Below are 72,089 nucleotides of genomic sequence, written 5' to 3'. Positions count from 1 at the left end.
AGCATCTGAGTTTGAATTCCACTTCTGTGGCCTACTAAATTTATTGAACCTCAGTCTTCTCATCCATAAAGTGGGAGCAGTAATCGCATTAGCTCCAAAATCTTGTGATTATCAAACAAATAAATGCTATGTGCTTGGCCTGGAGATCCAGCCTGGCAAACTCGGAGGCTTCATCCTGGTCTCGTAGGGGCAGGCAGGCAGCTGGGAGCAAAGCTGACTTCCTAGGGGTCAGCAACAGCCAGTTCCTCTGCCTGCCCCATTCACTTACGAAGGCCAGCCGGGAAGAGTTGGCAGTGCCAGGCTTCTATCGGGGAGCATCGGGCTGTGCTGATTAACGGGATCCTTCACTAAGGAGGCTGTCACTGCAGGACAAAGTAGCTGGGCCTGGGACGCACTCTGCTGATCAGTACATATTCTTAGTGTGGCAGTTGAGTATGTTAATATTTAACTTGCCTCCTCCGGGCTGACTGAGGAACAACCTCTGTCGTCCTGGGACAGTGGCTGCCAGGGCAGAGGGTCAAAAAGCAAAAGAGACAGGCTTAGGTTAACACTAGGCAAGGAAGCAAGTCCCAGGTGAGTAATACATTCATTTGTTTGCCTTATAATTCAGGTGTCCAGGTGACCAGTCACACTGAACTTGTCACTTATAGGTAAAGAGGGCAATAATGGCTGGTCATCCATCCATCTCTTCTCTGAACCATCCATCCATCCATCCATCCATCCCAACTACTATCTATAATCAGTGTCCTTCCATTCTATAGATGCTTGTGGTCATTCTTTCCTTTACTATTTGAAAGTGATCTTGATCCCTGAGGTTTCCTGGGGAGCGGCCACTTGTTCTGGTGGCTAATTACTTCCTGTGAACTAGTTCTGGGCTTCTCCCCTCATACTCCTCTGGATCCTTTCCTTTTCCCTTGGCGGTTTGCCCCAAACACAGATATAGCAGTCTTTCTGAGTACCCAAGACACCTCTGACATAAAGTTGTCAAGAATAATGGCTTGGAGGGGCTGGGGATTTAGCTCAGTGGCAAAGCGCCTGCCTGGCAAGCTCAAGGTCATGAGTTTGGTTCCCGGTACCAGAGAAAAACCAAAAAAAAAAAAAAAAAAAAAAAAAAAAAAAAAAAAAAAAAAAAAAAAAAAAAAAAAAAGAACAATGGCTTGGAATGAGGGTGTTCTAGGAACTATAGCACAGATAAAGGACACTTAAACTTCGTGTATCAAAGTTCCTAGGCCCTGCTCTCTGGCACACCATAAGGAGTCCTTTCCAGCCTCTTTTTTTTCCAGTCCTGTGGTCTCCTCCTGTGAGCAGGGGCCAGGAGAGGGTGTTGATACTTTCAGTCTGCTCAGGATCTTCTCTTATCTCCTTTCTCTCTCTGGGCCCAGACCCTTGAAAACTCCACCTCTCCACTCACCAAGAGGAACAAAACAAGACCAAGTGAAAAATAATAAGAAAGTTCAGCGCCCTGCCCTTCCCCTTAGGGCAGACTCTTAAATAACTATTTTGTATAAAGAGTTTGGCTCTGAACTTGTTCAACACATGTTTTCATGTGGAGCCTGGACCTGGCCTTTATAAAACCAGCAGCCCAACAATAATGCTCCACCCCTGAAAAAAAGAACAGTCTTAACCCAAGAAGAATTTCCAGTCTCTCTAGATCACAGACTGGATCTCTGGATCTTTCTTTTGCTTTTATCCTGGAGTCCATCATTCATCCAAGTCCCACAACCTACTAATCTCTTACATTTTAATTCATGCAGCAGATAGTTTTTTTGTACTTTCTAAGGCCCAGGCTGAGCATCGGACACGGAGGACACAGTTGTTAATAAAGCAGACCTAGCTTATGACTTCCTGGGGTTGCCAGGAGACTGAGAAAGGAGATAGCCACTAAATGTATGGTATGTATTTCACTAGAAGTAAGAGCTAGAAAAGGAAAGTACATCTAACACGCTTCCACCTAACTGGCTGCTTGCTTATTCGTTTGTCATTTTGGAGCATCCACTCTTCCCTGGATATTTGTCATGTGGTTGGCACTAGGCCAGATATAGAGATTCAAATATACACATGACCTTGACCCTTTCCTTAAAGCCCACACAGACTAGTAGGTGGGAGGAAATAGATAATTAGCTACCAATGGTGCAGAGAGGCTGTACCTAGAACAAAGAGGTATTTGTTCATCCGTGGAAACCCGAGGACAAAATAACCACTCTCCTTTGGGGAGGCTTTAGGCTTCCTGGAGGAGCCATCAGCGCACCAGGAGTTGAAGGACGGATAGTAGTTCAGCAGGTGGAGAAGAAGGTATGACATGGCAGACAGACAGAACAGCTGCCGGGAAGCTCATGGCCCTCAGTGGGCTGGAATGGAGTTGCTGGTGGGATGGCAGTGCTGGAGGAATTGCTGGAGAGTGGGTAGGGAGAAGCAGCAGAGGAGGTGGAGGGGTCTCCCAGGCTTATAGGAAACTCCCTGGGGAAGAGGCCAACAGCTATGCCTGAAACACGTGTGTCAAGAAAGGGGCTAAGGCTGTAGGAATCAGGATCAGAGAGCACAAGGCCAATAATAGCGAGAAAAAAAATGCACATTTTTGAAAGCATTTGGAGCCCCCCAAGCCCTGCACTTGATACCTGCTGGGGTGTGCTTGGCTCCTGCAGAGCAGCCTATTCCTGCAGGGTAAATTCTCCCTGGTTGCCTGCACTTACCTTCCAGTGTGCTAATGAGCACAGAGTTTCAGGTGATGCCAGAGCCTGCTATTTAGTGTTTGTGGGGTGGATGTGCCAGGCCAGGTGGAGGCACTGTCAGTTAGAGGCGAGGTTGCCCCTGCCAGGTCTGGCACCTGGCTCTGCTAGACCAGCCACAAGCCAGGGACAAAAGCTATGGGTACAGAGCTCTGTTTGAAAGGAAGATGAACATTTTGGACTGGAGACCTGGAGGGAGGTGTTCTCTGCAGCGCAAGTTGGTTCCCAGGATTCCCCAAAACACAGACGACAGGAACTAACGTGGCAGGATGGACATGTGAGGTTGTGACGTTTGCATTTGACTCCAGGACCTTCCCCATCTGGGAAGAATGCTTGATGTGTGTTTTAAATCCCCACCTGAGAAGCGATTAAAGCCAAGCAAAACAAACATACCCCATGTGTTGGAGAAGAAAAGGATGGAACACATGGTAGGGTGAAATCTGGATGCTGAAATAGACAAATACAGCATCATAAAGGGAACGGCGGTGAATTTATTCTTGTGTGACGATCTCCTCCTGAGAATGGAGCAGATGGACAGACAGTTCTACGTCACAAGACTCTCAGGGACCCAGGTTCTGTCCAACCTGCTGCTCACCACCCCTTAGAATAATAACCTCAGAGCAGGGTCAGGTGTGGGCCACAGACACAGCCGTGCTCCTTCTGGTGGGACAGGGGAGGGTGCACTAGTGGATCTATGGCTCAGAAAATCCCCACTTTCACCGAATGAATCAACCTCACGGTTCTAGTTCCACATCAAGGCCTTAGGAGAGGTCACGAGTGTCTGTTTGCTCTTCTGGGCACTTCTGATCTCAGCTATGAGCAGAACCTGCCCACAGTCACTGCATTGCTGGAGCTTCATACCAGAACAAAGCATGTGGAACTGACCAGGACTCCATCCCTAGCCAGAAACATAGCAACTGCTTCCAGACTTGAAGATCTATAAGAGAGAAATACAGATCTAGTGTCGTTTGCCACCGAGTTTTAGGATATTTTCTGTGCAGCATGATGGTAGAAAAAGCTGGTTGATACAAAGTTTGCATTGAGGGTAAGCAATTTTCTTTTCTTTTTCTTTCTTTCTGTTTTTGTCTTTCTGAGACAGGGTCTTGCTATGCTGTTCAGGCTGGTCTCGAACTTGCAACCATCCACCTACCCCAGCCTCCAGAGCTCTGAGACTACAGATGTGAGCTAATATGCCCGGCCCAGCAATTTTTCTTTTAAGCAAGCATAAGCAAAGTGTAAAAATCTATTTCTTTCACATTTTATTGATCCTTTAGCCAGATAGCTGCAAGAGAAGCTGGAAAATATACTCTAGCTGAGCAATCATATTTCCATTTTAAAGAAAGTAGGTGGATGACAAATAAGCATTGAGTATATGCTCATTAGTTATTAGAGAAACAGGTTAAGTCCATAGTGGATGCTATTAAACTACCACTAGAATGGTAAAATGAAAAAGGCTTATCAGGCGTTGATGAGGATGCAGAGCAACTGAAACTATCATGTACCAATTTTAGGAATGTAGACTGTTCTGTCACTTGAAAAGAATAGCAGTTAGGGTTAAACACACATACAGGTATTCTAGAAAATCCGTGACTATATATTCACCTAAGAATTAAAACACATTTTTACATAAAGATTTGTATATGAATGCAGCTAGTTTTTTGATAATAGTACCATCTTAGTCCATTCAGGTTGTCTTGACAAAGTACACTACAATGAGTGGCTTATAAACAATAGAGATGTATTGTTCTCAGTTCTGAAGGTGGGGAAGTCCAAGGTCAAGAGCTTTGACCTAACACGCCCAGAACTATGCTGAGCCAATTTAGTTGGGTATTTCTTACTTAAGTTGACACAGTGAATCAACTATCCTAAAGCACAAGCAAATTTGGTGTCTGCTATGGACTCTCTGTGCTGAGATCTCACGTGCGGATGCTCTGTCCTCACATGTGAAAGGGCGAAAGGACTAAATAGACTCCTTCAATTCCTTTTGTATAGGAGGAGAAGAGCGCGGAATTCTGCTGACCACTGGAAGTCTAGCACAAAAGGGACAGGAGATGTTTAGATCCTGGCCAGGGTCTCTGGGAAATAGCCCGGGGTTCCCTTCGGGGATAGCCCTTGCCCTTTCAGACAAGTTGGAGATCTGTGAGGAGGAGGAAGCTTTGCCCGTCCTTCATAGCCCTGAGGGAAAACCTTATTTCTCTCTTCCAGGTGAAGAAAGAGAGAAGAAGAGCAGCCCCCCAGGAGGAGAGGACAGATGGCTCCCGACAGCCGTTCTCAATCCTCCCCCCCGCTCCCTCCCGTGACTAGACAGGAAGATTTTTAACAGTGTCCAAAGGGGTGCCTGACTTCAGTTCCTGCAAGAGGTAGAGGCTGCACCAACAGGCAGGGGTAAACTGCGCCTGAGGCCTCGCTGCTCCGTATCCCAAGTTCATACCCTGCAGCTTCAGAGTTGGCATGGGAGGGGGTTTGGGGTGGGAGTCAGCAAGAGGAAGTCGCCTTTGCTTTGAACTTGTGTCAAGACTCTCAGCCCTGAATTCGGCAGCTCTTTCTCCGAGGTGGATGCAGAGAGTCTCGAGGGGCCCAGTGTTCTGTGCCTCCCACTGGTCTAAGGCCAACTGCCATATGCCTTGACTCTGCATGATTTGCTATGGCCAATGGATGGGAACAAATGTGACGCTCACAGAAGACTCACTAGCCTTTGTGCACCAGGAATTGCCCTCTTGACATTTGTGCTATTTCATAGCCCCTTGAGAACCTGGGCAACTCCCCTTCCAGCCGGTCAGCCTGCTGAGAGACATGAGGGACAGGTAGAGAAGACCACAGCCACACCACTGATGCCAATCCAGACCAGCCTGTCAACTATTCACCCATTACTGATATGTGTGTGAGCTCAGCCTGTCACTCAAGCCTGGCCTAGAGCCTCAGAACTGGCTAGACAACCCAGGGCTTCAGGGAAATCATAAATGGGTATTGTTTGAGGTCGTCACAGCATGGGGTACTTTGTTACACACATGAGCTGCCTGATACAGTGTTCAAACTTCAGACCCAGTCTGTCCACACAGCCATGAAGACATTGCAGCCAATGCTGTCCCTGACTTGGCCAGTGTCCCAACTTAGGGACAGCAGAAATCAGAGAGAGCCTGGCCACCTGTGCACACTGCTCACTCTTCTCGGGGGAAATGGAGGAAGAGCTGGCCCAACATTCCCCACTCCAGAGGAAGCCAGAGTCGTGAAGAAGCAGGGAAGTGGGGCGGACGTACGTTCTACTTGGGGAAATGCACAACTTGATTACTACTCAACATTTGCAGTACCCAGATACTCTAATTAAGAGAAAAGGTCAATAGGTTAAATAAGTAACTTAATCAGAAAATTATGCAAAGTGCCACAAATCAAACATATTACACAGCCCTTGAGATCGATATGGTATGCAAATCGATCACTGGAGATCAAGACAGTTCAGCGACTGGAAGGTACAACTCAATCAAGAAGGCTCAGGAAACTCAGCCCAAGCTGGGTAGACAGCTGCCTGGCCCCACAGTGTATGGGACACTGGCTCCTGGGGAGCATGACCATGAGAAACGTGTACGGTCTCCTGAGGCTCCAGAAGAGTCCCAGGGTCATCTGTTTCTCATCTGCAGCGTGGTGCATGTCGGTGTGGCACTGACCCTGGGCTGGGGGTCTACAGGCCTGACTTCAATTCCGTTCTTCCTTCTGCTTAGAATCATGGCATTGGATGAGCCATGAACACCCCTGAGCTTCATTAACAAAGCAGAGGTACTAATACCAGCCTCTCCCATGTTGGGATAGACTATCTGACCACTTTGTGTGTGTGTGTGGGTGTGTGAGAGAGAGAGACAGAGAGAATGAGTTAGGGTTTGTAGCCATGGGTCCAAGAGAGATTGTGTTTCTGTCTACCCCTGTCTTTTTGCCAGTGTCTTGCAGACAGGACATTGATTTGAGGCCACTGAAGGGCCTTTGATCCATTTAAGACAGTGATCGTCCACTGGGGCTGAGAGTTGACACGTCTCAGTGTGTCTGGAGACACTGGTTGTTACACTGTCCGGTGGGGATGTGCTGCTGACATCTAGTGCGTAGAGGCCAGGGATACTCCTAAACATTCTATAAAGCGCAGCACAAATTCTGCTCCCCCAGAAGACACTTAAGCAACCTGCTGCATCCATAGTGTGAAGAAACCCCGAGTTAGGGGGTTGAGTAGCTTATGGGAGAGAGAGTGAGGTGACAGAACCAGCCAGAGCATAAAAGATTAAGGAGCCCTTCACAGTGACCAGAGAACCTACTGACCATCTCTTATCAGGGTCTCAGGAACCCTGATGAAGCCCTGACTAGCCTAGCCTTCCGCAGAGGCCCCCTAAGGGTCCCTGCTCCAAGCCCATGAGAGAGGGCAGAGATTTCTCTGAGCAGTCTTGCCAGCCAGGCTGCAGAGAGACTGGTGTGGGACAGCCCTTCCTGGCCTGGCCCCGGTGGAGGGGCTGCCTCAGTGGGAAGCTGCCCTGGTCCAGCGTTCCCTTCAGCCTGAAGAAATGTTGTAGAAATGGTCCCTTATTTGGACTTGTTTTCATTCTAGGAGTGTTTGGGCTCCCTGGTTTTTCCCAGGCTTTCCTGCTGCTCAAGGAAGGAAAGCAAGAGCTTGGGGACTGTCCGAGGCCTGGTATGGAGGGAAGAGCACCCTCTCCCACCCTGAGGACCAGAGGACAAGGCCTAGGCAGTCCTGTCCCTCTGCTAGAGCCTGTGCTGCTGCTGCTGGTGAAGGAGAAGGGGTGGTGTTTGCCTCCAAAGCTTTCCTGGCTCCCAGGCCCCCGAGGGGATGATCTACCTGTGGGGAGGGGCTGAGGGGGGGCAGGAGGCTGGAGGAGATCAGTTCAGCGATCCTAGGGGCGGAGACAGGATGCACGTTGAGTAGGAAACTTAGTGGGCATGGGGTAGGGAAGTAACACCAAGAAATCCTTTGGTCTTGGGTCTCCTTCGGCTGAGTCTGGAGACCTCAGGCCTCTGAGGTCAGACAGTGAAGACTGAGGCCAGGCTCAGACTGTAGGATTCTGGTCTGGAGAAAAGAGGAGAAGGAAAATTGGGGGTGGGTCAGGCACCTTCCCTTTTGTTCCCTCTCCTGAGCAACAGCTGTCATCTGAGGCCTACACACCTCCCTTTCCTCGTCCTCCAGGCGCGTGCCACTGGAGCCACCAGTGAGTCTTTGTTGGTTGCACAACAGGAGAAACTAAGGCCCATAAATAGTTAGGAGTTGCCCAAGACCATATAGTGGATCAATGGCAGGACCAACCATGGAGCTTAGATCCTCTAAGGCAAATCTAGTACCAGAGCGTGGCAATCCCACAGCGTCCCCTGCTCATCCTGGCTTGGGCCTTCTCATGAATAGCATGCTTCCAGGAAGGGCCCTGTGGTAAGTTACTCCAACCTTCGTTTTCACAGTTTCTGTGTGCAACACAACTGTTGTGTCCTCACAGAGTCTGGAGGCCTCACGAGGATGCCGATTAAGGTGCCAATGAGAGCTGCAATCATCTCAGGTTTAACAGGGCAACACGCATCCTGAGGTCCTCCTGAGCTGCCAGCCAGAATGCCTTCCTTGCCCAGAGGCATCTCCAGAGGAAATCCACCTCAGAGGGAGAGGAGGAGAGGGTAAGCGAGTGAGTCTGGGTGAGCAAATCTGAGGGAGAAACTTTCCATAGCCTGGTTTTGGAGGGAGCAATGACGTTGTTTCTGTCATTCTCTATTTGTGAAACTCAGTGGCTCCAGCCCACTGTGGAGGGGTGGGGTCACACGAGTGTGAATCTCTGGAGCCGTTCAGAGTGAGCTTACCACAGATAGCCAGGCAGGGAGGAAAGGAGGTACTTGTGCTGACCTGTGCTCTTCGTTGGTTCCTTTCCTTTGGGACAGTTCATTCATTCACTGAAAGTCCTGGGACAATTTAAATGGAGCTGGAGCTGGGGCAGAGTGTTTCGCCCCTGATGCCTCCAACTTCAAGTCCTCAACCTCAGCCTAGATGGAGTCCAAGTGTCTTTTTGATTTCAAACTCATCACATGGTTGTGGGTCAGAGATGTCAGGTCCTAGTCTCCAGTTTAGAGGCTCCAGGCAAGTCGCCTATTCACAGATTTTTCTCCCCTATAAAGGTGGAGCCTGGCTGGGGATTTCTGATCCTGTAGTCTCTTGTACTGAAAGCTTCTACACTGGGGAAGGACAGGTCCAGCATTCCTGCCTTCTGCTGCCCTTCATGGGATCTCCACCTGGGAGGAGCTGCACGTTCATGGAGGGGGCACCTGCCTTCTGCCAGTTGCAGCTCTGGGATCTCTGGAGATCTGGGAAGTGCCATGGCAGGTGTAGGAGTTCCTACGGAGGGTGAGGGGCAGTCCAAAGTGACTTCCCACCGGGATGGCTTCCCAGATGTGCTTCTTTGTCTCAGCCTGGCTTGTAGGACTTTGCCAGTGTGAGCATTTCCTGCTCTGATCTCCTGATCTGCACCTTGCCCTTGGCCCACCCTGAGTCTGGTACTCCATGCCAGCCCAGGGCTGGAGGCACTGTGTGCAGTCTTTGGGGGATGGATGTCACTGGTGCCGGGAGGTAGGAGCTCCACCAGGCAGGAAGGTGCTGCTGCCAGGGGGCAGGGAGGAGGTGGTGAAACCACTGCGTATGTCTCAAATTCATTTTAAACTCACTTTCCTTCTGAAGTGGTTTTGAGGCAGTGTGATATCTGAAAAGGCAGCTAATGTAGGTGCTGTAAATAGTACATCCACAGGCTGTAATGGAGGGAGAGAGAGCGCGAAAGATGGATTAAGTGCCTACCATGGGCTTGGAAAAAATCCTTTTGATCTCTCTCCACTGCACAATGCCCTATTACCTTGTTGGTTTGCATCAGCCAGAGAGAGGATGTTTCTTATTGTGATTGCTACAAATTGGCACCTGTTTCCCAGAGAGTAGCTTTCCCCTGAATTAAGTAGAGTGCTGCTCCATCCCTGGTGCTAAGGACCTCCTATTAGTGGGTAATGTCAGTGCTGAGCCGCCTCCTGCCTGTGCCCGCCTTGGGGACTTGTGGCTGGCCACATTCCCTGCCTCAGCCTCCCAGGTGCTGTTGCTGCTGAGGGCTCCCCTCCAGAGCCTGCCTCTCCCACCCCGCAGTGGTACAAGTGTCTGATGGCTGTGGTGGGTCTCAGAGCCACTTGGGAGGGGTTGTGCTGACCTTTGAATTCATTGTTTTTCTCTAAATTTGGGCTTTCTAGATTTTCTCTTTTATTTAACTAATGAAGTCATTCAACAAACATGTATTGAGCACCTGGTATGTTCCACGCATGCTGAAGGGTGCTGGGGATGCAGCAGTGAAGGACACCAAGTGCCTGCTGTCACAGGGCCTGCAAAGTAAACATAGTCCTCATGCACTTGTCCATTCCAAACCAGGGCCATCAGGGAGCCCTTCCTGTCCCAGCATCCACAGCCAATTGATCCCCAAGCCTCTGCTCTCTCTCTCTCTATGTGTCATCACAGGTATCAGAGTTGATCTGCCTACTTCTTTCTCATCTGCTTGTCCAAATCCCAGCATCTCTCACTTGATCTCTTACATTAGCCTCCTGTATTAGTCTCCCATTTGCTACTATAACAAATTATCAAAACTCTGGTGGTTTTTTTGTTTTTGTTTTTGTTTTTCCTGTACTGGGAATCGAACCCACGACCTTGCACTTTCAAGGCAGGTGCTGCGCCACTGAACTAAATCCCTAGCCTCTCTAGTGGTTTAAAACAACATAATTTTGTTGTCTTATAGTTCTGAATTCAGCAATCTGGCCCAGGGCTCAGTGGGCTGACACCGAGCTGTCAGCAGGGCTGCCTTCCTTCCTGGAGGCTCTAGAGAACCTATTCCCTTGCCAGTCCCAGCTCCTAGAAGCCTCCTGCATTCCTCAGCTCACTGAGCCTCATTCCAACCTCAGAGGCACCCAGGGTGATCCTGATCCTTCTTACGCTGCATCGCTGTCCCTACCGGTTCTGCTCCCTCTTTTGTTGAGGATGTTTGTGATTGCACTGGGCCATTCCAGATAGTCAAGGCAGCCTCCTGATTTTAAGACCAGCTGATTAGCAACCTTAATTCTATCAGCCATTCTTTTTTCCTTCTTAGGTCCCTTTAGCCCCATAACCTAACACACTCATGGGATCTAGGGGGGAGGACACTGGAGAGGGGCTTGCTTTGCACATCTGACCGCCTAAGTGGTCCTCCTGCCTTTACTCTTGTTCCTCTCCCATCTATTTTCTAAATAGCAGGATCTGTAAAACAACACATGCTGGATGACATCCCTCTCTCATGTGAAACCTTCTCCATGTCCTTGGATGTGGGTCCACCTTATTTTACCTCAACCTACAGGTCCTTCTTCCCTCCCAGCCTTGTCCGCTGCCTGCCCTTCTGCCCTTGCTCACCAAGCCCCATCACTAAGGTCCCTTGCAGCACCTGAGCTCTTGCTCCTGCCGACCCTGCCTCAGGGCCTTGAAATGAGCTGTCCTTTTCCTCTGGCTCTTGTGCTTAGGGCTCAAGCTAACTGTCGCCTTGGAGAGAAGTTCTTGGAGAGAAGTCTGAAGTCAGCATGCTGGTTTTTCCCCCAGAGCCCTGACCAGGGTGCTTCCTCAGCAGCTCCTTCTCAGCGTCTGTCCCAGCTGGACTGCGGATTGTGATGGCAGGAATTACCTGCCCTGTCTGCACACCGGGCCCAGAGAATACCATCGAATGCTTGAGTGGTGATATTATTTGTTAAAAAAGAGCAAGATACCGAAGGCTATATGTCTTATACGCACCCACAGCCATATATGTTTATGCAAGTAGAAAGCTCAGGAATGATCAGATTTATCGCAGAAGGTCGGGGAGAGAGAAGGGTGACTTCCTCTTTTTCCTCATGCACATTTGAATGCTTAAAAAAATTCTTTTATAAAATTCTTTTGTTATAAGCAGTTTGTTTTTGGTGGTACTGGATTGAACCCAGGGACTTTGCACTGAGCTACATTCCCCCAACTATTTTTATTTTTTGATTTAGAGACAAAGTCCTGCTAAGTTGCCCAGGCTTGGCTGAAACTTGTGATCCTCCTGCGTTAGCCTCTCAAAGTGCTGGAATTATAGGCATATTGTTTAAAAAAAATTAAAACTCAACAGAAATTTTTCTTCCAATTGAACATGACCAGACCCCGTAGAAATGAGCAGGGATATGTTTTGAAATGTGCTTTCTGAGCACTTCTGAGACGAGTTCTGCACGTCTGTGTAGGTCCTGAGCTCTACTCCGTGGCTCCCCGGTCTGTCCTGACGCTGCCAGGGGCAGGCCAGGGGGTGGGGGAGGGGTGGGCCTCATGTCAGATCTGATCCCTGTGACTCCACCACAGCTCTTTCCAGCCTGGAGAACAAAGATGGACCACCCTGAGCCAGGGTGTGTAGTGTGTAAGTGTATGGTGTGTGTGGTGTGCATGATGTCTGGCGTATGTGTGTGTGTGTGGTGTGTGGTGCGTGTGTGATGTGTTGTAGGGGTGGGTGTGCCATGTGGTATGTGTTTGTGCCCTGTAGTATTTGGGTACGGAGGGTGTGGCTTGTGTGTGTATGATGTGTGGTGTATTTGTGTGGTACGTGGTATCTATGGTGTGTGTGTGTATGGGGCACGTGTGGTTATGTGTTATGAGTTTGTGTAGTGTGGTGCATGTGTGTGTGTGTGGTGTGGTGTGCGCAGAGAGTTGTGAGTCAGTGGTGCTGCAGAACCTGGCCTGATTCTCCAGCCTTGTCCCTGCTGTCACACACTACATGCAGGAAGCCTAGAACACCCTCTGCCATTTCTCCCTTGGGGGCCTCTGCCCTGCTGTGCCCACAGGGAGCTCTCTGCCCTCCCTGCTTGACTGGTCATGGCCATACCCCTGCACTCCCGGGGTCACTGGTGAAGCATCCACTCTGCCTTCCTGACTTCCCCCTCCCCAGCTGAGCTGGGCAACCCTCCCTGGCCACCTGCAGGTGGTACAGAAGGTGACCTCTGGCCCCTCACTGTCTGGTTCCTGACCTGGGCCCCACAACCTCCACAGTCACTTTGGGCAAGTGAGCTAAGCCTTCTGAACCTCAGTGTCCCCATCTGTGATATGACTAATGGCAGCTGGAGTGCCTTTGAACGGGATGACCTATTTAAACTCCCTTCTCAGAGCCTGGGCGGTAGAGGGTGGTTGTCAGGGCCATGTGGCACCATCCATGTGTCTCAGCAGCAGCAGGGTTTCCAGGGCAGGGGGAGTCAGGAGGAAGCAGGGTCTGGTCTGAGCAGAGCTTTGAGGATAAGAAGCACCCCAGCTGGTGGATGGCAGCACACACACTCAGCCATGCAGGGCGGGAGTCCAAAAAAGAGTGGGTGGATGCAGCTGAGGAGAGAAAGTGTCCAGTAGCAGTGGCCCAGCTCCCGGCTCCGGGCCAGCACTCCACAGGGGGAGTAGGGGGCTCCCAGCCTCTGGGCTGCTTTAGTCCAAGCCATTTGGGTTTGGCGGGAACACACAGCAGAGCCTGAAGAGGTGGCTGTGGATTTTCCCTTCGAGCTCTCAGATGTCTTAAAATTGGTCCGAGTAATTTTTTCCCCTCAAATTGTTCAAAACGTTCTGTTTTTGGCCCGAGTGCTTGGGTTTCACATTGCCTTACGGAATGGGTTCTGGGGCACACTTGGAGGTCTCGGGGAGCCGAGCGAGCCAGGGCACCCTGTCCGCTCACCCTGCTCCTCTGCCAGGCCAGGGTGGAGGAGGAGGACGGCTGGTGGCCACTAACAGGCTGAGTGCCTGTGGCAGCCCGGGCTGCTGGGAGCTGGCCAACTGCAGCCTGGTACCTGGCTCCTGGTTCCAGAAGCAGCTGCCCAGGAGGGAGGGACGGAGGCCTGGGCCCGTTGCTGCCTCTGCGGCTCTGACTGTGTTGGCTCCGGTTGTGAGAACTGTGACAGGACGGTGATGTGGGTGCTGAAGGCAGAAGCTGCGGGAGGCAGGACTGTTCTGCTGTGGAAAATCCGCTCACACTCTCCGCTTGCGTAAGGACGCGTCTCCCTCAGAGCTCTTCTCGTTCGCCCAAGACAGCACCCAGGGCCTGGAGCCACGCTGTTCTCCTAGAATGCACGGTGAATGCTCTCCTGGGGGTGTCAGCCCGCAGCGTGGCCAAGAGGGGAGCAGCCTTGGGCCAGGGGATCACGGGAAGGGAAGGGAAGTGAGCTCACTCTGGGCCTGCACACCCCCAGGTCGGTGCCAGCCACAGCCACGGCCACGGCCACGTCGCAGGAGGGGACTTCACTCTTTCCTGTGCAGGGCTTAGGGGTGGGGTAGGGAGAGGGTCTTCTCCGTTGGTGCTGATAGCCGGAGGGTGGTGCTGAGTTCTCCATGGGGTGACCCGTACACAGGGGACCTGGGGCAGTTACTGTCGCTTCTTGACACTGTCTTGCCCTTTGGTCCCTTCTGGCTCATATGCAGGCCTTCCATGCAGGCCTGGCTCCACCTTGCAAAGACAGAAAACTAAGAATGGCTATTTTGGGTGAGCTAGAGATTTATTAAAAATGTGCTGGGAGACTGGCAGGAACCGTGCAGAGCCGAGGCCACACCCCCACACAGTGATTCATCCCAAGCTAAGTGAGATCCACAGAAACATCTGCTCAGCTACTGTGTTGCTTTTACAAACTCAGTTTACGTTAGAGTTGGCTCACCCGATGTATGATTGAAATATACACTGAATGTTTAATTTAAAAAATTTATTACAGTAAAAGTTATATTTCTGTTAGTCTTCCTCAGAGTATTCCCCCTCACTTCAGACACACTTATCCCATCATTCTTGCCATTTCCTGAGACAGTTCTGGAAGTCCTCTTCCATGAGTGTTTTTAGGAGGCGTGACCAAAAATATGGTGAATGTTCCTGCTGCGTGCCATCTAACAGAAAGAAAGACTCATAAAAACATGGCAGTGTGGCCTCATTTACCTTCTTCACAGATCTGGCACTGTCTCACTTCTGTCTTGTCCCCAAAGTCAAAATGGCCGTAACAGGAAAAGGTTTTGAATCAACTCAGGACATGGTAACAGCTCTAACAGAGCAACTAAAGACCCTCGCAAAAGAGGACTTCCAGAAGTGCTTCAGAAAGTGGGAGTAGTGATAAGTGTGTTCCGCATGAGGGGGAGTATCTTGTGGGGGATGAATGGCAATGTGTCCTGTATTGTAATTATTTTATTAAAAAAAAATACATTCATTGTACTTAAGGTTGGCTAAAATGGGAAGGACTACCTAACTGAACACTTTCATGAGTGCCTTTGCATGGGCTGCGTAGAGGGCAGTGAGCGTCCTGTTGTGGGAGGTGACTGGAAGCAGACGTTAGAGCTAAGCAGTGATTCTTGCCTGGTCAGCACAATTATTCCTGGGGCCAGGGACTGGGCACCTCCTATGGAAGGAGGAGAAGAAGAGGAGAGAGGGCAGGCTGGCTGTGTGAGACCCGACCTTGCGTCTCTTTGCTGTTCTTCTTCCTGGACTCACGTGAACGAGCGTGGGTTGGGGGTGCTGCTCATTCTGAGCCCCAAGAAGTAGTTGGCCTCCCAGAGCTGTGGTCCTATGGTATATAGAGTTCCAGAAACCGACTTAGGGGCTTCACAGGGCCCTGGGGCAGGATGGCAAGTGCTGGGCTGGCAAGTGCTGCTGGTTTCTTTGCAGGAGACACTGAGCAAACATCTGCCGCGTGGATGAATGGATGAGGACTGATGTCAGTCATCTTGCTGGTGCGTGAGGGAGCGGTATTCTGAGTCTCAGGGGTCTGTGCCATGTGTCCCTTCAGGAAGCAGATCTATGTCTAGGGCGTCCTGGGCTCATGGAGCTCAGGTCCCACTGTGGTTACTTGCCCCGCTCCGTCCCGTACATGCCGCTGAGTGACCTGTGATTTCAGCTCTCTGAGGAGGGACATTTTTAGATTCAGACTTCCCACAAGGGACAGAACAACCTCATTCCCAGTCCCACCGTCCTGGGCTGGGTGGGCAGGGCTCATTCCCTCCCTCACCCCACTCCCACCTTGTCCTTCTCCCCATGGTTCCTAGAGGCCAGACCCGGGCTGCCAGCTGCTGCCTGTCCAGGTTCCCTATCGGATTATGAAGCTTAACATTTTTGTGAAGGAAGAAGAAAGCCTTCCTTCTGGGAAGCGATAAGAACATTCCATCCTCCTCTGGCTCCAGGGAGCCTGGGAAACAATCACCAAAGGGAGAGACGGTCCCAGGGACAGGCTCCCAGGGGGGCACTGCAGGCCTCCTTCTGCTCCTGGCCCTTCCTCTGTAAGGGGCTGGTGCTTAACTATGGCCTGGGAGGAGGGCAGACCTTGTGCTTGGGAAGTGTGGTCCCTCTGGGTGGTGGGCTTCTCCCCCAGTGTGCAGCAAGAGGGCACAGGCGGCTTGGGAACCAGCTGTCCTGACTGTGAGCTGTGCAGATGTGGAGGCAGGGTACTTTCCCAAGGGAGCACACAGAAGAAGGAGCCGGTGCCAGTTTGGGGGATGGAGAGGTGGATTCATGGGTGGCTCCAGGAGTGGGCCCCACTCTGGGGCTAATGAGAGAGGCACAGGAGCAGAGTCTGGTACTCCAGCAAGCATCGGGGCCCGAGTGACGCCCCTGTGGTGGGCTGTGTTACCAGAGAGTTGTCCTGAGCGCTCCCTCTGCCCCGACAGCCTCCTTCTCCTTCCTCCCTCCTGCCCTCCCTTTCCCTGGAGCCTGCCCCATGCTAGTGCTGTACCCAGGAAGGCCGGCTGCCTCCTCTTCTGTGCCAAGGTGGGAGGACATACTCTGCCTCAGGGCCTCTACTTCCTTCTTCAGCTGATGCCCCATCATGGACTTGAAGACATTGCTTACTGTCACCCTCTCAGAAGAAATGGAGAGCCACCCTTGCTCCAAGACAATCCTATTCCCCTTCTCTTAGCACCTACAGGTGCTGCTTGATCTAGGACAGGGTCACATCTGGATAAACCCCGCATGAGTTTAAAATACTGTAGCTCAATAATGCACATAATCTTCGAAACAACCCAAATGCCCATAAACTGAGGAATGGATAAAAAAGATGTGGTATTTTTATACGATGGAGCACCATTCAGCTATAAAGATAAATGCAAAGCTTTTGTAGGTAAATGGATGCAACTAGAGACCATACTCATAAGTGAAATAAGTCAGACCCACGTATGTAAACATTATATGGTCTCCTTAGTGTAAGAAACTGAAAGAGTAAGTCAAATCCAAAAGGTACAATAGATATTATGAAAGGGAAACTGCTCCAAAGGAAAGGACAACTGGGGTGGTGGAAAGGAGAAAAGAAAGAAAGAAGGAAGGGAAAAATGTATATACAAGATAGCTAAGATAATTGTACTACTTATTTCTATGGGTTTATTGAAGAGAACAGTTAACATTTAACTGTTTGATCAGTCTTGCATGCCTATATCTGGGAATCTGAACAACCACTTTGAAGATAACAATATGCAATGTAGCAACCATTGTTAATTTCCTATCATCTTGTTTTGAAACTCTGTATCATTTTTATTGTGTTTTAAAAATTCTCTTTAAGTTAAAAAAAATTTAAAAAAATAAAAAATACAGAAACCTATGGAACATCGTAGCTCACGGCACAGTGCCCTGGAATGTGGATTTCCTCAAGAAAGCGTTGTGTACCGCCCAAGGGAAATGATCACAATCTAAACTTTCAGGTGCGATGCTTTCTTTTATTTTTATTGGTACATGATTGCAGTACATGAGGATTACGTTCATCGTGGGGAGTTAGTGCAGGTACATATCACGTCTTCATTCTTCTTTTATCCTCTTTCCCTTCTCTCCCTGAAGTGTGATTTCAATGACTGTGTATTGCTTTTGCACCATTTTGGAGTTGAAAACTTGTCAATCAAAATATCCTAACTCTGCGACCATCTTCACTCTCACTGAGTAGCGTATACATTTTAATTATTGATCACATTTCTTGTTAGTCTAGTTAGTCTTTGTCCTCTAAAATTTAAGTACCCTGAGGTCAGGAATGTCCTCCCCTTACCCAGATGAGTGGCTGGGCCTGGGCAGGCTGTGTGACTTGGCTCCTGGCAGAACCCCAAGGATGCTCTGTGCCTCACACAGGGGAGGGAGGATTGGGGGGGGCAAAGAGGAGAATTTGGGAAGGACCATTCACAGCTGGTTGCCTGGCCAAGGGGAGGTGCCAGGGGTGGGAAGCACCCTGGGGCTATCACAGGGAGGAGAGTAGTTATGAGGATGTCCTTGGGCCCAACAGGGCTGAGATCATCTGACTCTGCAGGCAGCAGTGTCTCTGGTTTCTGGGCCAAAAGGCAAGGCTGCTTGCAGTTGAGCCCGGATGCTTAGAGGTCAGCCTCCTACCCCCACAGATGCGGAAGAGCCATGCACAAGTGTTTGTTGAATGAATGAATGAATGAATGAATGAATGAGTGAGTGAATGGATGTACCAATCCCTTAAGAAACCCATACATTGCTGAAGACACCCATTCCTTTGCTCCTTCATTTGTTCCCATCCTCCCCAGACCCTGGCCCCAGCAGGGTGATTTTCAGGACCTGGATCTGCTCATGCCTGGCTGACCTGGCCCTCTGCTGGGGTCCTGCTGTGGAAGCGCCCCTGAGCACATCTGGCAGGGTGGGCAAGAAATCCTTGGGTTCTTGTGGCTCCTGTTAAGTCTGGCCGGTCTGGGTAGAGGCACTGGGTATTGCTTACAATTTGTTTCTTCTGAAGCTTGAAGAGGAAGAGGTCACAAAGATGAGAGACAGACACAGGCCTCTAACTCTTTAATCTCGTCATCACCAACCCAGGCCATGGGGTATTCACATACGCTCGGTCTCCTGCCCTAACCCACTGAATCTGCATCTCAGCCCCGCGCAGTCTGCATTACTAGACCCATTTGACTCTTGAGGGAACTGACGCTCAAAGAGGTTGAGCCACTTGCCCAAGCTCCACGGCTATGAAGTGGGAAAGCCGGCATTGGAACCTCGGCACTCTGTGGCTTGCCCCTGTGCTACCATCTGCCTATGTGATGACTAGTTAGCGATGGGCAGGGGCTGGCTCCTGAGAAGATCTGGAGAGACTTGGCCTTTTCCTGCCCATCTGGGTAGAGGATGCTCTTGCTCTGTATGGCAGGATTGCAAACTTTGGTTTGGGGTGTGCTTGGGGCTGTGCCAAGCTCAAGAAGCCAGCCCTTACCTCCATCCCACTGCCACCAGCACTCTCCCTCTCACCTGGAGTTGTGCAATGGTTCCTGCCCTTACTGTCACCCCTTGTCTCACTCTGGCCCTAGTACCTTCCACAAACGTGTCAACACCCATTGCTCATGACATTCAATGGCTCCTGTTGCCCCAGAGTAACGATTCCAGACTCTTCTCACGGTCTGGCATGTCTTGTAGGATCTCCCCATCTACCCTACTGGCCTCATGTCCAGCCACTCCCTGATTCCTTCTCCACTGGAGCCCACAGCCTTCCTGCTGGATGTGGATAGCATGTCAGGCCCACCTTGGTACTGCTACCCCTGTAGGGATACTGCTTCCCTGCATCTTCAAGGCCTTCACTCTTCCACATTACTGAGGTTCAAGCTCAAATGTTACCCCCAAGGATAATTTTTAGAATGATCTCTTTAAATCATATTTGGGAAAGATAATTCCCTCATTAGAATATATGCCTCCCAAGGGAGGGTGTTGTCTGTTTTGATTAGGGCTGTTCCCCATCCCCTGGGTACCTAAGGTAGTGTCTGGTGCCAGTATATGTGCTAAGTCAGGAGTTTTAGTTAATGGTGATGTGTCAACCTGATTGGATTAAGGAATACCTAGCAGATTAGTAAAACATACTTTTGGTGTGTCTGGGTGGTTATGGGGGTGTGCTCTTAGGAACTACATATTATTCTTCTCTCTTTCCTTTCTGGTACTGTTACTGTGCTCTGCTTCCTGGCTGCCATGAACTAAGTAGTTTTGCTCTGTTACACCTTCTGCCGTGATGCTTCTGCCTTGGAGCCAGTCAACCATGGACTGAATCTCTGGAAACCATGAACCAAGTAAAACCTTTCCTCCTCCTTTAAATTGTGGGCATAGGGTATTTTGTCTCAGAGACTGGAAAGCTAATCCAGGACCCATCCTGTCATTGACTACCACTGGGCCTTTGATGCTTCTGATCTCTTCTCTGCTCAGGGAACTCCACTGACCCTTTTGGTTGGAGCCCAAAGGTCACTTCTTCAGAGAGACCTTCTCCAACTTGCTTGCCTGTGTAACCACCCAGACACACCAAACACCATCCAGACACACCAAAAGTATGTTTTACTAATCCGCTAGGTATTCCTTAATCCAATCAGGTTGGCACATCACACATATCACTGTGACCCTGCAGAGCCCCTGGACTTCTGCTTTTGCACCTGACACTTGCCCTGACTAGTTCCATGGCTCTGTCCCCATTGAAAAGTGAACTCCAGGAAGAATGTTTGGGACTACACTGGTCTGTTGACTGCTGTGTGTCCAGTACTGACACACAGTCATGCCCCGTGGTTGTGTGTTGATTCACTGGAGGGAAAACTGAGCTTAGCTGACTATCAGAATAAGAGCCCAGGCCTCCCTGGCTACTTCTGCCCAGAAAGGTCAGAAAAGCTCTGCCAGCACTTCCTATATGTGATCACAATCATCCCAGCCCCCTGTGAGGTCGTGTGCTGCTCCCTGTTCACACAGAGGAAGGCTGGGGAAATGAGAGACTTTCCCAGAGTGAGCCGGTGGGGAATCACAGAGCTGGGACCCAAACTCAGCTAGCTAACTGCCTGCTCTTTTCCCCAGGGGTCACTGGGGCTGCCACATGGCTGTGGTGTGAGGGGTGGAGAAAGTGGGTGATCTTAGACATGCGGGAGGTGGTCTATCTGCTTGCCCCCAAGATTCTTCCCCTTTCCCTTGTTGTAGGGAGTTATTGCTGTGTAACAAATTACCCCAAAACATAGTGGCTTGAAACAACACATCAATTACACTAGTGTGTGCAGTGCAGGGGTCCAGATGCAGTGCAGCTGCTCTGTGGCTCCAGGGTCTCTGCTAGGGTGCTGTCCAGGCTGGCAAGGGATGTGGTCACACTCACTCAGTGGCGGCTGGTGGCTTCCAGCTCCTTGCTGGCTGCTGGGCAGAGCCTACCCTCCCTTTGCTCTTCGTCACAGGGGCCTCCTACTGTGGCAGCTTGCTTCGCTGGAGCCAGTGAGCAGAAGGCAAGAGAGTGCGGAGAGGCAGAAGCCTCCCCTTTATCACTTCATGGAAGTGGCCTCCCGTCACTTTAGCTGTGGTCTGCTCATTAGGCCCATGTCCCTAGGTCTGGCTCACACTCATGGGGAGGAGATTGCACAAGGAATGAAGGCCAGAAGTGGATCCCTGGAGGCGCCAGAGCCCTGTCTTGTGTTGGCAACTCTCGCATCATAAGGTGTCTACCCTTGTCCTGTTCACCAAGCATGTGGACGTGCTGCAAGCATCTATCAGCGACTTCCTCATTTCATCAGTTGACATTTACTCCATGCCTCCTATGCCCCACGCCTTGATGACTGGAGAAAGAGACAGATCTGTAAAAAAAAAAAAAAAAAGATTTGTCACTGCTCATGGGGACTTTAGGAAGTAGTTATAATGCCCATTTAAAACTTACATGCTACAAAGTCCTGAGTTCAATTCCCGGTACCAAAAAATAAAAATAAAAAAAATGTAAAAAAAACAAAAAAAAACAAAAACTTATGTGCTAGGCAGCAGTCAAAGCACTTTGCATATATTACCTCATTTAATCCACACAACAAACTATAAAGTAGGTACTATTATTATCACACCATTTCATATAAAAAGAAACTGAGTCATAAAAAGGTAATCTGGCTGAATATGACAGTCCCAGCACTCAGCCAGTCTGACACTGGAGGGTCCCCAAGTTTGAGCTTAGCCAAGGGAACTTGGCAACTTAGCAAGATACTGTCTTAAAATTCAAGAAACATCATGAAAAAGGCAGGGGATGTAGTTTGGTGTGAAGGTACCAAGTTCAATACTCACCACCACTAAAACAATTTTTTAAAAGAATAATTATCTGTGTGCTCAGGGTCACCCAGCTAGTCAGGCAGTCGGGCCTGTGAGCCCAAGCACTCAGTCACTGGACCAGCCTGTCTCTTGAAAGACTTCTAGAACTAGAGGGTGACCAACAGCAGCATGACAGGTGCTGAAATACTTTTCCTCTAGTTTTTAGGGTCAGTGGTTACCTTTTGGGGGTCCTTGACCAAAGCTGCCCACTGGACTATTTGGGGTGGGGAGAGTGGGAGGGAAATCCACTCAGCAAGCAAAGGAAGAGGGTTGTTTTGGTTTAAAAGATTGACATTTTAATAAACTGCTTTTAATTAGCAACACTTTGAAATTCCAAGTGGTGAGCTCTCCATCTGAAAACACCCGGGCGGGCAGCTTCTCAGAGACTTGGTGCTTGTGGGTGATCTCCTTTTTTGAAACAAACCTAGCCCCTCCAGTCACAATTTATTTTCCATTCCAAAAATGATACTGCAAATGCTGCTTTGGTTCGAGCGAATTAGAAATCCTTATTACACAGGCAGGCACTTCAAACAGGGCCCAGCGCACTGCGCCGGCTGCCGCATCAAAGGCACTGCCAGAACCCCTGATTACCACCCAGGATGCTGCCCGCTCGGGAGCAGGCGGCTCTGAGCTGGGCGCAGGCACTGGGACCGACCGGTGGGCTCAGGGGCACATAATCGGGTGGTTTTCACACCAGTCTCCGTACCTCCCTGTTTCGAGGGACTTGGAGAGAGAGCTGATGGGCAGAAGGAAAAGAAAGGTCCTCTGTGGCGTAGGTAACCTTGCTGAGCATTTACTATATCCCCAACAGCACAAGCTAACTACATTTCTATGCATTGTCTTACGTCAGTTTCCCACCAGCCACTTACAGCAGTTGTGAGGGTTCAGTAGAGCCTGGTAAACATTACCCCTCTTTTCCTCTCTCCCTCTGAATCAACTGGGAAATAAGACAAGAGTGGAAGGCAAATAAGAGACAAAACAGCACATTTCTTCCTGGAGAAGTGGCTTGTGTCCATCCACCGGGAGGGGGGCTTTCTAATTCTGCACCTCACAGCTACATGCCTACAACTGTTTGGGGGTCTTTGCAGCTCCCAGCTCTCCTGGCCAGCCTTCTCCAGCTCCCATTCTGAGGTCCTTCCTGGGGTCCTCTGTGGAAAGGTCTCCTAGACACAGATCCCACATCTCCTCTCCTCAAATGTCTAGTGTTACTTTCCTTTCACAACCAGGGAGGTTGTGTCTTGGCAACACAGTAGAGTCGAGCATACGGTAAGTGCCGAAGCGAGAAGTTGGAGAGACTGTAGACGCAGACCGGGTGCTGTGGAAGCGCAGAGATTGCCCACAACACACGGCTGGGGACCTGGGGGTTGCTGCTATGCTATGAAGTGCCCTTATCGGTCCTTGTAACAAGCACTTGTCATAACTGCCCCAAGTGTGGTTCTGGAAAATCTAGGTGGGCTGTTTAGTGGTTTTCTTTCTACACTTCTGAGGGGAATACATATGGGCAGGGAGTGTCCAGAATATTTTCTGAGCTTTTAATTTTCTGGGTCCAGCTGCAAGCATGGTTTCCGCCTAGCACTGGATCAATCCAAATAAAACCTGTTGAGTCTTTCATGGTACCCTTGGTTATGTTATGAGACTATCTATTTTATTATTGTTGCTGTTAATTATTATTTTGAGACAGGGTCTTACTAGGTTGCCCAGGCTGGCCCCAAACCTGAACTCCTCCTGTCTCAGCCTATCAAGTGCTGGGATTACCGACATGTGCCATCAGCCTTGGCTCTATGCACATCTAAATACCAATGCAGTTAGGGGCGTTGGGGAAAAAGGATTCTCTTTGGGTATGAATTTTGTCTGGCCAATCCCCCCTCTGCCCTGTTGGGGTGGGTCCACACAGGGGTAATGGCAAAAACCATTTTTTTTTTTTTGGTTTTTCTCCGGTACCGGGAACCGAACTCACGACCTTGCGCATGCCAGGGAGGCGCTTTTGCCGCTGAGCTAAATCCCCAGCCCCTGGCAAAAACCCTTTTATGATGAGCTGGGAGAAGCCTGGTGAGGAACACAGTGAGACTTCTTTCTCTCCATCTAAGCTCCAATCCAAGCCCCTCCACTGTCAGTCACCATGTCTGCAGCAAGGGCAGGGCTAGAGCCCTGGATAACACTGCATGGGCCTGCCACATACCCATCTGATAAGAGATGAACAGCGTGTGGAGAATGCAAATGGCACCGTGCTTCCTTCACCAAGGAAATCTTGCTGTGAAAAGCATGTCTGCTTAACTAAGTCATGTGCGCAGGAACATCACGGATTTCTACCTAGGCACCGCTCCTGGGCTCCTCGCAGGCCAGGTCAAACCTGGTCATAGGTTCATGGACCTACGTCAGTTTTCAGTGGACCTGGTGAAGCACATGGGAGAAATGCCGAGAGAGAGGAAGTTAGCAGGATGCAGATGCCACTGAGCGTGGGGCTGCAGAGACAGGGTCAGAGCATCACGCAGTGATTCTGCTCAGGAAATGGGGCCCATGAAGAGGAGTCTGGTCAGAGATAGGGAGAGGGAGGGACTTTCTTTCGCTTTGCTGAGAGGTCTTAGGTGGTGCTGCAAAGCCGTAGCAGCCGCAGTGAAATGTGCCTCTCTGGCAGTGCTGCTGTAACTGTAGCAGGTTCCTGTATTCACAGCTCTTGGTCAGTGTAACAGCAAAGTTCTGTGGGCGCCAGACTGCCTATCTGGAAAACGAGAGCTTTGCTTTCCAGTGTGCTGGCACACAGGGATGGGACTGGCCGGAGCCCCAGGAAGGCCGGGGAGAGTGGAGCATTTCTTCAGCTGGCCAGCATCTCACTGTTAACTGCCCAGGCCAGAGGGCCCAAAAGGCAGGCCAGAGCCCCGCTGGCCTACACTGGCTCTGCTGGGTTAGAGAGGGCAGGATGCTTGGCTTACAGCTGAGGCCATGCCAGGGACCCTGGGGGAGGCTGTGGGAGTGTCTGTGGGAAGAGGGAAGGAGGAGCTGAAGAAGACTGGGTACCTTTGGGCCCTTACCCCCTGCCTGTGAGCTGCTCTGAAAAGGGGCCCCAGAAAGCCTGCAGTGCCAGACTGCTGAGTATTATGGAGTGCAAGTTCTCCGAGCGCCTTAGAAGAGGGCCTGGGTGCTGGGCCCTACCTAGGATGTGTGCTGCTGCCTTTGGAACTGAGTTAAACAGATGACAACGCAATGCCTGCTTGCCAGGTGCCTCTTCTGCGGCTCTGAGCCAACACAGAACCGAGCCTCGCACTCTGAGCCTGGAGGAACACTAGTAAGAGTGAGTCTGCAGGGGCAGGGGCGAGAGACAGGACATCATTTTAAAATTACACCAAAGACCATGTGCAGACTGCCGAGTTTGAGAATCTTGTCTCTGGAGCCTTCGGGCTTAACCAGTGCCCCACACAGCCTCACGCTTGCACATTTCCTGGCAGCCCCTGGGCCATGATGAGGGCTAAGTGTCTACTTTTCCCCACTGGGACAGACTCTGGCACCCACAGAGGTTTATGACACAGGGAAGACCATGACAGTGTTACAGGAGAGGGACCAGGCTGGGAGGCCCGCAATAGGAGGAAGCCCTTCTGACAGAATGTTTCCTGCAGTTGGGGAAGGGTCAGAGGTTGGCGAGGCTGCCAGGAATTTGGCAGGGGCCCCGATCTTTGTTCATTCATGTGTTTTTGATTCCTTAGGTACAGGGGATCCATGGACAGTCCAAGAACACAGGAGTGGCCCCATCAGAAAGCTGTCCCCTTCGATTTCCACTACTCTTTCTTTCCCCAGGGGCATGCTGGGAAATGCAGTTTGTAGAAGAATCCATTGAAGAATCCACTGAAGAAAACCAGGTGATGAACACGTTACCTAGAAAAACCATCTTCTTTCTCCCCATCTTCCCTCCCACACTGGCACTGCCAAGTCTGCTGAGGGCTCTTAACTGTGGCCCTTCACCTTACCTTTGTCTGTTTCTTCTGCCTAGAAAGCCCTCTTATCAGCCATGTGAACATGTTTGTAGTTTTACTTAGAAACGTGCTTCAGAAGCTGTGAGCCCTCCCGGCATGGAGTGAACATCATTCCGGGTTTATGACTCCCTGCTAGGTTGGGAGCCCATCACTGCCTGGCAAATATTAGGTGCTAAGCAAATATATCAGTGTCAGAATACCTTTCTCTCCAACATTGTGAGTCTTGGAATGGTCAAGTTTTCAGAAGAGTCTGTAAGTCCTTCTGTGACCTTTGTACACAGCCAAGGTCAGCTAGGACCAAGCAAGGGTCTGGGGAGGTCCCTTGTGAAGGTCAAAGGGTTACCTGGGATTCTCATATCGGTAACTCCCAGGCAGCCCTTTACACAGGAGGCTAGCGCAGTGTGTCGCTGAACTCTCCGGTCCCACACTGCAGACTGGGTAAGCTTCAGCGTGGCTGAGAGGGCCTGGTAGGCAGAGGACTGGGCTGGTGGGGGGAGTGACTGTGCACGGTGGAGGGGATGCAACCTCCCTGCTGCCACTTGGGGGGCCAGGAGGTGGGGTTCAGGTCTGCCAGGGAGCCTGTGGCTGTCACTGCTAAGTGCGAAGAGGAATGTGGAAGGCTTCTCAAGGAGAGGAGGGGAGGGGAAGGGAGGAAGGTCCAGAGACAAAGCGTGGGCGGGGGGTGTTCGGTGAGGCCCAGCCTCGCTGGGCTTCGGATCTGGAATGGATGTGCACGCACATGTGTGGTGTGCAAGGGTGAACTGCCAGTCCCCCCGGGCGGTGGGCAGCCCCGGGCTCCCAGGGCCGGTCCAAGCGGGGATTACTTTCTGGTTTAGTAGATTAAATGCTGAGGTTTCTGTGAATTAAACCCCAAAGCAGCTTTGGAATGTTTTCACTATCTCCACCGAGAAAATGAGATCTTTTTCATCTGGTAACACAAGGATAATAATCCCCAGATCCCCGGGCTGCAGGGAGGATTAAGTGGGATCCTGTACGTCAAAGCTCCTGGTGACGGGGACACAGAGCCCCATACAGAGTGGCTCCCTGGTAAACCAAGGCTCAGGCTATCTGCTCAGGAGCCAGCTCCACATCAGAGAGCTCCGGCCTCTGCCCGGCGCTGCAGCCTTCACCTGAATGTCGCCAGTGCCGGTCCGGGAGATTTGCATCCTGGCTTCCAGGGCTGGTTCCCACCCAGCCTGTTCGCCTCCGAGCAGGAAGCAAGCCGGTCTTCTAATCTCTTGAGGCCTCCCTGTGGTCAGGCAGAGGCTACGGGCTGGCTGGAGGTTTCTGGGGCCCATCTGCCCTTCCCCAACTCCCACTTCCACCCTGACCTCTTGGGTCTGTTTTCCAAAGAAGGGCCAAGTGAGGGGCTGGGGGTCGACCTTGCGAGTGCCTTGTGCACTCCTGGAAAGCTTAGCGTGCGGAATCTGAGGCCCTTGAGGTGGGCAAAATGCCCCAAGGGCTCTGCTTCAAGTGCTCTTCACCCCCGTCTCTGTCAGACTCCCTGCATGCACTGGAGATCAACAGCGTCCTTGCCGGTCCCACATAGGCTCCTGCCTCAGGGCCTTTGTACTTGCTTCCTCTCTGCCTGGGATGTTTTCCCCTAGATAACTGAACAGGTTGCCTCTACATTTAGTCTCTGCTCAAATTTCAAATACCACCTCCTCCTGGAGGCTGCCCTGATTTTCCTCTTTCCATAGCATTCCCATCCCTCTCTATTTCCTGACACTGATGCTCTTTTCTTCATGGTGCTGAGTAGTAATAGACAGTGTCTTATATACTGATCTACTATTTGTCCCGTGGCTAGGAAAGCAAGGACTTTGTAGGCTTAGCAAGGGGAGAACTGAGTACCGTATTTCAGTGAGTTCATGCCCAGAAAGTATCAATCGTGTTCGGAATGAGTAACAGTAGAATGAAAGGACTGAGAGCCTGTGGCCCTAGGATCCAGTTCTTTCCCTATTGTTCACTTCCTGTGTGCAACTTCAAGCGACTCACTTACCCTCTCTGGACCTTTGGCAGAGCACGGAGCACAACGCAGGTACCAGCTCCAGACTGGGTAAGAGAGATTAAGGGTCAGGACAGGGTCAAACTGATAAGGAGACAGTTTGCCAAGCATAAGAAGTCCCAGGAATATAAAGTAGAGGCCTGTTTTCCCTGAAGAAAGCCAGTGTCTCTAATTTCTCTATATGCTGACAGCTGGGCTATGTCAGGTGGTCGTGCATATGGAAAAAAATCCCTTTGACTGAAATGGTGCTATTTTACCGAGCCCACTTGGTTTTGCTTTCAAATAATTTCTTCAGGGCTCCCAAGTGCCTTCTCTTACGTACTCATTAGCAGTCTACAGAACTTAAAGGGGAGACGTTAATTAGGTACAACTCGGGGATCATTTACCAGGGAGAGACCTCAGAGGGGGTGCCTCACGCCCTCCCAACACTTCCTGCATCTGCACTGGGAGGCCCCAGGCCCTGGCCTGTGATGGCTGAAATCATTGGTCAGAAGGCTGAATCTGCCACTAGGAGCAGGCAATCTTTATTATTTTTTAAAAATATAAATTCTGCAAAAGTACACAGGGCTGGGGCATCTTGGATGCCTGGGGATGGGTCTGACTCCTGCTTGGAGAAGTGCAATTATTGACTCTGCTGTTAATGAGGGGTGTGCCATTTGCAGGCTCAGGGCTAGGGGAGAGCAGCTGAGACAGCCTAAACTGGAGGAGAGGATTCTCGAGACTGCTCTGCCATGCCCTGATTTTGCCATGCCAACCCAGATATCAGCAGCCGCAGTCCAGGTCCACCTGGAAAACCATGAAGGTGGAAAAATGTTTAGACTCTTGGGCTACTAATAGCTTAGTGTGTGTCTGCCATGGAGGGAGGTTGCCTCAAGTGCCGACACCTTGGGTCGGATCAATGTAGATACGAATGAAGGAGGTGATGGCCCTGCCACCGTCCACACTGGTCAGTGTGAGTGAATTCAGGGTGTTTGGGTGCGAGCTCTATAGTTGAGGCTTCAGATAAACAATGTGGTAATTATGAGAAGAAGGATAGGGATGTATGATTAATTTCAAAACCACTCATTAATGGTTAAGCAGCAGAGTAAAGAAAGGGGAAAAAAATTTTTCTGATGACAGCTGTTTGCCAATTAGCAATTGTGAACACGACCTTGGAACGGGAGGGAGCTGACTGCGAATCCTGGTTCCATGTTGCTAGCGGGGTGGCCTGGAATGATAACATTTTCTTTCTCTCTAAGTCTCAGTTTTCTCATCTGTAAAAGGGGATAATGTGTTTTCTGGCCCATTGCAGTGTTGTGAGGCCTGAGTTGGGTGATTTAGGATGTCAGGCTCTGAGTACACTGGAAGCAGTCAGCCAATAGCAGCAATTATAAGCCTGACTGCTCCCGTAGAGAGAGGGCAGGGTTCCAAGAGGGGGACACACTGGGCCCTCTCCTAGGCAGGCAATGGCAATTTGACCACAGTACACCCTTTGAGCTTCTAGGGGAGCCCTGAGCCTACCGGGCTTCTCTCTAATGGACTTTTGGGGGCTGCTGGCCCTTAGTCCCTTATACGTGAGTGAAATGAGAGTGATACAGCTTGAATGGTGGTGCTCAGGGCAGCGTCACAGGCGAGGCTGGGCTGAATCCTAATGCATCCAGGCTGGGGCTGCTCTGTCCTCCTGATTGTAGCCAGAAGGAGGCCGGTGTGGAGCATTTGTGGGATGTCTGTCCTCGTTCGCGAGGCAAGTGAAGGCCACGCTTAGCTGTGCTCCCTGGAAGCCCCGCAGCTCCTCTCTCTGCGTTGGGCCAGGACGTGGGAAGCAGCGGCATGCATACGTGGTGTCTGGGAATGACACGGACCATACCAACCCCATTCCAGGTCGCCTGGAGGCTGCTGGCTGCACCCCCAGGGGCCACAACTCAGGGTATCGGCCTGTCCTCTGTCTCCTCTGGGCAACAGCTTGGTTCAGGTGGTTCTGTGCCATCAGTACCCCAAGAGTTGGGCTGTACTAGACCCTTTATCATGCACGTGTTCTGCAAATCCTTTGTCTTTGCGGGAAATTGCAAAGCGGGGGCCATCAGTCAGGGCCTACAAACACCAAAGGCTTAACCCTGCCCTCTAAGTCGGGGCCTGGTGGACAGTGATGGAAAGAAATCAGAAAATGGAAGAGTGGGCCACACAGTACATGTGTCCTATTTCTATGGGACAGACAATCTCATCTGTATTCAATTAATGACGAAAATGCAGCTCAGAGAGGTTAAGTGACCTGCCCAAGGTCACACAGGTAGATTTTTGCACCTGAACTATTGTGACTTCACAATTTGTACTGTTGCTACCACGACTGACTTTGCTGTCAGAGGAGACTCCTGGTGGGGAAGGAGGGAGAGGAGGAAGGGGAGGTGTACAACTCTTCCACAGCATCTTGGTTTGAGAAACAAGACAGGACAGCCTCTTGAGAATGAGAATTGAGGTGTGGAGATTAAACCTACCCTCACCCCAGTCAAGGCTGTCAGGGCTTGGCAGGCTTCCTTATAAGGGGGGCGCCACTGGGGATGGGCTCTGGGAAGATCTTAGGGCAAAAAGACAGTGGCTGCTGCCTGTCACCAGGTTGACTCTGCAGAGAGAAAAGTCACTGCTCATTTTGGCCTCAGCAGAGCAAGTGACAAAGATGGGTGTCATGATGGTGAGACACGGACAACTGTTGGTTCTCCACACCCTTCCTTGGGACCTCAGGCACACCACCACCCACCCGGGGCCTGCCGTTCTCCATCTGATCCGTTCGTGTGAAGGGTCCTTGCAGGGCACAGGCTGCTTGTTAAGGGCAGATTCTGCTTCTGCAAGGGTGGGTGGAGGCCCAGGAATCTGCATTCTGAGAAGCTCCCGGAAGAGGCTGGTCCTTGCCACTCTGGCACTTTGAGTGACACTGCCCACCTTGTGCACATTTCGGACATTTACCAGGGATCTGGTATCACTAGAAGAGGGGGATCCAGCTGTTTCTCCCCCTGCACAGAGCCCAAGAGTTCATAGCCCAGGCCTCTTGCCACAGGAAGTGTCCACCTGGCTTTGCACAAGCTCTCTGCTTACTTACCACATGGAGATTAATGCAGAAACTGGAGCTGCTCTGGTGCTACCACGGCTCTGACCTGTATAAACTCAGCTTCCATATTCCGCTCTTCAGGAACTCTGCTGTGACTTGTGTCCCACCCTCCTGTCTTTTGGGTATAAAGTGGTTGGTTAATAACAACAGGCCTTCAGCTAGATGTTCAAAGTCCAAATCCTGACTCTGCTTCTGTGACCTTGGGCAAGTGATTTAAACTCTGTGTGCTACAGTTTCATCCTCTGTAAAATGGGGATGATACTATTTGTCTCACTGGATTAGGCATCGCAGGAGCTATTGTTTGCTAAGCTCTTAGGGTGAGCTGTACAACGTCAGTTCTCTTTTCTCATTATTTCTGGGGTCATTATCGTCTCTTTGCTTTCATGTCCTCTCAGCCTCTCTCAGGGTCAGTCTCGCTGATCCCAGGGCCAGCACAGGGAAGCTTCTTAGAAGTCAAGTGGGAGCTTTGCCGGCCAGGCAGAGCAGGGAGCTGCTCTACTCAGAGGATGCAGATTTATGGCCTAGATACCAGCTTTAGGCCACTGGTGGGCTCCTTGGGGCGGGGGTGGATTACTGGCTCTCCCAGCAGCCAGACCCTTTCTCATCTTATCTAGGAACTGACAGAAAGCAGAGGGTTTCCCAGTTCCATGCCTACCTGTCTCCGGGGGCCACAGCCCTGGGTTCTGGAATTTCACCGTCTCTGAGGGCAGCCCTCCCCCATACACCTAGCCTTGGGTGAGAGGGTGACAGGGTATGCAGCATAGCTCCCAGACCCAGCACCTGGACCAGCTCTGTCACATTGAGATGCCTGCTATTTCCTTGCCAAATGCTGGGGGCACCTCTGGCCTTCCTGGGGCCTCGGGGGTGGGTGCCAGGCTTTGACAGAACACAGTCTTCTCTTCAGATCCCTGGCTAAAAAGAAAAACGCAAGCACACAAAACAAAAGGGCTGCTGCCTCCTGTAAAACATCGCTTCCTAATCCCAAGTATGGCCAAGTGCGCTGTTAAGATATTTAGGAGGCCCTTAAATTATTTCCACTTTAGAAATGTTTCTATGTCTCCCATTTTGCTCCCCTAGTCGGCTGAGGTGAAATTACTCTCCTGGCCGGGCTTCGCAGCCTCAGCACTGGGACCCCAGCTTTGTGGCTTGATATGAGGAACAGACACTAAGATGAATGGGGCATTGTTCCCCGGCCAGATCAGTAGCGTGCTGAGTTTAGCCGGCGAACTGTCCAAGACCCGCCACCCGAGGACTGCACTGCGCTGTGGCTGCTCCCGGTTGACTTAATTCTCTGCAGTCCCAGTCAGGCTGTGTCGCCCAGTCTGGACTTGCATCTCCCCTCCCTTCCTCTCTGCTCCCTCCCCACAGTTGTGGGTAGTGGGAGTGGGTTTTGCGCAGCCCACAGCATGCACTGAATTTTAGACAGACTATATTCAGGGGTCTGGACAGCAGGGGCAAGGGAATCCCCCTCCTGGGTGACCCCTGGTCACACTTTTGAGCCTAAACGGAAGTGAACTTTTAAGTGTCTCCTGCTGGTATGTATCCTTGCTATGACCAGTGAAAGTTCTAGAAACTTCCCTTAAACCATGAATAGTGAGGAGCACTGATTTTTGTTTTTCTTCCCAGAACACAGAAATCACCTGAGCTGTTTTCCCGCCTCACATTCTTTACCATATAGGTCTAAATATGGATCCACCGCAGCTCTTTTGAAAAGGAGCCTTTAGGACACAGTCGTACTGGTAACTTTCGAACTTTCACTGCAAGTCTGTGCTATCCAGGCCCTCCGCCTTGCTCTCTCTGTTCATGTTGTTTGGTCATAAATGCCAAAAACCCAAATAGAACCCTCTGAGCAGTAGAATCCAAAGAGAGAACAATGACAGGATGTTGGCTTCCCAAGTGTCAGTGTTTGCCAAATAAGTTTATCCTTTATTTATTATTTTCATTGCGGTTTACACCAGGCAGCCCTTAAAGCCAGCTCTTTAAACCAAAACGTATGCGCGGCTGGCCTCTGCTCGGCATCGGCGCTGAGCTCGGAGCCTCTCCCCCTCGCTCCCCACCAGTGACTGGGACCCAAGATAGTATGTTTTGAATTTACTAAGAGATCTACTGCTTTGGGCTCAGTTTTAGTACTTTTAAAAAGCAATCAATAATGGCCAGTTTGTAATAAGAAAAATTTATGAACTGACAGGCAAAATGTAATTACGGAGGGGATTCCTTGCAAGAAAAAAGAGGTGATGGGAGCAGACGTCCTGACAATCTGTTTGCACTCATTTTCATTCATATAAATGATGAAGTGCCTCTGGGCTGAAGCAGCCTTCTCCACAGGCTTCCCGGGAGCCTGGAAAAGTCGCTGCCAAAGTTGTCACTAACGAAGGGCAATGACTCTTTGCATTAACTTCTCATTGTTACCCACAAAATGGATTTTTCACAGTGTTACTTTTATGACTAAGGCTGTTACCCGGCAGCAGCTTCCACACCTCATCTTCTTGGTCCCCAAGGAGCCCGGCGTGCTGTGAGCTTTCTGGAAATTGGGCTGGTGCTCCAGCCACCTCGGGAGGCTCCAGTTCCTTCCTCTGCTCACTCGCGTGGGTCACTTGGTCCTTTCGGCCCCTCTGCCACTGCTGGGAGAGAAGAGAGCTCTCTGATCAAAATGGTGTTGACAGACAGAGACACAGAGAGAGACAGAGACAGAGACACAGAAAGAGAGACAGAGAGACAGAGACAGAGAGTCAGAGAGACAGAGAGAGACAGAGAGTCAGAGAGACAGACAGAGACAGAGACAGCAGATGTTTTGGGAAAACAGCAGAAGTTGGCCCCACACTGCCTGACTCTGATCCCACACCACAGCAAGCATAGCCCCTTTACATGGAGCAGGTCTCAACAAACGCTGGGAAAAAATCGTAACAATGAGTTCCTACACCTGTAGCTCCCTCATCAGTTCTCAACGTGCTTTGAGACCAGTACCCATTTTGCCCTCTGCAGCAATCTGAAGGGAAGTCAGGATTACCCAGGCAGCCTTTCCAGCTGCTATGGTTTCCATCTAGATGTCCCCGCAAAGCCTCACGCATGCATAGGTGGGGCTTTTGGGAGGTAAGTGGACCACAGAGATGTGATAATCACTGGTGGGTTAGCCCACTGATGAGATTATAGCTAACTGTGATGGAGGTGGACCCGGCTGACCGAGGTGGGTCGCTGGAGCGTGGCCTGGAAGGGTGCTCTCCCTGCCATTCCTCAGTCACTGCTTCGCTGCCACCTTGCTGTGAGCGGCTTCCCCTTTGCTCTGCCCCTCTGCCATGCTGTGCTCCCTCAGACTCCAACTTCTATAAACTGTGAACCAGAATAAATCTTCCCTCCTTTAAGCTCTGAGTGTCGGATATTTTGTCCCAGCCCCGAGGGACGTAGCTGAGACACTGGCCTCCCCGAGAGAGGTAGCTGAGGCATTAGCCTGGGCTTTGGATTCCATCTGCACCTCTTTTTGACAGATGCGTCTCCATTTTACAGATGAGGAAATTCCGGCTCGATGATGTTCCGGTCGCACATTGCTTGATGACAAGATATTTTCTGAGAAATGCCCCACTTGGCAATTTCATCGTATGAACATCACTGTGTGTACTTCACAAACTAAGACAGCTAGAGCACTGTGGGGTGACATAACCTTATGGAATGGAGTCTACGTGCTCTTTGTCATCAGTTTACACACTCACACTTGCATCACCCCAGGACTGCGTTTGACTTCCCACAGTCACACAGCTTATTAGTACTTGAACCAGGACTTCAATGCATATTTTTCTGACTCCTTTGGACACATGAGGAATAAGAAGGCCAGTTCTTTTAGAAGGAATGACAAAAAAGATAGAATTTTTTTGCTAAAAAAATATGGTCTAGTAAAACTGCTGGTAGGTTTGCTGACTGTTTTAGAGGAGGTCAAGGTTGGCAGAGGTCAGACTTCTCTCGCTGTCATGCCTATGTAAAGAGTGAGGATCTTTCAAGAGCTCTGCCTAATGCCATTCACAACTCACCACAGCTCTGTGAGACTGGCGGGGAAAGAGCGCCTGCCCCACACTGCAGAGAAGAGCAAAGGCAAACCTAGAGGTCCAGTGACCTGCTCAGGGTCAGGGAGGGCACCCTCAGGACACTGGAAGCTGCTGACACCTTACTGCGGATCATTGATGTACAGTCTTTTCATCGCTGTCACAGAAAATGCCTCAGTGTTCTCAAAACAAAATAGAGGATCCCTTAGTAATTTAATTTTTCCCTCCATGCTACACCTCAGTTGCAAACCAAGTGACCACAAATGCCGTTGGGATCGAGGGGTCAGTTTTTGAAAAAGAAAAAGATCAATAAGGCATCACTCCAAAGAGATGCTGAGTCAGCAGAGTCCCATCTGCATCCCCCACCCCTTCTATGGATGTTCACTCCCAACCCTGGCACTGTGGCCTTGGCACTGCCATCATGGAAATGGATGATTGCACTTCCCAGGGGTTTTTAGCATCAGATGAGGAAATGTTAAGGGTCTAAGCCCTCAGTACCTGGGCATCCAATGCCAAGCCCCCTGCATTTCTCTGAGCCTGGATGCTGGTGGGTTGGGTGTGTTTGGCTCTGGGCCACAGCCATGAGTGATGAGTGTGATGGAAGACAGGTGTGCCTATGGGGAGGAAGGATGTCAGGATCACCCAGGCAGCCTTACCAGTGATCCACCAGAGTTTGGATTCTCTCTGTAACTGCTTACTTGTTGTTGTAATAATGCCATGAATACTCTAACTTGTTGGTCAAAGACAACAATCATTTCTTCTCTTTGTATGTGTCTGTGGACCATCTGACTGTTGGATGACCCAAACTGGGCTTTCCTGGAGTTGCCCAAGGCTATAGATTCTTCCTCATGAACCTTGCCTTCCTCTAGCACCAGTAGATCTCCCAGAGCCAGAGCTAAATCAAACTGCTGTAGCCTGGTGATGGCATCTTCTTGCGTCACATCTGCAAACATTTCATTGGCCCGAACAAGTCATGGACCAAGTGCCATCTTAGTGGGCCCGGGAGATCTGCTCTGTGCAGCTAGTAAGGTGGGGGAGGTGGTAAATACTTACCCAGTTATCCAAACTGTCACACCACCTGCATGATCCCTGCATCCTGTATCTTACTTGACTGTAACTCAGAAGGGAAAATAGATGAGGACCAGAGGAGGACTCAGAGAGGAGGGAGTGGTGTGACTGCATCCCATGCAGAGGCTGAGTGGGTGGAATTAGGGACAAGTAGATCACCGAGGGGAGGCCAGAAGCAGGACAGGAAGCAGAAGTGCCAGAGCCTGGTTGAACTGGGTCAAAAATCTCAGCTCCTCCATTTACTAAGTAGCTAAAGTCAGCCCTGGGTTCTGTATTCTTGGATTCAACCACCCATAGACCAAAAATAGTTGGAAAATAATTATGTCTGAAGTGAATGTAATGAGTTTTTTCATGTCACTTTTCCCTAAACTTTTTGATATGACAGCTGTTTACATAGACACACATTGTGTAGTCACATGCTTCATGAGGGGAATACTTTTGGGAGAAATGTGATATTGGATGATTTCTTCATTGTGTAAATATCAGAGTGTACATACACAAACTAGGGCAACTGTGATTAGGTGATATAATCTTGTATAGAAGCCCATCATTAACCAAAATATTATGGGGTATATAACTCTGTTAAGTATTACAAAAAAATCTAGATGTGATTTAAAGGCTACAGAAGGATGTGTGTATGTCATGTGCAAATACCACATCATTTTATATAAGAGACTTGAACATCTGTGAATTTTTAGTATCCATATGGCTCCTAGAAACAATTACTCACCAATTCCAAGGCATCTTCTTGGCCCCTTAGTTTCCTCATCTGGAGAAGGAAGGACAATTCTATATCTTTCATGGTGAGTGGCAGTGTAGGAAGAGTAGTCAGAAAGTCAGGACCCTTGGTGAGGGACTTTATCACTGAGGGGAAGGAGAACATAATCGTGTTAAGATGATTTTAGGTTTCTTCATAGGAAAGGGGCACCAGGAACAGTTTGTAAGCAAAACAAAAGGAGACAGAAAAGAAGGTTAAGGTTAGATGGCTTCTGTTTCAGCTACTTAGATATTCCCCTAGATTTCTGCATTCCTTTGAGAAGTGTTTACCAAGCAGCTACCATGATGCCAGGCACCCAGGTGCTTGGACTACATCATTGACTGGAAGAGATGCAAATCTCTGTTTTCATGGAACATTATGATCTAATGGATGGAGGGGACTCGTGTTACTTAAGCATCTACTGTTTCAGGCACTGTGCTGAGCTCAATACTCACATTGCAAGATGGATGTTACTACCTCTGGTTTTGTGGATGAGAAAACTGAGAATGAGCATAAGTAACTTCCCAATCACCATCTGCAGGCATTAAGAGGCACAGGTGACTTTACTCAAAGCTTTTTATGTATTTTACCACAACCCTAGGTACCAATACTGACACGACCATTTACAATGCAAGACTTGGCCCCTTGGCAGGATGTGGGACACTAGAGGAGAAGAGGACAGTGACATGATGGGAGGGTCACCTCCAAATCTGAAGAAGGGGGCCCTGATGGGATAGCAGCACTGGGTGGGGCTTCCATGGTCGCCTTTGGAGCATTGTTGAGAACCTGTTCTGCAGGAACTGTTCCTTTCCTGGCTATTCCAGAGAGACAGAGGGTCCAAAGCCCTTTCTTAAGAGTTAGGGCTCCAAAGGAGTCACTGTGAGCAGCTTTACCATTAAAGCTCCATCAGCTCCCACCACGAGTGTCAAATGCTCAAAGATAATGAGACCAGAGATGGCCCGAAATCACAGAGAAATCTAGACCAGATGTTAAGAAACATTTTGAAAGTTTCCAATGTGAAGATAAGCCCAGTAATTATTGGCAGAACTCTGGCCCATATCAGAAACAACTATCCAAGCTGAGAAGTAAAATGGAGCTCTGGATTCCTTCCAGCTGCTTCCTGTCCAGCTCAGTGGGAGTGCATGCCTTGGGCCTGGGTGCATCCTCCTCACAGGTCAGCAGTCCCCACACCTCTGCTTCAGTCTGGCTCTTGAAAGCCATTCCCCAAACCCAGAGGGGAAGTCAGAGGCTCATAATCCTATTCACCAAGGCCCTTTCCACACAGTCCTTCCGACTAAATGAACTTTGGGCTGGGCCCCTGCTTTGGAAGTTTGATGAATGTTGGGTTCACGAAGACCAGTAGATGAGCCCTACTCTCTCTCAGACACTCTGCAAGCAGATTCTAACTTTGTCCAGGGTCTCACTAGCCTGTGGGGCTAGATGGGGGCATCTGTAATGTTCATTTCCAGTTTCCACTGGTTCAAGCCACATCCTGCAGACTCCTTGGTCCTGTTTAGAGGTCCTCTGGGTGAACACCCAGCAGATCCCAAACCAGCGAGTTGACTTAGGTTCATGCAGCCTAAGTTAGAGTCCTCTTCCACACCCTCCTGACCATGGCAGTTATTAGAGCTCTGACACTGTTTACTTGGATCCCAATGATTCCAGATCTGTCTCCCTGCAGATGCTGGAAATTGACTGCACTTCATGTAGAAAAAGCCTCCTCACATCTGCATCTGTATTGCCTGTGTCCTACACTATGTTGGTTATGGAGCACATTTCACCAAGACCTCCTGGAAATCGATTCCTCCTTTTGCCAGCAGCTCTTCTCTCTGTTGAGCTTAGACTAATGTTTCTTTAGGTAGACTGAGTAGCCAAGGCCCCCAGTAGATGTCATGTTGCCATCTACCTCCTTATATTCTGCCCCCTGCTTCCCTGCCAGGAGGAGCCTGTGTTGGCTGCTGCCTGCCTCTGGATTGCAATCCATCTGACCTGCAGTCCCAGTGGTTCCCGCCAATCCATTATAGAGAAATGCAACAGTTTTTAAAGACAGCAACAGCAGCAGCAACAGCAACGAAAATCCTTTGTCATGAACACAACAGGAGTGGAGATGTCCAAACCTACTTTGATCGGAGGATTTGGTTATAAATATTTAAATCAAAATTATGCCAATACTGATGGCTTTTTATTGTGAGAATGCATGCCAAGGCTAAAAACTTCTACACCAATTCAAATCCTTAATTTTGGCCAACTATTATTAAGCCATCTCCATAATTTTATCCTTAATGTTGTTACTAAAATGGTGTTTCCTTTTCAGTGAACACTTCCCAGCAGAGATGCCTTATTGCTCCACATTATATTGGATTACATTGATTATAGATTTGGCTTGGTGAGGTTTCTTTTTAAGCCATTACTGATATCAAGATCAATTTTCCAAAGTTAGATTGTATATCTAAAGGTACTTTATCTTTTTAGTTTCAGTGCTGGGAATCTGCAATGGTTGATACATTGTGTCAACTTGAGAAGTTTAGAAGTTTAACTAAGAGACTCAGCAGGGAGCCAGGGTCCTTACTTTGTAAACATCCTCATCCTCTGCAAGAGGAGGGCCTGGAGATGGTGTGAGTGCTACACCCGCCCTGGGAGGAGGGGTAGCCTGCTTACAATATAAGGAGGAAAAGATCCTTGCTCTCCTCCTCCCTTTTTTCTCTGGCTGCCTTGAACTGTTGTGCCTGTGCCATGCCACCCTGCCTTGGAGCCAGCTGACTATGTACTGAAACCTCTACAAACCATGAGCTAAATAAACCTTTTCCTTCCTGAACTTTGGGTGTCAGGTATTTTGTCTTAGCAATGAGAAAAAAGTAACCAAGACAGAATCAAATTCAGGGCCTTGCTTATATCAGCAAGTTCTCTCTCTACCACTGAGGTATAACCCTGGGACTCACTGTACCTGTTGACTATTCTATCCTATGTTAATTCTTTTTACAGATAGTGTTCTTTAAAATTTGAAAAAAGACTTCATAGTAGTTATTTACAGCTAATCTTACGGGAAGCTGTGAGCATTCCACTTGGGAATCCAGAATGGTTTTCCTGCTATTATAGTCTGATTCATGGTCAGGGTAGTCCAATTTGTCACCCTGATTCTCATCCCCTTGCCTAGTGTGCTCTCACTGTGCTATTGGTCGGGCCAGGGGCAAATGGGGGAATAAGATGTAGCCTGGGGGAATATCCTTGTAGCCAAAATAACTGGGCCCAAACATCCTGCTTTTGGTACTTATATGGAGAAGACATGGTTCCTGCTCTCTAGGCAAGAAGAATTGAGGGCTACTAAAAAGAGGATCTAATAACCTCAGCTAGTTGCCAACAGAATTGAATTCAGTACCCTGGGAGCATAGAGGAAGCTGGAAAAAGTTAAGAAGGGAACAACATTGCATTCCTTAGTCTATCCTAAGGAGAACACAGGTGTTTCACAAAATAGTTCAGGGAAAAGTTTGAACTGTAGGTTACGGGGAGAAACCCTCTGTTGGTTAACTTTCCATAGGCTAGAACTTTTCAATTACCTTGAATTCCTGCTCCGCACTCCTTGTCCCATCCTGAACACTTAGGTTGATCGAGGTTGTCCTGTGCCTCCTGGGGGGGTCTAAGAGAAGTGTCCTGAGTTTAGTGAACATTTGGCTTCAAAGATAGGAAAACACTTACGTGATGCTGTGGCTTTTAGACACAACAGGCTAAGTCATCTTCCTTTGTCTCTTTCTCCAACCTGAGTGTCTATTAATACAAAACCTTGCCTGATTCTAGGGCACAGAGGTGCTGGGCAGGAGAGGCTGTATGCATTGCTGAGAAAGCTTTCTAGGCCATTATCTCCTGAGGCACAGCAGGAGCAAAAGTAGGTGTTATTAGAGGCCTCTAAGGGCTGGGCTGCATCCTGCCAGAGACACAAAAAAGGGTTAATTACAAAGAGGATCTCGCTGGACAAAGGACCAAAGACAAGAAATGGTAGAAAAAGGCCAGGAGGAAATGAAGAAGGAAAAAAGTAAGTACAAGATAACTTGGGACCAGAGAGCAATTCTTTAAACAAGAAACTCAGTGGGAATTTCTGGGTCTCTCTGTAATTACGGAGGCTATTAAGATAGGGATCTTCAAACCATAGCTGGTCCTAAATCCTACAGAGTCAGGTCTGGAAAGAAAAGGTTTCTCCTGAACTTCCCTCCAGGGTAGGTTCTTTCTATGCATCTGACAGAGTCCTTTCTTTTCTTCTATAGTTAAGGAAAATATTGTAACATTCTCATCTTTTGTAATCAGTTAATTTAACAAGGGTAATTAAGAGTATGTCCTCTCCTGGCTTGCCTGGGTGTGACATCTGTAGTAGGAACCTGTCTTAGCAGCCACTTTGTACATATGGCCATGACAGGCCAACCTGAGGGCAAACCATGAACTGGCAGGATGAGTTAGGTACCAGGATGCGAGCATGAAATCATTACCATCCCATGGACCATATGCTTATGCTGTCTAAGATGGAAAGCAGTGAAGTCTAAAATGACTTGGATTTAAATCTCAGCACTATTACTGTGAGACGCTGGGGACATAACTTCATTCCTCAGATCCTTTGTTTTCTTCTCTATAAAATGGAAATGGTAGTACCTGCCACAAAGGTTAGGGTGATAGAACAATGGCTCCAAGTCTAGAATTCTTTCTGTATATCATGGCTGCCTTTGCATGCCAACAGCGGCCCTGTGACACTTATTAAGGAAGCTCACTGTCAGTGATGGTGATGGTGTTCTGAATGGGAAAGGCAATGACAAGAGGGGTGCACACCCTCATGTTCATTGTTGAGCCTTTAGATAAGCTCTTGTGCCACAGGGAACCCAATGATCAGGGTTGATAGAGCCTTTCTCAGACACTGGATTTACTAAACCATAATGTTTTAGAGGAATCACTCTCATCCAGGATCTGCTGAACATGCCTGTTCACACTGATACTGATTACTGATTGTATGGATGGGTGCCTCTCTCAGATTTCTCGTGGAGTTCCAAGACAATTAATTTCTTCACATGTGTCATTTATCAGCACTCCTGGAGAGTCTGAAATACAAATAAATTTTTTTGCCAAAAGTCATATTAGATTTACTATTTGCTTCAGAGGGAAAAATAGATCTAATATGATGAAGGTCATCCAGAGATAAGTTGAGAAGTCTGGGGTGTGACCTTGCTCTTCAAACTTTGTGAAGCCTGTGGCATTATATTTCTTTTTGCAAGGGGCATACAGACACACAGGCATTGTTACCCTTTCCCCTGTTGGACACCCACTGCAGATGCTGAGTTTCAGAGCAGACCTGCAGGGAGTTCTGCGAGCTGCCTCCTCTCTCTTCTCAGCCACTCCTCCCCAACACCTGTGATGATCTCAAGTCTGGCTGGCTGCCAGTTGCATTAGGTTGAATTGTGCTCCCTACAAAGTTATCCCTACTCAGAACAGTGAATGTTGACTTTAAACCTATGAATATGACTTTATTTAGAAAAAATGTCTTTTCAGAAATCATTAAGTTAAAAATCTCAAGATGAAATCATCTTGGATTATCTGGGTGGACCCTAAATCCAATGACAAGTGTCCTCATAAGAAACAGAAGAGGTGACATAGCTAGAAAATAGGGGAGGCATGTGAAAAAGGAGACAGAACTGGGTGATGCAAATACAAGGACCACTGCCAGACCCCAGAGCTGGAAGAGGCAGGGAAGCCATTTTTCCTCAAGTGTCTGGGGGACTAGGGCCCTGCCAGTGCCTTAACTTGGCCTTCTGGTATCCAGAACTATAAGGGAACTGTTGTTTTAAATGGCAAGATTTGTGACCATTTACTATGCCAAGCCCTAGGAAATCAACCCCCTGGCCCAGTCTGCTTTCTGTCTGTCACCGTTCCTTTCCAACCCTGTCTCCAGTGCCACGCCAAGAAGTTAGTGTGATTATTCTCACTTGGGTTGCCCTCCTGTCTCTTTTCTACTTCCGGTCTCATTTCCCTGCTTAACTCAGAAAGTTGTTCTCCTTCCTGTTGAGTTCTACGTGCTCACCAGTTCTTCGAAGCCCATCCTTTTCTCCATGTTCCAGCCTTATTTATTGTACTTGATTTTTTAATATTTATATACTTCAGACACATTCATCTCAATGTCACCTTTTCCACTGGGGGCTCTGAGGCTGCATGTGTACAGCACGTACCTCTCCCACCCTGGTACTCGCATGAGGCTCACCCATCTTAAAATAGTGTAGTTGGATTTTATCTACCTGTTAAATCTTGTATTGGCTACTAGGTTAGTGAGTTTTGGCTGTTGTAACAAACTACCATAGAAGGCTTGAATCACATATATGTTTCACATGACACTGGAAGCTGCATGTGTGAGATTAGGATGGCAATATATGGGTTCTTGCTGAGGACCCTCTTTCTGGGTCACAGAGAGTCGTTTTCTCCTTGTAGCCACACTTTGGGGAAAAAGAGGAAGAGCTCACTTTCCTTCCCCTATTGTAAAGGGAGTGCTGTCAGCCGTCTGTGTTTCTGGATTCCACATCTGAAAGTTCAACCAAGTGCAGATCAGAATTATCAGACACAAATTGGAACTGTACTGAACAAGTACAGACTTTCTTATCTTGTTATTTTCCCTAAGTAGTACAGTGTAACAACTCTTCACATAGCATTTACATTTTATCAGGTATTGGAAGTAATCTAGCCATGGTTTTAAGGCATATGGAAGGATGTGTATAGGTTATATGCAAATAATATGCCAGTTTATAGAAGGGACTAGTGTTTCCATGCATGTTGGTATCTGAGGGGGTTCCAAGTAATCCCCTCAGGGGATTACTGAGGGGCAAGTATAGTTCTTTCATGAGGACTGCATCTTCCCAAAGTTCTCATGTCCTAAAACTGCTACCTTAGGAATGAGGATTTCATTGTCTGAATAGGGGGGCCATAGGCATTCAGTCCACAATAGTTATATACTAACCTAAATCTGATTGCTTGTCTGTAACTTCACCCACTGCTCTTTTTCTGGAATTACACAGCTAAGCAGAGTCCCAGTATTTGCAGGGAGCTATTATCATACCTCAAGTATAGGCTCCAGGTGAATTGTTTCTTTTTCTGTGGATAATCTGCCTGCAGGATACCTGCCCCCTTCCAATGCATCCCTGTCTGCAATGTATCCTACAGCCTGGGCTCCTCCACGGCAGCTCTTAGTGCTAAGTGCTCTCTACCGCTCACCCTACAAGAAAGTGAAGGGCCTGATCACCTATCGCTTTTGTGTCTATTTGCCTTTCATTCACTTTGCAAAGGTCTTTGTCCCACTTCTTGTGATTCTGATAAGGCTACTGATCAAGGATCTCAACATCCTCACCACAGGGGAAAACTTGGGGCCCCAGGTAGAGCATCACATCCTCCTGGGCCCTGTGTGGGAGCTGGACTGCTTCTGATCATGAGCTGCTGTTAGAATGCAAGTCAGAGGCTGCCAGACAGCTATCTTTTTCCCCTTCTGAAGAAACCCTAATAGAGAATGCTGCTTTCACAATAGAAAAATAATGGAGAGAGAGAGAGAGAGAGAGAGAGAGAGAGAGAGAGAGAGAGAGAGAGAGAGAGAGTTATTCCTGATGATGTCCTCAGACCAATCGTTATCTGATGCTAACCTACTCCTTGGTGTTTTCAGTTACATGAGACTAACATTTCCATTCTTGCTTGAGCTGGTTTGACTTGAGTCACTGTTTTTTGCAAGCAAGAGTCTTGACCAGTACATCCAATCCAGTGTTCCCCAGTGCAGCTAAGAATGAAGGTTGTGTTTGGCCTTGGGCATCAGTAAACCTTGCTTCTTTCTGACTCTGCCTTCATTTGTGGTCATTCAGATTTCTCCCTTCCTTTGTGACGTTCTAACCATTGCTGTGTCCTATTCCACCTTGGCCATTTATAATCCTTACTCCAGTCTGAGTGTCTCACATTTCTCTGCCTGCTGTGCCCCATGTCTGGGATCTGCTTCGGATATCAATCAATCCAGGGCTCCCCAACCTCCTCCACAAACCCAAAGGAAGTCCATTTGGCCTAGAGGGTGTCTCTGCCTTCCTCAAATGGGAACCACACTGTGGATGATTGGAGAAAGCGTATGCATGCACACAAGGAGGATCACCTCCCCTTAATCTATTTAACTGTAAGAACAACAGCATTGAAAAACAATCTTTAGCAATCAATGGTGCAATGAATTATGGATCATAAGCATCACCCCCAAATATTATGTCTACAGGAAATGGCCTTATACAGCTAATTGTTAACTGGGAAACTCTTTCATTAATTCAAACACGCCAGCATTTTAAAATGATACTGTCATATAAATGCAGTGTGAAGGTTTACGTGCAGATCACTCTAAGGTATCTCCCCCCTTTTTTTGGTGAAGCCGACTAATGCTGCATTATGTTTTATTGTGCAATAAAATTATGTGCTAAAATTATGCTCATAAATGTACGCAAATGTAAACCAAGCTATTAGTTATGTTTTCACAGATAAAAGTCATTAGCATAGCTATCAAACTCTTCTCCCATTTGAATAACAGAATTATGTCTGGAGTCCCAGGCTGGCTTGCTGGGCCTCCAGCTCTGGGAGAACAAGTGTAAATCTTCTTGCCTGTGGGAGGAAGTACCCCGGCCTGACCTGACTTCTATCACGGAGGCTGACCCTGTGTAGAGCCTGCTGGGTCAGGAGCTGAGGAGGGGACATCTCGCTGTCTCTGTTCTCACATTGCTGGGAAGTCATTCTTAACACCTCCCCACTTACTTCCTGCTAATTAGACTTATCGAAAAACAATTGCGGATCTTTTGAGATTTCAGGAAGCTGACAGCATCTTTTAGCAACAGTCACAAGGAAACAAAGTTTCATGTATAATTCATGAGGTGCGTGGTCATCCTGGTGGGAAATTATCTCCTCTGACAGACTCTGCGGTGGTGGTGTCCTGTCAGAATGGCCTACAGTGTATAATTAAAACCTGAACAGAACAAATTAATGCTGATTACTTTATAAACAGTTTGAAAGCTTGAATTCTGTTCCCTGTCTTGTAAGAAGAAAACATATATTTCAGAAATGTGTAGATTCCTCCCCTCCCCTCACTAATAGTTCTACTAATAAAGGGCTCTTGAATAGATATTACAGTTAACATTCTTTGTCCTCCAATTTGCTTCTGTGGTGTTCAACTGCACTAAGTCACAAGAACCAAACCAAAAATTTGGCAGGTGCTAAATTTCCATGCTGAAAGTGTCTCCCCCCACTCCTGTATTGCGGTATTTGTCTGTCTAGTCGGGCTGCAAAAAGCTTTAGTATGCTTGCAATATGAACACCAAAGAACCTAGCAGATCAGCTCATCACACCTCTTATTTTATGAACAAGGCAACTTAGGCCATTGAAGAGAAGCAATCAACCCAAAGTGAAGCAGAGCCATGACAAGATCACTCGATGGCCAAGTGAGGCTCTTCCCAGGGCTAGGTGTTTGGAACAGCAGCAGCAGCAGCAGCAGCAACAACAACAACAACAATACCAAACTAACATTTTTGAATACTGATTATGTTATCAGGCCTTGTGCTGAAATCTCATTTAATTCTCACCACTCTGTGAGATGCATACTATTATCACCCCCACTTTACAGATAGGAAGACTTCCAGAGACATGCAGCTCCTTGGTGAAATGTCTCATGGGAATGCGGGGGATGTTGAGTAAGTAAATGACCAACGACTGCATCATTTTACTTTCCTTGTAGACACTAACCATATCCAAGCACCTTCCACTTTCCTCTGAATTCTGGTCCCCTGCTTCTAACCAGTCAGTCTCACAGCTTCCAGATTTAATCTCTTAAGATTTGTTTTCCATGCTTCAGCCTGAGTTGGCTAGCTTTTAGAAATAGCAACTACATCATTTCACCTGCAGAACATGTTGATTTGTTCAGCAAATCTTCAGTTAGCTTCTACCATTGGACAAGAGGCCATGTTAAAGGCGGGATGCAAATTGGTGGATGGAATGCATTGTGTCCACCCTCATGGATCTTGCAGTGGGCTGATAGGGATAGATGACATATTTGCTGCTGCTTCTGAGCCAAAGTCCAAGTTCCTGAGCACAGTTTAAAAGACCCATCAGTCTTAGTCATTTTTCTCTTCACTGGGACAAAATACATGACAACCGCAACTGAAAGCAGAAGAGGTTTATTTTGGCTCACGTTTTAGAAGGTTCAGTCCGTGTTCAGGAGGCTTAAGCACAGAAATGGCATGGTAGAAGGGTCTGAGCAGAGGAAAGCTGCTTATATCATGGTGGTCAGCAAGCAGAGAGGGAAGGGAAGGTCAGGGAAAGGAGATACACCCTTCACTGTCATGCTCCCAGTGACCTACCTTCCAACCAAGCCTCACCTCCTGACAGCAAGTCAGCTATCCTCCCCCATAGCCCAGTCCTCTCCCCAAAGCCCTGCCTATGAGCTCTTAGACCTCGTGGAGGATATCTAGCTGTAAACCATAACACCATCAAATCCTGAGCTTTGTTATTCGCTCCAGCATCAACTCCAGAAACTCTCCTTTCATCAGACCAGGTTAAGAAAACTAAGAAATAGATCTCAGTGGACTTTTTCTATTGCAAAAATCTGCGAAATTGAGTTCCTCCCATTCTGCCCTGTCTGCTACACAAGAACCCAGAGCTAGAATCCTCTTATCATTCATGAAAATAACACAGCAGAACCTCATATCACATTGTTTCTGAGAAAGTCATGTTTCTATAGAAGGAAATGATGTGGTTTGGTAAAAGGAGCAAGGGATTGAGCCAGATAGGGGTTCAAATTCTAGCTCGGCTTCTTAGTCTTTGCTGTACTAGGCTGTGTTATTTTCTCTCTATGAACCTTATTCTTCTTTAAGTGTAAAAAAGGGCTGGTAATACGTACAGTTCAAACTTTAATGTGCACTGGAATCACTCTGGGTTGTTAAAAATAGACATCTCTAGACCCTTTCCCCACTAGATTCAATAGGTCAGTAGTGAGGTCAAGAATTTCTAATGAGTTCTCTGTTGAACTCACATTTTGAGGACCACTGTGCCATGGTATATATGATTTTTTCTTTTTGCTCTCTTTTGTGGAGGCTTACTGTATCTATATTTTAAATGTGTCGCTCAGTGCATTTTTATAAAGTTTGCACCTATGTAAGCGTTACCCCATCTCAATCATGACCCAGGGTATCCCAAATGGATACCTTGTGCCCATTCCAAAGACCACCACTAAAACTTATACCATTGACTATTGATTTTGCTTGGTCTTGAATGTCTAAAAATGGCATTATATAGCGTACATTCTTGTGTATCTGGGTTCTTTTGTTTATTATTAAGTCTGTGACAGTCACCCAGTTTGTATGCTTGGTAGCAATTTTTTCTTTCTCATTGTTGTGCATAAGTGTGCCATCCTAGTGTACAAGTTTAGATAATAAAGATTTATTTTCTATTCATTTTTGTTGATGGATGTTTGAGGCTATTGTGAGTACAGGGAGTATGGTCATTCTCACACCTGTCTTATAGAAGATACAGGAACACATTTCTATTAAGCATCAACTTCAGTTTGTAATTCGTAGGTCAGAGAGGAGGCATTTGGGTAGCAATTCTACCATTGCTCTGAAGTAGTTGTACTGATTTACACTCCCATCAATAATGCCAGGGTGTTCCAATGGCTCCACATCTACATCACCTCCTGACATTGATAGTCTTTTATATTTTCACTATTTTCGTGTGAATGTCTGGGTTTTTAAGTGTGAACTTCCTTGGCTTATAGTTGTGATTAAAAAATATTTGCTTCTTTTTACTTCCTCTTTCTGCCCCATAACTATTTTGAAGCCCAAACAAGAAGTCATGGAAGGTGATATATTACATTCTGAGTCAGGGCTTGGTGAAGTGGAGGGAGGAGAAGGGAAATACCATTTGCTATTTTCAAATCACAACATTTCCTACTTTCTGCTGTGGAAAAGAAGTGACATGCAGTAGAATATAACTCACCCACTTGCTCTGACAGCAGAGGAAGAAAATAGACTCTCCTGGACATGGGCTGTTTCTAGCTTTTGTTAGGGCCAGGTACCAAGTGGCCATTTTTGGTACAATAGTTGGCTTTACTCTTCTAAGCCATCTAGGCCCCAGTTACTTTTCCTCAGATTTCTGCCTCCTCTTCTCTTAGGCAAGCCAGGGACAGAGGGACTGGGCTGGGCTGGGCTGCAGACTGGCTGAGGAGGCCCAAAAGGACAGGGGCACCAGGGAAGTAGTATGACAGAAAGAGTACTGCTCAGGAGTCCATGATCCAAACCAACCTGATTACCAGCTCTGGGTGTGACCCTGGTCAAGTCCTTCTGCTTCTACCTCCATTTTCTTGTTTATAAAATGAAAACAATAATTTCTGCTTTTAAGGTGATTCTGATAACCAAATGCAGTAACATTAAAAATATTTTCATGGCAAAAACTATGTAAGCAAAGAATAATTTAACTGTACTGGGTGAATGTTTGTGCTTTGGGTATCTGATCTATTTTTCTTCCAGAATTTTCTGCAAGCTTATGCAAAAATTCAAGCCAGTACCTGCACTCCTTTGCATCATTTTTTTTTTCCTCTTGAATTGTAATGCACACACTTCAGTAAGCACAGACAATGACTTTGGAAGCTGGCCCACTTGCAGAGAGCCACCTCCATTTCTGCAGAGGTCTTTGAGTAGGGTGACCCACCCTGCCAAGACCCACGAAGTCCCTTGTCTACTACAGGCTCAGGAGCCATTCTGCTTTGCACATGTGCTTTGGCACGAGGCTGGGGCTGCACAGGCAAAACTGGGTTTGTCACACTGTTTCCTGATTGGTGAACTTTGAACTCTGTGCAATTTAGAAGGCAACTCTATTTATCTTGTAAGAAGTAGCATCCAGGTGGACAAGGGAGAGCCTGAAGGCCAGAGACCCCATGAAGGATTTCCTGGGTTGAGATATCTTTGGTCTCTAGGTTTAACAGCTACAGCTGTATTGAGGAGAATGAAGGTGGCAGAGGCTGACTCACATGAGTTTTGGGTGTGCATTGTACAGCCCTAGGGTGTGCCTTGGTATCCTATCATTGTAGATTTGTATATTTATTACACTTTTCTGTCAGATGGCAAGTAGTAAATTATCTTGATGAAAGGGGCCTTGTTCTAACTTGTACAAAGTGTTCCTGGTGCCTGGTGGTGGTGCTCACCAAATATAGAGCTCCTTAATCCACCCCCAGTGAAGGGATCCCTCCCCTACCACAACTCCAAGTTTGGTGGCTGGTTATTTTGCTCCAGAAGGTAATGCCTGACCTTGATGTACCAGGCTTTTATGGCATTGGCCCCGGTCAACCTTTGCTTGTGAGGAGAATGGTCTTGGAGTTCAAACAGTGTGTGTTAAGTACTCAGCTCAGATCTTAAACATCTGCTTCCTCCCAGGACAAACTGGAGAAGGAACATGAGCTGCTACCCCGGCTCACTTCCCAGCTTCCCAGGAAAAGGGAGTTTTTTCTCTGGGCCATCAAGAAATGTGCAGTGAGAGAATCATTCCTCTGCCTGGAGCCCCAGACTTCTTTTCAGTTGGTTGGAAGGAGCCCTGACCTGGGGAATGGGAGCCTGAGTTCTAATGCCCCCTCTGCTCCTAACCTTGGACCTTTCACTTCCCCTTCGTGGGACTCATTTCACCCATGTGTACACTGATACAAGGACAGAGGGCAGGACCACAAAAGACCCTTTCTGCATTGAATTATGGAACATGCCTGGGTCTTTTCATTCCTCTGGTCTCAACTTCTTTGTTTGTGCTGTGTGCTCAACTTCTAAGTGCTGGGATGGCCTGGTCCTGCCCCCTTTGAATTCTCTCTACCTTTGACTTTGCTCCTTTTAGCCTCTGACTTCATTTAACAGCTCTAGATGGGGGTCAGGGATAGGGGCATGTTCACAGCCTCTCCTCATGTTTGTCTTCTGGTAAGTTTAATTCATGTTATAGATTTTCACATTTCTTGGCACTGAATCTTTACCAACATGTTAAGCAAAATTCTCAGTGTATTAACCCTTCCCCTCTTCTAGCTGTGAGACTTTCAGCACAGCAGCACGATTTAGGAGTCCAAAGTGTGCAGTTACAGAGAAGAAGGGCATGCGAGCAGTAGTGTGCTCAACCAGGGCCATGGATGGACGCTGCGGGTGGGAGGTGCTGGAAGGCAATCTGTTCTCCATCTTCACAAAAAGCAAGTGGAGATATACAAATGCTTCAGCTAGGGACTGGGATTGTCAGACATTGGGCACAATTTCCAAAGGAGAATGGGAACTTGTAAAATCTGCCTGCAGAATGCACTCGAGTGTTTCTGAATGGCAGCACAGTGCTCCAGGCTGCGAGTGGAGACAAGCAAGACTCAGAGCTGTGCCCTCATAGAACTTAGAGTGAAAATCAGGAGAAAGAAGTGGACAGATATTTACAATGCTTACAGCTCTGGGGTAGACAGGATCTTTTAAAGAGAGACACAAAATTTTAAAAGCTGTAGAAGAAAAGATTTATACATTTGATGATGATAAAAATTTTAAGTTTGGTGTCATAAGAGGCTTCCAAACCAAAATGAATCACAACAAAAGGGTTGTGATTTTCCTCTGAAAATTGCACGTAGAAAATCAACGTAGAAAAAAGTTTCAGCATACATTACACCCAAAGCACACCCAATCAAGTTATGTAGAATGCCTAAGAATCTCAAGGCAGAAGAATGGCAAGGGAGATAGATGAGCTGCTTGTTGCTATATAACAAACACCCATCATCTCATAGTTTGTGTGGGTCAGGAACCCAGATGTGGCTAGGTTGGATCTTCACACTGCAGGTCTCTCATACGGAGGCAGTCAAGTGGGAGGCTGGGTCATCTTGTGGCTTGGCCAGAAAAGGCCCTCCTCCAGGCTCAGTTGAGAGGATTCTGTCCTCCACACAGAGTTTGGACTGGGAGCCTCAGTTCCTTGCTGGCTATTGTCAAGAGGTCACACTCTGTCCTTTGTCATGTGAACTTCTCTACAGGACAGGTCAAAATGTGTTCGCATCTTGCCTCAGCTGACAAAAGATAAGCCAGCAAGAGAGGAAAAGTGCTAACAAGAGGGAAGCTGCAGTCTTTTGTAACCTAACCTTTGAAGTGCAAGCACTCATCTTTGGTATATCCTGTTCATGGGAAGCCAGTCACAAGAACCAGTGCATCCTCTTAGCCTCCGACTTCATGTAACAGCTCCGACATCCAGAGGAAAGGAGTTACACAACGGTGTGAGCACCAAGAGGTAAGGACCACTGGGGACCATCTTAGCAGTCTCCCTACTGTAGCTGAAAACAGGAAACCCACAGACAAAGCAGTGACCCCTTAACATATAAGAAGAGCCTCAGATTCACTAGTAGTGAAATTAAAGATTAAAGTAGTGAAATTAAAGATTAAAGTAGTGAAATTAAAGATTAAAGTCATAAAGAGAAATCATGCTTTAGCCACGACAGTGAAGAAAATTAAACACTAATGACTTCTAGTTTTGATAAGTATTTTAGGAAACAAGTCCTGTCATACACTATTGGTAGAAGAGCAAATCAATACTGGCATAAATAGACCCCTTAACTTCTTTTTCCCAGCAAGGAAACTTGTAAGACGCTACTCTAGACAATTATAGGCACACAAGAGGCATGTTCCAGAGAACTCACTGGAATAGCATCTGTGATAGTGAAAAGCTGGAAACCACAGATATGCCCATCTATAAGGATGATTAATTCCATGATGAGGTATCTAATTTATGGAATTCAAGCCAGAGCTAAAAAGGAATAAAGTAAATGGAAAGATCTTCAGAAGATATTTTTGAGTGAATAAAGCAAATTGCTTACTTGTTCTTAGGAAGAACCAATAAGAATTAACAAACTGAAGAGGAGAAAGAAGAATAGTTCAAGTAATGGGAAAAGGGACACCAAACTGTCCTCTAAGAGAGGCTTAACACAGCCAGGGAAAAGATGTGGATCTTAGGCTAGGAGGAGGCTTGGAATAAACGCAGGACAGATGCAGCTAACATGGAGGAGAGAAATACACTGCTATGGTTTTTATTTTAAAAAGTCCCTGCAGAGTCTCTATGTTCAGAGGAGGGGCTTTTGGAAGATGACTAGATGGTGGAGGTGCTATACTCATCATTTCACTCATCTACTGATGAGTTCATATGTGAGTTTTCTTTTAGGAAGTGGGGCCCAGTAGGAGGAGGTGGGTCACTGGAAACATGACTTTGGTAGGTATATCTCTTACTGTTCTTCTGCTCTCTGTTTCCCAGATGCCATGAGTTCAGCCACTTTCCTCCAGCATGCCTTTCCAAAATGATTGGAGCCAGTAAACCATGGACTGAATGCTCTGAAACCTCTTTACCTTTAAGTTGCAATGTCAGGTATTTGTTCCAGCAACAGGAAAGCTGACCATACATGCACCTTTCTCAGTCTAAGTAAACCCCCCTCACTTTTTGCTGTTTTTGTTTCACCTGAAAATATCTCTTTATTCTTGATTCTACCTCTCAAAAATTTTTTTTTGACTTACATTAAGATTTTATTTTTTTATTTTAAAAAATAAAAGAAGGAAAACATATTAACAAACAGACATCCATTTACAAAATAGCTTGAGAACAATACAAACAAAACAGAGTTAAGTGAAATAAATCAGATCTGCATGTGTAATCATCGTATTTTCTCACTAGTGCAAGACCTGAAAGAGTTAATAAAAACTGGGAGGTATAATAGACATTGTGAAATGAAAGGAAAATACTCAAAAGTAAAAGGCAACTGGGGAGTGGGAAATGAGAAGGGAAAGAAGGGGAAATTATGTAAGTATGTATATACAGGATAGCTAACATAGTTGTACTACTGTCTTCTATTGCACCGCAGAAAGGAACAGTTAATGATTACTTGTCTGATCAATCTTGTATGTCTCTGTTTGTTTTCCTGAGAAACCACTTTGGAGATATCAATAAGTAATACAACAATCATGGTTAATTTCCTACCTCTCAAAAATTAAGCTCTGTACTTTGCACTGTCTTACCCCCCTCTTTTTGCACAAAAGCACTAGAAGGATGAAAATCTCAGGCAGCAACTACATTTGAGGCATCTCTGGCAAAGATATCTTCAAAAATAACCCACTTAACATCATTGACCTTTTGTTCTTGATGCCCAGGAGTAGACAGAATTTGCCTGAGTCAGATGAATAGTGGCGGACAATGAACTTCTTGTTCTGGAAGTGCTGGTCTTGGGGAGTGAGATGGATACTTCTTGCCACTGACAGCTGAGTTCTTGAGGCTGCCTTGTCAAACCAACTCAGGCTGCAGCTCTTCCAACCCTTACTCTTTTGTGGGGGAGTTACATCAGAACCAAATTCTGTCCTTGGTAAGGAGCATTCTGGGGAAGATGCATTTGTACCAAGTGAAGGTGGAGTTGGGAAACAGCTGGGGTCAATCAGGAATGGACAGTGCCTGAGCCAAGAGCTGTCAGAGCCCAGAGGGGGGCAGGTAATATGAGAGGCATCTGTGCAAGATGTATTCCTAAGCCCTTCAAAAATGCTTGGGCCTGGGCCCCCAAGGGAGGACAGACTTCTGGGAGTTACTCAGGAGAAGAGCTTGTGCTCTTGAGTCTGGAGTTGTTTGTGGACCTCACTGGTGATCTCTTTCTCCTCTATATTCTCAGAACTAGACACAGGATGGAGGTACAGGTTGGTGGTCTGTTGGAAGGGGTGGATGGTGAGTGGGGCTGGGACGTGGTGCTAGAACTGGAGCTCTGACCCACCTTTCTGGTTTAGATGAGACCTTTCTGAGGAGAGAATGGGGTCTGCAGGACAGACCCACTGAGTTGCCTGCATGGAGGAGCAGAGTATCTCTAGCCTGATCATCATAGACAGTCAACAGTCCTTGGAGAGAAGCCACCCACGTCCTCCCTCTATGACCAAGGGGTGGACCAATGGAAGTCACATGCTGACAGTCTCACCATCCACCCATCCCAACCTCTCCTCCCCTGGGAAGGAACCTGAAGAGGGAGAAGTAAAGGACAAGAAATTCCTTCACGAACACCTGTGCGAAGGAAGGAGCATGGGTCTGCCTACATGTCTTAATATTAAGGATGATTCTTGAAAGGGGGAGAATTCTGAGACCTTTCTTTACAAGAATTGGTTGTGAGAGGCAGATGTGGGGTGGTTAAAAGCTCAAATCAACCTGGGGTTGATTTCTGACTCTACAGTTTATCAATTGTATGGCCTTGGCAGGTTACTTAACGTCTCTGGAATGCCAAGTTCTCAACGTAAAATGAAGGTGCTAATATCAACTTCCATTTCCACTTGATTGAGTCTTCATTGCTGCAAGGATTGATAAGTTAATACATGCAGTCAAGGTTGACTCATCGAGTTTGCTCTTACAAGTGCTGCCATGCCCCGAAGGACTCGTGGCACATAGTTGGTTAAGGAACCCCTCTTTTACCTTGGGGTGAAAACCATCACTAGCTATCCTGATGATGAGTGGAAGTAGTCAGTGGAAAAAACAGTGATTCTGGGCATAACCTACTTTTCAGAGAAAATAATAGTATTTAAAGAGCAATTCCTTCCCCAGATCTGGCTAGTGATTGACTCTCCATTTGCTAATGCAGTGTGGTTGCCCCTAGCTTTTCTAAATGCTCGGTGTCATTCGTTTCAGCAATGCCTGGTGTTATGGTTTGTGTCTGGATTTTCCCCCAAATCCTCATGCAGTCATGGGGCAGGCTTCTAGATATAAGAGTGATTTATGGTCCAGTGTTGGAATTCTGGATGTGAGTGCTACACCCACCCTGGGGCGGGTAGTTTGAATACAATGTAAGGGAGAGGAAGTGGCTGCTTGCCACCACTCCTCCCGTTTTGCTCCTGTTACTTTGCTGTTCTGTCGCCATGAACAGTTGCCTTGTGCCATGTGCCGCTCTTCTTTGGAGCCAGCCAAGTATGGACTGAAACCTCCACAGACTGTGAGCTAAATATACCTTTCCTTCTTTAATTCTGGGTGTCAGGTATTTTGTCTCAGCAATAAGAGAAAAGAAACCAAGACACCTGGTCTCTCCTTCATGTCCGGACAGAGGGCCTGTCCCTCCTGTTCCTGCTCCAGCCCCTTCTTGCAGCCCTGTCATGTGGTGGCAGCCCCTGTGGTGGAAACTCTCAGAGCCTTGCCAGCAGGAGGCTGGGCTCGGGTTGCCCACTTACTTGCTGAGCACAGGATGAGGCAAGAGGCCAAGGCGATTTCCTCTCTTTTACTGCACCGTAAAAAAGCATCTCATTCTTCAGCGACACCTCTCAGGGGCTCATGTCCAAGCCATGATTAGCAGATAATCTTATAAAGGTCTGTGGTCTGTCCAGGCCTGCAGATGGGATGCCAAGACCAACCTATAGGAGGTAAAAAAGGGTCTGTTATGGAGACCCCTTCCTGTGGCCCCCAAGGCTTGACTTAAAGTCCTTTTTGGTTGAGGGTAGTGCCAGTCCTCTTGCTCCTCGCTGGTTTGGCTCCCTAGCTGCTATTTAACTTCTCAAAGAGAACCCAGCCTCCAGCCACCCAGGCTGCACAAAAAGTCTTATTCTTTGACTAGATTATGAAGGTTTTTGTTGTTTTATTTTCTATGGTACTGGGGATTGAACCTAGGGCCTTCACACTGAGCCACATCCCCAGCCATTTTTATTTTATTTTGAGACAAGAGCTTGCTAAATTGCTCAGGACGAGCTTAAACTTGCAGCCCTCCTGTATCTGCTCACCAGAGTGCTGGGATTACAAGCATGCCATCCCAACAAACTGGGAACTTTAGAAATTCTTCAGAAAAATGAATCTTAGAGACATCAAGTGACTTCCCCAGGATCACATCTGGGACAGATGGCAGAGGAGGGGTGGAAATCCAGATTTTATGACACCCACTGGACAGAGCTGTCATCTGTGCTCCTCAGGTGACCATTGTCTGCCTGCTTTCTTAGCTGAGTGTTTCTTTTTGTGTGTTTGTGGTACTGGGGATTGAACCCAGGGCCTTGGTGCTGAGCTACATCCCAGCCCTTTTTATATTTTTTATTTTGTGAAAGGGTCTCAGTAACTCACTAAATTGCCCAGCCTGTACTCAATCCTGTGTTCCTCTTGTCTCAGCCTCTGAGGGTGCTGGAATTACAGGTGTACCCCCCTCCTCCAGCCAGGGTGGGTGCTTCTGGTGTCAGACCCACCCAGTACAGACTTGCTGAAATGGGACCCAAGCTCCCAGCTGATGGGCCCTGGAGCCATCCTGAGAAGCACTGGAGCTGCCCTACTGCCTGTTCAGCTCAGCAGGGTCTCCTGGGTTGAGAGGTTCATGACTGTCGTAGGTGGCAGAACTCCCAATGGGCGACTGACCCTCCTTGGACTCTGAGAAATCCTCAGGTCTTGCTGGGAGCACCTGAGCAGCTGCTTTCTGTTCACTCAGGTGGGGTTCCATGGGTGGCTAGCAGAAGCCACTCTTCTTCAAGTCTGGTAAGAGCAGAGTAGAGCAAATAGCATGGGCTTGGGTGTGGGGTGTGAGACAGATCTGATGTTTATTCCTGGCACTGCTACTTATTACATTTGGCAATACAATTCATCTCCTAGGATTACGTTTTAAAAACAAATAAGAATCGCTGACTGGCAGAGGTCATACACACCTATAATCCCAGCTGCTTGGGAGGCTGAGGCAGGAGGATCCCGTATTGGAGGCCAGTGTGATGTTTAATCTTGATATGTCAATTTAAATGGATTAAGAAACATTGAGCAGATTAGTGGAGCACAATTCTCGGTGTGTGTGTGGATGATTGACACATAGGCCAGCAAACTGAGAAGGGAAGACCCGCCCCTAATATGGATGGCACCACCCAATAAGCTTGCAGCATGGCTAGGATAAAAAGGGAGAAGAGAGAAGCAACACAGTTGTAGAAGAGCTCAGATCTTCACGCTTGCCCTCGGACATCAGTCTCCTTTCCTTTAGTCTTCCTATATACAGGCTCCCATCAACAACTCTATGGTTGTGTCTAGACCTTCAACCTTGGACAGGTGCTACATTCTTGATTCCTCTTGTTCTTCATTGAAGAAAAATTCCTCTTGTTCTTCATAGAAATACCTGGAGCCCGGTGCATGGCAAGGACTCAGGATCATCGTTACTGCTATTATCTTATGTACTGTGTGAATCAGGCAAATCACAACCTTTCCAAACCTCAAATTTGTCTTTAAACCGGAGACATCGTTGCTGTCCCATAAGTTTAACCAACAATTTATGGAAAAGCACCTGGTGGGGTGTCAGTCAGCACTGGTTTCCTTCCTTCCCCCTGGCAGGCCTAAGAGGCAGTTATGATAACAGAAGGAATGCAAGTTACTGAAGGTGAAGTTCCTGTTCTACTGCACTACCAGGAATGCTGGACATCCATACCTACACCCATGTTCTGACATATGTGCTTCTGCTCTCCCTCCCTCCCTGCCTTCCTTCCTTCCGTCCTTCTTTCCTTCCTTCCCTCTTTCATCCATTGATCTATTCTTTTTCAAACAATTTTATTGTATTTGAGAAAAATGCATATGGTAATTAAAAACAATGTATAGAGAAAGCTTTAAAGATGAAAGTAGTAAAATAACTCCTCTGAAATATAACTTGTTCTAAATAAACATCATTACTGTTATTTTCATATCCATGTATCTACATAGAAAAAACAGATAAATCACTTTAATAAAAAGGAGATCGCAATGCTAAATGTTATTTAAAAATATAAAGTAGTTAATATTTAATAGAAGAATATATGCCTTAATTACACTATGGAAATTATTGGATAAATGCTTCTTTACTGTAAGGTAGTATTTCATGAAAAATACCTCAATGTAATCAATGTGATTATGTGAAACATCAAGAAGGAAAAGTCCTGCCAGGTGTGGTGGCCCATGTCTGTGATCCCAGTTACTCAAGAGGCTGGGGCAGGAGGATCGCAAGTGTAAGACCAGCTTGTGCAATTTAGCAAGACCTGGTCCCAAAATAAGAAAATAAAAAAGACTGGGGATATAGTTTGACACTCCTAAGTTTAATCATTATGTGTACCACCAAAAAAGGGAGGACTCACAGTCCCTTTAAATATTTTTGAAAATCATATTATGTTGCTGGCTGCCAATCACTTTCTCCAGAGGCACCCGGCCCTTACCACCCAGGCTCCACACAGAGAGCCCCATTCTCTAAATCACAGAAGTATTCATCTGAGAACTCTGGAAACTTTCTACTTGGACAGGTTGAATGGTAAAATGACAGAATTTTACTGATTGGAAAAGTGAGTATCAGGGACATCAAGTGCCTTCTTCAGGGTCACGTGACAAAGGGATGACAGAGGAGGGGTGAAAGGCCAGGTCTCGGCACTGGGGGTGGGAGAGGAGCCTTTGTCTGCATTCAGTTGCAAGTCACCTGGGGTTGGGCTGGGAAAGAGAATGATATTAGTGCTCTCAGGCTTCTTCCAGGTCCCTTGCCACAAAATTTGAGTTTTATTAGTTATCTTATTATTTCTGTGTTGTTCTGACCAAGAACTCCCTCTTTCTTGGTCAGAACTATGTAAAAATGTAACTATGTAACTCTATGTAAATGTAACTATAATAGTTCCGCTAAGTCGTGCAATTATTTAATCCCTGCTCCTCTTGACTAACTGACTCCCTATTGGGGACAACTGGGGACCAGATAATAAATAACGAAAAGAAAACGGAGGTAAGGTATTAGAGACTGACAGTCAGAAGTGAAGCAGGGTCAAAGGAGAGTAAGAGCTCTGGCTGGAGTGGGGTCGGATACATTTGCCATAAAACAGGGTAGGCTTGTCATTGAGAAGGTTGTTTAGTAGTAGTATAAATATTAAATAGATCCAGTGCTTCTCACCAGTGCTTTTTCATGGTGTTTTCATGCTTTAACTCTTTTTGTTTCTTGATTGGCTGAACGTCATTGTCACATAGTTTTATTCAAGAAGGGCTCCTGGGTGCCGTCTTCCTGGGCTTTGGATCTTGAAGAAAGTCTGTTGCTTCTTTACATAACAGCACTGTTATGTGGCTGTGATATCTCAGGGTGTATTTTCCTTTTCTTAGAACACTGTGAATGCTATTTTGTTGGCAATCTTGCCTGGAGAAGGCCAAGGGGCACCTAATTTCGACCCCTTGTAGTCATGTGCCATTCTCAGCTCTCTGAATATTTGGTATGTCATTATTTAACTAATTTCCTATATTTACTTGCATGGTTTGAAATTTTTGCTGGACTATTGTATGTCTTTCAGTTTACATACTCAAGTTTTTTTTCTTTATTTAGATAATTTTTTTAAAATTACCTTTGGAGTTGGAAGCTTGTCTTTTATTTATTAGGTGCTTTAAAAATCTATTAGGTTCTCTGTGCTCACTCTCATGCCTTTGTTTTAATCTGCATTTACTGTGATTATCTCAAAATCTCCTCCATATAAATAATTTATTTTTGGAGAAACATACCTGTTCCTTGCTTTCTCAGTTTTTATATTAGGTCTGTAATGATGTGGTTTAGGTCCTCAATTTATTTCTTAGATCCTCAATCCCCTTTTCTGTTTTTAATCTTATTATCTAGTCTTTGAGCCCTTACATTCCTGAATTTATATTCTTATTAAGATGTTATACAGCATGAAAGAGTGGTGAGAAATAACTTCTTATTCTTTTGCTGTTTGTGCTCATAGGTTGGTTCTTTCGTCCTCCTTCATTTTTTTTCTTTTTTCTTTCCTCCTTTCCTCTTTCTTCCTTCCCTCCACTTGCTGTCACCATCTATTTCCTCTTCTGATGTTTGTGTACTTCTTAAACAGGAGGACTTTTTATGGTGCTGTTTCCACCCAGCACCCTCACATTTGTTGAAGCTCATTATAGGGTGTCCAATTCCCATTACCTGCCTTGAAGCACTTCTGGGGCATGAATTTGAACCCATCTTTGTACCTAAGATTCTGGGAGAGCCTAAAGACCTTTCATCATGTTTTGCTCTCCATCCAACATGGTGGGGGAAGATGGAAGATTTAGAGAGGGGAGAGAGACACACATGGGGCATCCTGATGGCTGGCGGCCATGACATAGTCCAGCAGGGTGGGGGGAAAGGCCATGACCAAAAACTATAGGAGCTTGGAGAAGTTTGAGGAGGTAGGAAGTCAACTTTCCATATTCACACAGAAAATTGAAAGTCATTTTCTACAATGGCTGAGAGCCACATTCAGGAGATAGACAAACTAGTACTGTATTTAGTCCAGGCAAGATACTAGCTTTGTAATCTTGATTCTTTGCATATTTGTGAAAAGCGATTAGTAATAGAACCATTCTTATAGAATTATTAGGAGCGTTACTGCAGTGCTGGCAGCTTTAATAAGTACTAGCATTTTCTGTCATTATAATGAGTGATATATATGCAGTTCTGACAGGCATTGATCAGTGCATGTCTGGTCAGAAGGGGCTCCTGAGCAGTACAAATATATAGTAGTGAAAGTGACCCAAAGTTAATTTGGTGCCAGGCACATATTTGGGGCTATTGGTTGATCATTTGCAGTGGGACCCCGGGCTGTGGTTGGGAGGCCACCCTGTCCCACAGTGTTGGTGAGAGGAGAAGGCAAAGGGGGAGATCATGGGGGCCAGACCAGGTTCTTGCCTTACCCCAGTGTTTTTTAAAGGTCCCCCAAGGAGCAGCATCAGCCTCACCTTGAAATTTGTCAGGAATGCAAATTCACAGGCCCCATTCAGGCCTAGTTCATCAGAAACTCAGGACTGAGAGCCAGAAATCTGTTTTACCGGGCCTTCCGGTAATTTGGACGGTACAGAAGTTGAGAACCATTCTGCCTTCTCCAGTCGGGCTCGTGGCGGGCCATTGAGTGGCAGAAAGCGAAGGTAGTAACTTTAGGTGCTTTTGTGCACAGCTCAGGACCTGAAGCAAGCTGTGACTCTGTGGGCAGAATTAGACTGAGTTGTGCCTGGTAACAGTCAATGAACATTTTAATAGGCACACAGTCAACCTGTATATTTATTCCTCTAAATATATATCTTCTTCTCTTCATATCATCATCTGTATGGATGTGAAATGCTGCTGTGCTTAGCTATTTTTTAGTGAACTATAATTTTGATTATAAAAAGATAAAATATAGAAAAAACACTTGACTCATTTTTAGTTACGGTAAAAGCCTGGAGCTCACTGTAAAACCGGAGGATCATCTGCCATCTGGTGGCAGCATACCCCACCGACGTGTTTCCACAGCCAAACGTAAAAACAGGGATTTCAGAGCGGGGAATCTGGGCTCTGAAGACCCTAGGGAAGGTATTTCACCCCGCCAGGCCATTATAGCTCCCTCCAGAAGAGAGACAGGGTGGGAAGGGACCTAGGCCCTAGAGTCAGATGGACCTGGGTTGGCCCATCTTCCTATCTCGGAGCTTCTGTTTGCTCATTCTGAAGTGGAGACAGAGGTAATAATAATGTTTCCATCTCCAGGTTATTGTAGGGGGGTCACATGAGGGAACCGATGGGAAACAGCTGGATGTGTTTGGAAACTATGAAGGGCGGCCCAGCTGGGAATTGTTTATTATTTATGTTTAAAACCTCGTCTGTAGTTGTGGAATGCAGTATTCTCTGTTGGAGGAATTCTAGGTATTAGCAAGCAGGTGGAGGAGGTATTTGGTGTTTGGTTTTGTCTTGAATTTTTTTCTTCAAAGGATATCAGAGAAGGAATGGCACATTGCGATTACCCCAGCCATGATTTAGGAGCAAAGGAAGAGGGACCAGTGCCAACCGCAGGGTGGTGATGGGTGGGATAGTCAGGAATCCTGGCCACCAGCTATTGTGTTGTTTCTTGTCTCTGTGTTTTCTCAGCTTGGGGCAAGAAAGGCTAGTGGGAAAGGGAAATGATGGAATGGAAGCTTCCAGAGACAAAGGTAGGAGAGAGGAAAAGACAGGGAAAGGAGAGAGGACTCACAGGGCAGGAAGGGGAGTTGGTTAATGAGAATTAGAGAGAGAAGGAACTTGGAGGAAGGCAGGTTAAGAGGGGCCAATAGAAGCCAGAAGCAAGAAGATAGGTCCTGTCACTGCTGCCCTGGGAAGTTCTGGGCCTTTCTAGCTGCCAGCACTTTTCTGTGAGTTGGCTTTTTGCAACTGAAATGTGTCTTTCCTCAGGGACCTTATGCTTTGTACATGTGAAGTGTTTGGATCCAATGAGCTTCGTGAAAGAGAAGAGTCAGACATCGCTGGAAAAAGAGACCAGATGTCTTTGAAATCATCTAAATTGTCTCTATTTTTAAAGAAGTTACTCTTTCCATTGCTGCCAGATCTGAAAGTCCAATTTGCCAGGATAATATATCCGGTGTGGATAAAGATTTCCAAACTTGAAGTGTTTGTCGCTTAGCAACCCGGAGGCGTGAAGGGCTCGCTTGGGCCATTCAACCTTCCAGGGAGAACAAGTTTTCCACAGCAGAAGGCGATAGATAGACTAGAAATTCACGCAGGTCACTCCGTCAGGCCTTGGGCCCACTGTGCGGCCCCCTCGAGTGCTCCCCACTCAGATCTTTTCCCAGGTGCTTGAGGCTGATACAGTCTGCACAGATGAAGCAAAGGAAGCTGGAGAAGAAAGAGAGAAGAGGGGAATAATATGAGGAGAACAGTCCCAGGGACAGAAGGAGTTGAAAACAGAGGAGAGGAAAGCAGTTGTGCCTCTGACTCCATCCTTGGCCTTCAGCACTAATCCAAATAACTCTTCTCCAATTGTTTGGAACAGTTATTTTTGTTCTCTCTAAAAATGTATTTTTAATACTTTTAAAACTTTGCACAGTGTCATTATTGCTATTGTTCATGTTACTGTTAAAGAAAAATGCCTTTGGTCCCTACACAGTAGCTTGAGCTTTCTTTGCCTTACAGATCCGGAATCTACCAGTGCTTTGAAGCCCCCATTTTGGTGGCAGTTTTCCATGCTCCCAGCTCCATCCTGTGGGGACCAGGAAGACAAGGAGTGGGCATGGTTATCCCCCTAATGGCCATTCCCCCTTTCCTGGGGATCACTGGGCTCTTGGCTTGGTTTCTTCCTTCTGACTTTACATTGCTGCACACTGACACAAAGGTGATTTTACACCAGGGCTGTGGTTGGAGCACTTAGCGTGTCCAGACCCTGGTTACTGTACGCAGGCTCAGGAATGGACCCGTGACCTGACTACAGCCACGAAGCTACAAGAAGAGCCATGTGCTAGGATTCCTGGGAGAGCTCCTCTTATGTATCTGGAGATGTATTCTGGCAAGGCATTTGGGTCCTCCCTGGGTGTTTACAGACATGTTGTAACTGTGAGAGGGAGACAGCCGTAGGGTAAAGCTGAGTACCTGACAGTGAGGGTGAAGATAAAGGAACAAACTCACAAAGATACAAACAAGTAAACACATTCTTGATGGCATGGTTAGACCACTAAATCAAACTTTGCTGAAGTCCAGCTTTTGTTTTGGATCTCCATCTACATAAATCCTTCATTGCTTAAGCCAGTTTGAATTTGGTTTTCTGTTCCTTAGCATCAAACACTCTTCATGGATACAGTAACATTTATTGAGCACCTACCCTAGGTTTCACTCTCTATAAAATGTTTTTATGTAAATTATTCTCATCTAATCTCCATGGAAGTCTGGCAGGGAAAGTATGAACATCCCCATACTTTCAGCTCAAGGAAGTAGTGCAGAAAGGATTGATACCAACGAGGTTTGGGCAGAGCTGGAGTTCTAATGCAGGGCAGTCTGCTCTGGAGCTCAGGCTTCCCTCAAGCTCAGGCTCCAGCTGGCAGAAAAGATGTGCTCTGAGCAGAGAGAAAGGGAGAGCTGAGGAGGGAGGGTGTTGTGGAGTTCTAAGAGGACAGGATGAACAAAGTCCACCAGGAGGGTGCTAAGAAGAATGAGAAGTAGGGTCAGATGAACTGTCTTACTCAAGGTCTTCACGGGACATCACAGGGCCCTAGTCTGGCCAGGCCACAGTATGCTTTAAGGAGCCAGCACTCCGGACGCTGTGTGAAGTAAAAACACAATGACGACTTCTCATCACTAGAAACATTTGCAAACAGGCTTGTGAGATTCTATTTTATTTAACCTGAGACCATCGGAACATAATGATGCTAGTTACTGTTTATTGATTCAGTATGCAGTAGCTCATATGTCAGTAGTGTTCTGAGAGTCTATTATTGCAAAAATGGACACTGAAGATTAGAGAGGTGGAATAGCTTGCCCAAGGTCTCTCAGCTAGATCTTGCAGTCTGAACTACGGTGCTATAGTGGCTTTTCATGTAGACAGACGGAACCAAACCTCTTGCCAAGGTCCTTGGCAAACAGAATATAGTAGGTCTACTGATAGGTTGGGAATGCTAGACTCTAAGCACCAGAATGACACCATTCAGTACAGGCATGAACTCAGTGTGGCTATAAACTTATAAGGCCGATTTTTTTCTAGAACATGTACCTTACCATGCACATAACTCTTACTTTTATATCATCTTCTACCTTATACCCTCGTTTCTGGAATTTAAAAAAAGACTATATTAAAATCTTTGAAAAGTAAAACTGATGAGGAGACTTGTACCGCCAGGCATCAAAATACACCACAGAGCAGTAATGATTAAAACGGCATGATATTGTGAATGGAAATAGACAAATGTAGATTGACAGAAAATAATTTGGTATATAATAAAAGTATGTCATATGTGGAGGACTGAACAAAATCTCTTGCCTGGGAATATGTTAATCTGGATGGCTTCCTCCTTGAAATATGTAAGCATTTCTCATATACCACATTAAATTCTGGATAGATTTAAAAGTAAATATAAAAATGGAGATCATAAAACATCCAAAAGAAAATTTATGATCATGATGAGAGGAAGTTTTCCTAAATATCACATCAACAGCAAAACCATAAAAATTTATAGGTTTCATAGTATAAATGTTAAATGTATTTATAAGACAAATACACCTTAGTATGTATGAAAGACAAAAGGTACAGAGCCTTAATATATAAATAACTCTTATAAATCAGTAAGAGAAAAAGGAAGCATAACAACATAAAAATATCAAGGTGTCAGTACACCTTCAAAAACAGTCAATGGAAATATAAATTTGTACATGATGAAACACAATGTGGCAAAATACATCAAAAATCTTAAACATTTGACCCAGTCATTCTTCTTCCAAAAATTCATTTTAAAAGAATGCTGGGACAAACGTACAAAGGCATTTGTAGAAAGGATGAACACCACACTGTTCTTTGTGATAATTTTTAAAAATTGAAATTAAGCTAAATGTCTGAAGAGAGAGGAGGTTAAATAAATGATGGCATCTATCCATTCAAAGCACATAATAACAGTGATTAATAAGCATGAGATAGACATGTAGCTGCTGGCATCAAAGCAATTTTTGATCTGTTGTTAAATGAAAAAAGGAAGTTGCCCATATGCATAAAAATATGATCATATTTGCATAGATATAGCTGTATTTCTCTAAGTATGCATAAAAAAGCTTGGCCAATTATTCACTACATATATATACATATATATAAAATCATTCTTTGTTTTTTAATTTTTTCTGAAACAAATATACATTTTTATGTAACAAACATTAGTAAATTATTTCATCTGTACCAAATATTATATAATTTAAAAAAAAGATGTGTCTATACATAACAAGACTCTTGTTTTCTTTTGTCTGACCTGAGTGACAGATTCGTTGGGCCATTAGGTTGTGAGGAAGTACGTGGCCTTCAAAACTAGCCTAGCCTGGGGGGAAATCTCAAGTACTCGAATGGGCCAGTTGTATAAGTATAGTCACCCTTCTTAAACTCCCTGACATTCAGTGTTCTCATCTGAAAACTAAGAAAGTACTTTCTACCATAATTAATATATGGGATAAATTAAAATGATACCCTCCCCCATCCATGGCACATAGAAGAGTCCCAGTACATTGCAATACATACACTCCTTTAACTGTCAGCTCAAATATCTCTCAGGGTGTCTTTACCTCCTACCCCTAGACAATTCGCTCTTCCCTGATAGCTTCTCCTAACATTTCGTGCACACTTGTCACTGCTTGTTCTAGCTTTACTCACTTGTGAGTTTTAAGAGTCAAGGATCAAGTTTGCACATCTCAGTGTTCCAAGTACTTAGCTCAGTGCCTGGCACATAGTAAGGGCTCAATAAATATTCACTAAGAGAAGAAAGAGCGTGAGTAACAATTATGCTTAAATACAATCAGGAACTAAGTAAATGTTTCCTCAAGAGAGTAACTCTGCAGGCATATACCTACTGAATCTGTAGATTCTAGTGCTTTAATTTTTTAAACTACCTGAACATTATTTGGAATTTCATTTTAGGAAAAGTATAGCGCTGTGTTATGACAGCAGCAAGGGTAATATTGAATGCTTACTGTAATGTTACCTATTCCTCTAAAAGCCAGAAAATGAGGAACCTGATGATGAGAGAATTTGTCACCTGCTTTTGCTATCTACAAGAGGCAGAACCAGGATTTGAACCCAGGTCCTCCCTACTGATGCTGGCTCTTATGCTCTTAAGCAGGACCTTGTGCAGAATGGCATTTGAGGAGCTTCATGGAGAGGACGAATGAAACCAACGGGCCTCAGCAGCATGATGGAGAGGGCCTAGTGGAGAAGAGTGAGGAAGAGGAAGTATTATACTTAGAAGAGGTGGGAGCCAAGAAGAACGAGAGGGAGGAGGGAAGTAAGAGGACACTGTAGAAAACAAGCACAGCTCTTACTCACCAGCTTGGTCTGCGGCTTTGAGAGGCGGCATTTTCACTACTTGGGCAGAATTGCGAAGCAGGTGATGCTTGTAGCACAATCAGGGCAGGGGTGAAGATCATCTGAGCCTGTGCTATATCTGGAACATGTACCCGGTGGCATCCAGAGTGATATCCAATTTGCACACTAACATAAATGCAGCACTTTTAGAAATATACAAATCGGATTTTATTTTATTGTACAGGTTTGAAAGATCAGCCTTTATTGGACTGAAAACTTTTGTTATCAAATTAAAGCAAATTGAGTTGGTCATGAAAATCTCGGCAGCAGGAAGGGTCTCCCCCTTCGCCACAAACCCTAACCTCCCTGCAGCCTGCACCCCCAAGCCGTTTGGTGTTCTATTTCTGCTAATCCTTGCTAAGAAGTAACTGGTGAGCCAGAGGTTAGCTGATGGGGTCTCAAGGTGTGACCTTTCCCAGGAGTATTTGCATGTTAATAGAGGATACTGGGAACCCAGGACAGCCTCCAGGTCTCAAATGAAAGGAGTCCTGAAGGTGGACAGAGGGGTGGGCACAGCCCCCAGGGGCCCTGCTGTGTGGGCCACGTTGATTCTGCCTGTGTGGACGGCCGCTGGTCTGGGCTTCTCTCCAGCTGCTTTTACAAAGAAGTGGCTTGGAGAAGAACAAAGCAATTGTATTTTTCCTCAGGCAAGGACTCCATTGCCAGGGCTGTGTGCACAGTGCCCAGACCAATCTGGATCCAGTAGGCTTTGCTTAATGGTTATTTGCTGAATGAAGGAAGAAATCCCTTTCCATCCCTGCCGCTAACCATACACACCGTTAACCTTCTTGCCCAGGCGCTGTTTAAGCCAGGACCCAGGCCTAAGACCTGAGCAACTTCTTTCTAATGATAAGAACATTTCTACCATTTGCACTTTACTTTCTTCCTCCTTTTAACCAGAAAACCTCAAAACTTGTGCTGAGTTGCATGACCTCACTGACCATGTTTCACGTTCCTTGTTGAACTGCGGTGAAAGCAATCTCCTTCTTAACTGTGGCCGAACTGCAGAAAATAAAATGCTTTCGTGGACGTGGACACAGCCTCCTGCACACACACACATATTTCAGGGCAGGGTCCTGGGAGGAAGAGGGTAGGGGACTGGGAGGGAGCCGTGAGGACAAGACTACTTTTCTGTTTGGCTGAATTCATCAAAAATGTCCAAATCCCATACCGAACATTCATCACTAATTAAATCCTAGCACCATAATTCAGAGAAAACAATTACAGCATTTAGAATTTTTAAAGGAACTATTATTGCTGCCTTGGCCCTTTTAAAAATTATGCTCCCCAAAGGACAAAATGTGATCCATTAATATGTATGTATTATTACTTTTTTGTAATGGGAAGACTGCTGATGCCTGTGAATATGGAAGCATTTATCGGTTGCCGACAGCCGCTTAGTTGACTTGCAGTTTTAAGTGCAGTATTTTCTAGAATCTAAAAGGCTATAACATTAATTACCTTTTTGCCTTCAGAGGGTAGCCTGCTACTTTCTATCCTGTGTTGTCTTCCCTGGCTACTTTGATAACTGGTTTGTGAGTGAAGGGGTTGGTCAGGTTCCTCCGAGGACGAGTCAAAACCATTATTGGGAAAGATCATGTAGTCATTCACTCAATTTTGGTCAATTTCTTCCATTTACCTTTAGAACCCAAGAATGTACTCTGTTTTTCATTTTTTAGTTGGGGTCCCCTTGTGGGCCGGCTCCTGTGGTAATCCACAGGCTCTAGGCGTCTTGGGTTTCTAAGTCAAATCTGAGATTCTTCTACGTGGACTGTCCCCAGCTAAACTGGGATCTGATTTTTCTCTCTTTCACTTTAGCCTTCGGAAGCACAGGCTTCTTTGTCTTGATAACTTAACAGAGTAATTGAGAGGTGAGTTATCTGGGTCTGGCCCTAAGGATCACAGTTGGCCTTAATACGTTACGATGTATTGTGTTTGACCTGTGTGTGCATGCGTGCTACGTGTGCATGCATGCGTGTGTGTGGAGATGTACGCAGGCGTATAGGTAGATACGCATGTATCTATGCACACATAAAGGCCCGACTCTGAAATTTCCATTCAGCCCTCTGATCAGTCTATTGTCACATGCATTTGGCATTCATTATCCGTGAGCCTCCGGCGCCTTTGGTCCTGTGCCCTGGCTAGCAGTGATTTGGTTTATAGAGATCATATGGCAGGGAAACAGACCTTGAAAGACAGAGCTCTGAGAAGCACATTTGATGAATTTCCTATGATTTGAGTCTGGGTTTATTCTTCCCTGTGGCGGGGCAGACACCCCAGAGCACACGCAGCCAGCCCAGGAGCCCGCGGAGGAGCGGAGGCTATGACAATAAGCACACTGTTTTTTCTTCACACGTCTCGGGTTGCATTTCCTATCTGGGAAAAAAAGAAAAGGGAGCCTTGTAAGGGATCCAGAATCTGGGCAGGAAACCACACAGAGTGAAGGTTGCCATTGTCATTAGCAATTAATGTAACCACCAGGGCTGGAAGGAGGAGGTCCTGCCAAGGCTGTGGGGGAGGGGAGGGCAGGGGCTGCTGGGGGGAGGGGGCGGGAGCTGCTCACTGGCACTTCCCAGCCAAGGCTGGTGGGAGGGTTGAGCGGGACACCTCCTCAAGCACTCCCAAGAGAGGTCGCAGCGTTAACATTTGTTATTTTAGAACAAGGTGCCCAGGACTTCATAAGTTCTAAAATGTCTCTGCCACCCATTTTTACTTTCTGTGGCTCCAAGTCCAATTCCTTAGCCCCTTAGTAGATGATTTTTTTCCTAAGGAGGCTTTTGAGATTCATTTACTTAGCAGTATGTATGGAGTGTCTTCTGTGTGCCAAGTTCTTAGGGTGCTGGGTATAGGGCTGCTGCTGATCTGTAACAGATGTTGAGTGTGTGCGCACCAGGCACGGAACACTGTGGTTTTCATTCATTACTTCACTTGGGCATCATTACAACTCTGTGAGCTGGGTTTTCTTCTCACTCCATTTTACAGATGGCATAAGTGAGGCCCACAGAGGTTAGTGAACTATGTTCCAGGCCGTAAAACCAGTACACGAGTCCAGATTCCCAGCCCCTATTTACACCCTCAAGAAGCCTATAATCTAGGGAGGATTCAGAAAAGTCAACTGGTGATTAAATAACAAGGTGATGTGGGTTGTGCCTAAGGTGGAGTTTGGAGAAGGGACGTTTCATGCAGTCCGGGGAGGCACTCACAGAAGCCTTCCTGGAGGCGGCGAGGTTGTCCAGTGAATGTCGTCTTCGTGTCTGCGTTGCTCACTGTATTGGTGTGGGTGTGTTCTGCAGCCCTGTCCAGTCGCTGAAATGCCCTCTCGGCTCCTTACTTTGTGCTAGCTGAAGCTCCCATGGGGTTGACAGGAGCCGAAGATGCCGTACACTTTCTATGTTGTGGGTAGATTCAAACCCCGCTCCTATTCTGTCTTCTGCCTCCTGGTTTTGTCTCTTCTCCTCTTCATACCTCCCCTCTCCCCTCCCAAACTCTTTCTCTTTCTTTCTGGTAGTTAAAAAAATGCCACTTTTCATTAATGTGACCAAAATGTCATCAAGTAGTTTAATGCTCTTTAATGTCCTTGTATCGTTTACGTTTTGCGAACAGTGTGGAAATGAATCCCATCTGTGGGTTCAAGAACATCAAAAAAGTCGGACAGGCTATTTAGACGTGCTGCTTCACATTGCATTAGTGTGTACAATGTCAGGGGGCCCAGCCAAGCGCCGCGCGGCCCGGCCTCCCTCCGCAGCGCCTTCCCGGCCGGGAGTGACAGATTGCTCACCTCTGGAACTCAGAGTCAGCCGTGGGTCCAGCTCTGGAAGGCGGCCTGGAGGCCCCAGGAAAAGCGCGCAGCCGGACTCAGGAAAAATCTTTCTCTGCGTCTCTAGCATCAATAGCTTCTTCATCACTTGGGTGAGAAGAAGGTTATAGTACTGTCTGCCTTCCTCAAGTGACTAGCCCTCCTCTCTCTCCTCTGTGCCTCATCACTTTGTCCCCCAGGGAGGGAAGCTCTGGGCCTAAAATTAAGCTGACAGTTTGTATGGAAGCTGCTAGAAACCTCAAATCACTACGGAACATCAAGATTGGGGCCCCCCAGAGAATATAAAAGCAGGGCTCTGTGGAGACCCTGAAGAAGAGGTCTCATAGCTTAAATCAAAAGAGTGCTAGACTCAAGATGGTTCTCTCATGGGAACATTTTTGCCTGTGCTTGACCTCTGGTTCTCCTCCTTTCTAGGAATATGGTTCCACATCCCTTACCTGCAACATGGAGATACTAATTATATCAACCTAATGAAATGAGCAGCTGCATTTGGGAGGCTGAGGCAGGAGAATTGCCATCAGTTTGAGGCCAGCCGGGGCTACATAGTGGTTTCAAGACTAGCTTGAAATACACAGTGAGACCCTGACTCAAAAAACAAAACAGAGCACACAAAAAAGATAAATAAATGAGCTGCCCAGCCTGAACTTTATAGTCTCCTGTCTGGCCATAGTCAATACTCAGTAAACATTAACAGTGCTCCACTCTCAGGACTCCCTGTAGCCCTTCTTTGGCTACCTATCCCCACCTGCCGCCAGGTGCAGTCAGCCCCTTCCTCCCTCTCAGCTG

Source organism: Chinchilla lanigera, unplaced genomic scaffold, assembly GCF_000276665.1.
Source record: "Chinchilla lanigera isolate Chin_1 unplaced genomic scaffold, ChiLan1.0 scaffold00013, whole genome shotgun sequence".
Lineage (NCBI taxonomy): Eukaryota > Metazoa > Chordata > Mammalia > Rodentia > Chinchillidae > Chinchilla > Chinchilla lanigera.
This window is presented reverse-complemented; position numbering follows the sequence as displayed.